The sequence below is a fragment of the Capsicum annuum genome, chromosome 12, assembly GCF_002878395.1.
Source record: "Capsicum annuum cultivar UCD-10X-F1 chromosome 12, UCD10Xv1.1, whole genome shotgun sequence".
In the NCBI taxonomy this organism is placed as follows: Eukaryota; Viridiplantae; Streptophyta; class Magnoliopsida; order Solanales; family Solanaceae; genus Capsicum; species Capsicum annuum.
The window spans coordinates 231,566,284-231,638,372 of NC_061122.1; the positions used below are offsets into that span (position 1 = coordinate 231,566,284).

General features: G+C 41.2%; 5 protein-coding genes and 1 long non-coding RNA gene across 11 annotated transcripts in view; 3 read left to right on the forward strand and 3 right to left on the reverse strand.

Moving 5' to 3' along the window:
• The window catches only part of LOC107850787 (pentatricopeptide repeat-containing protein At4g32430, mitochondrial), a 2,802-nt gene extending 2,662 nt beyond the window's left edge, over positions 1-140 (reverse strand). The window contains exon 1 of the mRNA XM_016695543.2: positions 1-140. This exon is cut by the window's left edge and continues 2,662 nt beyond it. The gene's annotated coding sequence lies outside the window, so the exon portion shown is untranslated.
• A 3,262-nt stretch (positions 141-3,402) lies between these two features.
• Positions 3,403-10,175, forward strand: LOC107851556 (mitochondrial thiamine diphosphate carrier 2). 5 transcript variants are annotated; one of them, XM_016696622.2, is made up of 8 exons: positions 3,403-3,634; positions 4,993-5,130; positions 6,220-6,336; positions 7,040-7,151; positions 8,103-8,230; positions 8,751-8,903; positions 9,009-9,152; positions 9,841-10,175. In XM_016696622.2, the coding sequence occupies exons 2-8, from the start codon at positions 5,014-5,016 to the stop codon at positions 10,057-10,059; spliced, it is 990 nt and encodes a 329-aa protein (XP_016552108.2). In that variant the 5' UTR covers positions 3,403-3,634; positions 4,993-5,013; the 3' UTR covers positions 10,060-10,175. The 5 variants fall into 5 exon arrangements, with proteins under 5 accessions (XP_016552108.2, XP_047257319.1, XP_047257318.1 ...); XM_047401363.1 differs by having other exon boundaries at positions 3,491-3,634; positions 8,106-8,230; XM_047401362.1 differs by lacking the exon at positions 3,403-3,634 and adding an exon at positions 3,698-3,797.
• A 16,152-nt stretch (positions 10,176-26,327) lies between these two features.
• LOC107851418 (photosystem II 5 kDa protein, chloroplastic) lies at positions 26,328-27,013 on the forward strand. Its single transcript, XM_016696418.2, has one exon. It carries the CDS (start codon positions 26,533-26,535, stop codon positions 26,872-26,874), a length of 342 nt encoding a protein of 113 aa, XP_016551904.2. The 5' UTR covers positions 26,328-26,532; the 3' UTR covers positions 26,875-27,013.
• Positions 27,014-27,142: 129 nt separating this feature from the next.
• Positions 27,143-28,941, reverse strand: LOC124889487. Of its 2 annotated transcripts, none has more exons than XR_007048508.1 (2): positions 28,273-28,941; positions 27,143-27,366 (listed from the first exon to the last, which is right to left on the reverse strand). It is a non-coding gene; the product is annotated as an uncharacterized LOC124889487 (long non-coding RNA). The 2 variants fall into 2 exon arrangements; XR_007048507.1 differs by lacking the exon at positions 28,273-28,941 and adding an exon at positions 27,624-28,232.
• Positions 28,942-29,061: 120 nt separating this feature from the next.
• Positions 29,062-30,740, reverse strand: LOC107848803. Its single transcript, XM_016693540.2, has 2 exons — positions 30,598-30,740; positions 29,062-29,580 (listed from the first exon to the last, which is right to left on the reverse strand). The coding sequence occupies exons 1-2, from the start codon at positions 30,691-30,693 to the stop codon at positions 29,230-29,232; spliced, it is 447 nt and encodes a 148-aa protein (XP_016549026.2). The 5' UTR covers positions 30,694-30,740; the 3' UTR covers positions 29,062-29,229.
• Positions 30,741-69,912: 39,172 nt separating this feature from the next.
• The window catches only part of LOC107850797 (glucosidase 2 subunit beta), a gene marked incomplete at its 3' end in the record, with an annotated part of 14,099 nt that continues 11,922 nt past the window's right edge, over positions 69,913-72,089 (forward strand). The window contains 2 exon segments of the mRNA XM_016695559.2: positions 69,913-70,208; positions 71,749-71,871. Coding sequence (XP_016551045.1) covers positions 70,094-70,208; positions 71,749-71,871 — 238 coding nt within the window.

Here is a 72,089-nt window from a genome sequence, read left to right on the forward strand (position 1 = left end):
TACGATGAAATACGTACATTTTTCCTTCACCGAATCTTATTTTTTCGAAAATATATTGAGTATGTTGTTGATAGTAAATTTATTTGAATCGGGCTCTATCGAAAACCTTTTTAAGATAAAATACGTACATTTTACCTTCATCGAATCTTGTTTTTTTGGAAATATGTTGTTGTTAATAATAAATTTATTTGAATTAGGTTCTATCGAAAATAACCTTTTTACGATGAAATACGTATATTTTATCTTCATCGAATCTTGTTTTTTTTTTTAAAAAAATATGTTGAGTATGTTGTTGTTGATGGCAAATTTATTTGAGTCGAGCTCTGCCGGTAACAACCTCTCTATATTGTTGTTGTTGTTAGTAAATTTAATTAAGCATTCGAATTATGATTTGTTTTGATTAAACACCTAAATAGAACTATATGATAAGACGTTCTGATCAAACAGTTCTGTTCTGACAATAATATATTCAGTGTAATCTTATAAATGATAACTAGGGAGAATAATGCGTATACAAATCTTACACCTATCTTTAGAGAGGTTGTATCGATAGATCCTTCTCGGCATAAAGTATAGGATAGAAAGCATTTCGCCTCGATTTTAAGAAAACATTGTGCGTGTTATCAGGAGTCTGCTACATTATCATATAAAATAAGACCCCTCCTTAAACAATACATATTGAATTTAAGTAGAGCAGACTGATGTTTTATGGCTTACTGAGATTAATACGTATAAATTCTAATTAAATGACTTGCTATATTTTATGCGGCGAACTTAACTATGTAATGAGAGCTTTAAAATATATGTAGAGGACTTTTCAAAATTTTACGTGATGGTGTATGGTAAATGTGTTCTAATGCACAATCGAAACATGCTATAATTCAAGTGTTTAATGAAATTTACTAGTAAGTTTAAGGGGCTATCGACGTATTTGATCGTAATGAAGTTTACAAGAAGTTATACTAATTGAGAAAAAAAATAAAGTAAACATTAGTGAACAAACAAGGCGTTGTAGTATAGTGATAAGTATTCCCGCCTGTCACCCGGGTGACCCGGGTTCGATCCCCGGCAACGGCGTTTTTTTTATTTTACCTTTTTAATAAGTAAAACTAATAGCTACTAAAACTTGATTAATGGTTCAAAAGTATGTTTAATTACCCATCTGTTTTTTCTACTTAATATTGTTATTATCTCCCTACTTAGTGCCTAATTAGTCCCAAATCTAAAAAAAATTAATGCATTTTTCCATATTAACAATAAAAAACTACACTTTTATACTTAAAATCGCGTTGTTTGGACCAGTCTTCACGTACTTCGACTAACTCTAATGATAACTGTCACCTCCTACCAGCAATATATATCAAAGATATCACTGAGTATTTTTGTCAGGATTCAACTTTCGCACACCTCGACAAATTTCACGTAATATATGCCACCTCCCACTAGATGCCAAGTAACTACACTGGAAGAAATTACCTGGTATTTTTATACAGATCCAGCTTTCGTGCATCTCGACTATATCTCATACCAGCAACATATACCAGGTAACTATATTAGAAAGGAATCACCTAGTATTTTTGTTCGGACCAACTTTCACACGCTTCGACTAATTCCACGCGATGTATGTCACCTCCCACCTGCAATCGATACATGTAACTCTATCGAAAGACATTACTTAGTATTTTTATCAGTAGCCAGCTTTCACATACCTCAACTAATCTCGTGTGATACCTATCACCTCCCATCCGCAACACATACCAATTAACTCTATAAAAAAAAAATCACCTAGTATTTTTATGAGTTAATACATAAAAATGACCCTAAACTTGACACTAAATTATAACTTTGACCTTAAACTTTGATAGTGCACAAATAGGATCTTTAACTATTCCAAACTTGAACAAATATGACCTCCGATTTTGCAACCCCATGCGTGAGTCTCACTCGCGCCTACGTGGAAAGGTAATCCAATCACACGGTGCCACGTCGTTAAAAGGACTGACTTGGAGAAAGGTCATATTTATACAGTTTTAAATAGTTAAAGGTCATATTTATGCACTGTCAAGGTTTTGCTTTTTGTTTTAAAACGACGTCGTTTTTATTATTATTATTATTATTGTTATTATTATTATTATTGTTGTTGTTGTTGTTGTTGTTATTATTATTTTTATTTATTTATTTCTATAGTAGCAATACCTAACTTTTTTTTAATTTTAAAAAATTATTATTATTATTTTATTTATTTCTATAGCAAACACCTAACGTTTTTTTAATTAAAAAAAAAATAGCCACTAGCAGGGATCGAACTCGCACAATAGGCTGAAGGAAGTGCCCAAGAAGAGCAAATAACACCACTGGGCTATCTAAGTGCCTTGTTTCATGTGGTTCTACATTAATATACGTTCATAAATATACATTTTCTATCTTATATATATACAACGTAATTTTTTTACCGAGGAAGTTCGGGTGAACCCCATGACAATCAGGTAGGTCTGCCCCTCTTTAATTTAATAACATTAATTTAATAACATATTAATTACACTAATTTGATAATGTTAATTTAATATACTACTACTACTATCCTTAATAACATTAATTTAATAACGTTTTATTAAAACTATAATTTTTTTATTAATAGTATAGTTTCATCTTTAATTTAATATTTAAATAAATAATATTTAGATATATTATATAACTTAAATTCGTCCTTTGCTTTATAATATATATACATACCCGCTCGATTTTTTCATATGAAGCTGACCCGCCTAATTAATAAATATTCAATATTGCTCTTTTTTCGCAATGATAAAAGAAATTAGATGTCATTTTCATCTTTGAGCCGAAAATAATGAAAAAATAATTGTGAAGAGTCATTTAAAGGTCGTATTTGTGCAGTTTTGAATAGTTAAAGGTCATATTTGTGCACTGTCAAAGTTTAAGGTCATATTTATGTATTATGCCCTTAGATTTTAAGTTGGACGCGCCCAGTTTTGTGTGTTGAACACGCGTTTTGCCACGTAGGATTGGAGGTCATATTTGTGCAGTTTTGAACAGTTAAATGTCATATTTGTGCACTGCCAAAGTTTAAGGTCAAAATTATAATTTGATGTCAAATTTAGGGTCATTTTTATGTATTAACTCTATTTTTATTCATTGCCAGCTTTCGCACAACTCGACTAATTTCACGTGATATTTGTCACCTCTCATCAGCAATAGATACCATGTAATTCCATCAGAAGAAATTACCTAGTATTTTTGTTTGCAGTCAACTTTCACACACGTCAATTAATTTCATGCCTCTCACCATCAATACATATCAATTAAACTCTATCGGAAAAATTACCTAGTATTTTTGCTCCGCTTTAAATTATACATGACATAAAACAAAAAAAAAACTACACTTTTATTTTCCTTTTCGTTCTCTTCCAAACAAACACCCCCCAAACTTTTTTTCATTTCAAAGAATTCTCTATTATTGCCACTGCTCAAAAATATTTTGAGCATCAGCAATAAATAAATAAATAAATCTGTAATTAATTACTTATACATAATTTATTCTTTTAATTGAATTTTTAGCTCTTTTTTTTTTTTTTTTTTGTCTTCAATGGCTGATACTTTCTTTATCTCCAATCAGGTAATTCATTTTTTTTCATTATTTAATTATTTACCCATTTAACAAAATTGTATCTTTTGATGTTTTATTTTATTAGAATTCTATAAAGTTTGTGTTTTCGTAATCTTTGATATTCTTGATTATTAGCTCAGTTGATGGTTAATATAACTGGCCTCAGTTGATTGTAAGTAGTTTAATATTGTAAAATTAAAATTTAGATATTAAAAAACTATAGGAAAGTAATATAAGTTGGAATTTTTCTCGTATCAATATAATAAAAAAATAAGTCTCAAATTCTCTAAAAAGAAAGTGTGATAAGTAAATAGATAAATGATGGACCCCAAACTAATTTGGATTGAAGCATAATTTAATTAATAATTGATGTTTTCGTTGTTTCAATTTGCTTGTCTGATTTTGACTTGATACTGAGTTTAAGAGATTAAAGAATGATTTTTTAATCTTGTGGCCGCAAATTAAAAATACGTAAAATGTATCAAGATATCATAAAAAAGTTGAAATTAAAAGTTGCCGAAAAGGGAAAGATACATTTTCTTTAAACGAACTAAAAAGGAGTTAATCTTGTGGTTTTAAACATGTCAGGTATAAACTTGAAAACTAAGAGTTGCCAAAAAGGGAAAGGGTTGTTCTTTTGAAACGGACTAAAAATGAAGTAAGATAAACAAATTGAAACTGAGTGAGTAGTTGATTTTATATAGCAAGGGTCTTTCGGAGACAACCTAGTTTAATAGTGAGTTTATTATTTTTGTATGTACATATTTAATTTATTATCTAGCTGTGTATTATCCGATTTTGTTGTTTATTTGTATGTTTTTTTGTGGTTATAATGTTATCTGTCCTGAGTCGGGGGTCTATCGGAAACGCCCTCTCTACTTAATCTGAGGTAGTGGTATGAGCTGCATACACTTTACCCTCCCTAGACCCCACTTGATGGGAATACACTGGGTATGTTGTCTTTCAGAAACAACCTAGTTTAATAGCGAGTTTATTATTTTTGTATGTACATGTTTAATAGTGTCTTATTTCTTTTATTATCTAGCGATGTGTTATCTCATTTTGTTGTTTATTTTTATGTCTTTTGTGGTCATACTGTTATCTGTCATGAGCCGGAGGTCTATCGAAAACGCCCTCGCTACTTAATATGAGGTAGTGGTATGGACTGCGTACACTTTACTCTCCCCAGGCCCCGCTTTGTAGCAATACACTGGCTATGTTGTTGTTGTTGTATGTTAAAAAAAGTAATGCAGAAAATGTACCTCAATATGTAAGGTTGTCTTTGAATATAACGACTTTTCGATTTCAGTAGAGCCAGTTAAGGGTTTTTAACATTGGGGGTGTTTTTCTTTGGAATGTGAGTGCAGGTTGTTTAGTCTATAGTGGATATGGAGGAGACGGGGCAGCTTAAACGGGCATTCATAGATGCCACAGCGGGGGCAATATCTGGTGGTATATCGAGGACTGTAACATCGCCTCTTGATGTAATCAAGATCAGATTTCAGGTGTATATTCTGCGTATATTTAGTGGTGTTTTAACTTTTGCAGTTTGGATACATGCCTTGGCCGTTGGGGCGCCTAATGCAGTTACATTATACATGTATAGCACGACATTAGTTCACAATTAAGGAAGCTTTGTTTTATTTCTTTAACCAATCTCAAAAACTAGGGATCATGGGCGTGTAGGTGAACCTCGACATTGTAGTATAGTTTTCCTGTTATGTTAATCACCTCCAGAAGCTTCATGCTGGAGGATAAAATGCTAGGTTGTGAAACAGTTTTCGAATTGTTTCACTTGTTTGAGCTGGTTCTGTATTAAAGCGGCTGAAGTTGTTTAACGTCCGCTAATGCAATTTTTTTCTGTAATTTACCTTGAAATGCCTAGATAATGCGGTGACTGCTTTGTCAGGGCTACGTGAATGACTACTTGAGTTCCCTTGCTCTATAGCAATGCATGGTTAAGGAGTTGGTCTGACCGTTTCTCAGCGTTAGCATCCGAAGTTTTGGTTCCTTCGTTCTTTCATCCACGGTGCTAAAAGATGCTCAACACGATCTACTTTGTCTAAATAATCTAAAATGCTTAAGGAGAACAACTCTTTCCAATAAAACGCCGTATAAGACATCAGTTAGTTTGTAAAAGTTATATTCAATTGGTGCTTCTTTGTATTAATAAAAGTAAACTTAGTATACATACTAGCACTTCTTTGATTTCAAAATCAGGATAGACTTATATTCCGGGGGTCTATCGGAAACAACCTTTGTGGTTCTTCAGAGCTGGTGGTATGGACTGCGTACATTTTGCCCTCCCTAGACCCTACTAGGTGGGAATACAGCGGGTATGTTGTTGTTGTTGTTGATAGACTTATATATTCTTTCATTTAAATGTAATGATGTCGGATTTTGTTGTTAGCCTAGTTACTCAAGGTGGCTTCTGTTGATGATCTAGAGCCTTTAAGAAGCATGTTAATTCTTTTTCTTCCGTGCTTGCTCAAAACATACGCTCTCTTTCTCTGCGTTATTTTATGTCTATTTTCAATCTCTGTGCTTGGTTGTACGTCAAGAGCTGAATGTTTTCTTATTTACCAACTTTTCAGGTCCAACTGGAACCCACTAGTCAGTGGTCCGTGCCTCGTAGAGATGTGCATGGAAATTCTAAATACACAGGGATGCTGCAAGCTACTAAGAACATACTCAGGGAAGAAGGCTTAAAGGTATTTGTTATTTTTGTCATGAGAATTTTAGATATCTGGCTCAGATACGCGATGTTTGCATTGATCTATTAGCTGACTGCTCAACAACATCATACCCAGTGAGATCCCATAAGTGGGGTCTGGGGAGGGTGTGGTGTACGCAAACCTTACCCCTACCTTGTGTGAGGTAGAGAAGCTGTTTCTGATAGACCTTCGGCTATGCGACTTTTTGTTGAAACTTGTTTCCCATGAATATGTGATGATCATTTCAGCTCTCTTCTGGTCTCAACTTCTGTTGTGTTTGTAGAAATTGTGGAGACATGGTTGATTGTATTTGTTGGTTGATTTTAAGGTCAAGCCTGTTAGCACTGACAAGTCTGATCTGCGTAAACGTTTGGAGAAGAAACTTGCATATATATAGACACTGATTCACCCAAAAGCAAAACGTAAATGGTGACGTCTTCTCTAAGGCATTAACCAGTGTACACCTTGCTCGGACTCTTCAAAAATGTCAATGGGTACGTGTCGGATTTAGCAAAAATAGTGTATTTTGGAGACTCCGACATGGGTGCAGCATCATCTAGTAGAGTGTGTGTTGGCCTGGGGGTGGGGATGTGTAATTTGTAATTGTTAAAGCTAATTATTTTAGCAGTTGATGTCTTTCAAACTTGATACTAGTTTTGGTAAACTTCACTTTGGTTGCACATATCCATTCATGTCGCAGGGCTTCTGGCGGGGTAATGCTCCAGCTTTGCTGATGGTTATGCCATATACTGCCATACAATTCACAGTATTGCGCCAATTGAAAACTTGTGCTGCTGGCTCTTCAAAATCAGGTTTGTCAGAATACACGTCCCTGCTGTAGACGAAGAGAAATAGGAAAGCGTTTGAAGGGGAAAGTTGAGATCATTTTCTACAGTTTTGCTTAACTTCTGCGCACGAATGAGATCTTTGGTAGTGTAAATGGCTAGGTGTCATTCATAGAGAACCATATCTTTGTAAAGGTTCTGTACTTTGTTATACTACTGCTGCACTAAGATTTTCTTGTTACATCAATATTATTCACCCCTAACTAGATAATACAGCAACAACATACCTAGTGAAATCCCACAAGTGAAGTCTGGTGAGGGTAGGATATATGTGCGTAGGCCTTACGCCAGTGGCGGATCTACCCTTTGCCGAGGGGGTTCATCCAAATCCCCTTCGGTGAAAAATTTGTCTATATATGCATGTTTAAAATTATTTTTTATGTATATATATTAGATGTTGAACCCCTTCAGTTAGTTCGGATGTTCACTTATGAACCCCTTTAGTGAATATCCTGGCTCCGCCACTGCCTTACGCCTACCTTTGTAGGGTAGAGAGGCTATTTCTGATAGACCCTTAGCATCATCCCTGCCAAGATATTGAAATATATGTATCACATGTCGGCCTTGGAAACATGTCGGCCTTTGAAACAGCCTCTGGCAGAAATGCAAGGTAAGGCTGCTTACAGTAGACCCTTGTGCTCGGGTCCTTCCCCGTGCCCTGCGCATAGCAGGAGCTTTAGTGTACCGGGTGTTTTTTATTCATTGTGATCTGAAGCATTTCCCTTCTCCTGAGATCTACAAACATTTGCTTCTTGTGTGGTTTTAGAATTTGACAGTTTTAGGTGTTACATATTGTCAATGATCTTCTTGAATCTGATATAGTTATTTGGATGTTAAGACATGCTTTGCACCGAACATTTTGTGCATACCGACAGCAAGCCTCATTATTTGACGGTTTGGCTGTTTTGTATGATGCAGAAGATCACATGAACTTGAGCCCTCATATTTCTTATATCAGTGGAGCATTAGCAGGATGTGCAGCTACAGTTGGTTCATATCCGTTTGATCTCTTGAGAACCATTCTAGCCTCCCAAGGGGAGCCGAAGGTAGTTTGCACGTCTTTTGTAGGTTCCAAGCTATTCTGTTTTGTGCACCCTCACGTACATAAAACGAAGTGTATACGCCTAATTTTTTTTTTCTTTTTTAAAAAGGGCAGCCCAGTGCACTAAAGCTACCACTATGCGCAGTGTCCGGGGAAGGGCCCCACCACAAGGGTGTATTGTACGCAGCCTAGCCTTACCTTGCCTTTCTGTAGGAGGCTGTTCCCAAGGCTTGAACCCGTGACCTCCTGGTCACATGGTAGCAACTTTACTGGTTACTCCAAGGGTCTATTGTACATAGTCTTGCCCTGCATTTCTGCAAGAGGCTGTTTCCACGGCTTGAACCCGTGGAAACATTCGATGGTATCATAATGTAGAAGTATATTTGTTTCTTGGGAGAAGCATACAAAATCGGAACTAGAAATGCCTAAATTTTAAGGGATGTAATAAGCACATTAACGTATATACCATTTTGAAATGCCTATCAATGAAGATTTGATAGATTGATTGTTATGCCAATGTACAGGTTTATCGAAACATGAGGTCTGCATTTGTTGACATATTCAAAACTCGGGGCATTCCAGGACTCTATGCTGGATTGACACCAACACTAGTCACGATTGTTCCTTATGCTGGCTTGCAGTTCGGAACTTATGATACATTCAAACGCTGGATGAAAGTAAACCTCTTAGTTCCTCCAAATTATATTCATTACGATGCTCTTTTTGACCCGCTCTTTGCATATTTATGACGGGCTTACAAAATTTGGCTGAACTTCTTGTAGGCCTGGAATCATCGTAGATTTTCTGATTCGAGCCAAGGTAATGAATCAATTTCAAGCTTCCAACTTTTCATCTGCGGTTTAGCTGCCGGAACATGTGCTAAAGCTGTCTGTCATCCTCTTGACGTGGTTAAAAAGAGGTTCCAGGTATTTCCTCCTCCATTTATCGCGTGTCTCGGTTTAATCACCAGGTCAAAAGATTACTAAATATGATTTGACATTAAGAGACGTGACCGTATAATGAAGGCTATTAGTCTGTATGTTTCTCTGTAGCTATCGAATTCTGAAACGATTAGTGCTCCTGTTATCACCATGGAGTTGAGAGTAAATATTGCTTTTCGTGTAAGCCGGGCATTTCTAGTTCCGATTGTGTATGCTTCTCCGAAGAAACAAATATTACTTCAAGATTATGATACCATCGAATGTTTCCACGGGTTCAAGCCGGGGAAACAGCCTCTTGCAGAAATGCAGGGCAGGGCTGTGTACAATAGACCCTTGTAGTCCTATCCGGCCCTGGATCCTGTGCATAGCGGGAGCTTTAGTGCACCGAGCTGCTGTTTTTCTTTTTATGATACCATCATTAGAAGTACGAAGGGAAAAAGAGAAGCAACATATGGGCCTCCGAGGGGTAGTTCAATTGGCAAAGGTTGCGAGACTTTTTGTCATAAGTCCCAAGTTCGGCACTCACCAAGCGCACTAAGTCAGGGTAGAGGGCGGGCCCACATCCCGTGCTTCGGAGCCTTCTCAATCATAAAAGTTATTGTATATTGTGTGTGTGTCTGACGTTCAACCACATACAGACCAGCTAATGTACTACTACCATATCTCTTTTCAGATTGAAGGACTGCAGAGGCATCCAAGATACGGGGCTCGACTCGAGCCTCGTGCGTATAGAAACATGTACGATGGTCTCCGCCGGATCTTGCTCGAAGAAGGTTGGTCTGGACTTTATAAAGGGATCGTCCCGTCGATTGTTAAAGCAGCACCTGCTGGTGCTGTAACATTTGTTGCCTATGAGTATACATCAGACTGGTTGGAGTCCATTTTGACTTAAAAAGATGCTCTATTGGTCTTCTTTTCTTCCCTATTGGTACTGACCGTTGTTCAGACTCTCCAAAAATGCTACTGTAACCGTGTCGGATTCTCCAAAAATGCATTACTTTTAGATGATTCGACGTGCAACTAACATGTTGAAGAGTCCAAGCAACCGGAGTAGTGTCGGATTCTCCAAAAAAAAAAATGCTTTACTTTAGAGGCTCCGACATGCAACTAGCCAACTAACATTTTGAAGAGTCGTCGAAGCGACAAGGATACTGTTACATTATCAAACAATATGCACTACTTTTGGAGGATCCGACATGCAACCAGCCAGCTGCTCACATTTTGAAGAGTCGTCGAAGCAACAAGGATCGTGTTATATTATCAAACAATGCAATTACTTTTAGAGAATCCGACATGCAACCACTCACATGTTGAAGAGTCCAAGCGACAGGAGCAGTGTTGGATTCTCCAAAAAAGTGCATTACTTTTGGAGGATCCGACATGCAACTAGCCAACTACTCACATTTTGAAGAGTCGCCGAAGCAACAAGGATAGTGTTATGGTATCAAACAATGCATTACTTTTAGAGGATCCGACATGCCACTAGCCCAACTACTCACATTTATGAACGCAACAAAAATGGTTAGTGTTGGATTCTCCAAAATTGCATTACTTTCGGAGGATTCAAACATGCAACTACCGACATTTTGCAGAGTCCAAGCAAAAGGGTTAGTGTCGGATTCTCCAAAAATGTTTTACTTTTAGAGGATTCGACAGGCATCTGGTGACATTCTGAAGAGTCCGAATATTATGTGTTAGGAATCATAATCTCTTGGTCCAGAAATTACAAAAATGAAATCTACTTGAGCTTTGTTTCCATCATCACGTTGAGCTTTTTAAAATAAAAATTGCGATCGTTGGGAACTCACAAACTTTAAATGATGATCATCAATCCGCCTCTAACTAGGTTCAAATATCTATAGAAAGATACCTATTAGCTCCCAATACATTTTTCTGATTTTGAGTCTGTCGAGATACATAATACATTCGATGAAGATACATTTTATTTTTTTGTAAAGATACATAATTAACTCTCGTTCTGATTTTGGATATATGTCAAGATACATAATTAGCTTCCGATACATCCAACGAAGATACATAAATAGTTACTAAAATTTTTGTAATTATTTTTGTAAAGGTGGAGATTTGTATAAATAAAACAATTAAGGCGTATATTTATATTCTTTTTCCATTAAAAGAAACAAAACACCCACATAACCAAACAAAAAATATATATAAATATAAGAGTAAATACATAATTACCCCCTGATCTTGTCCGAGATTTGCAAAAAGACACCTAAATTTTAACTTCGACCTATTACCCCACGATGCTTCTTTATTTCGCTGCAAACACACCATTTTGACCCTCTGCGTGTATACATACGCCATAGGTGCGTGAAAGGGCTTGAATTTGACTTTTTTGATCAATTAAAAGCTGTCACGTATAAAATAATTTAATATATAATTTATATATATATTTTTTAAAAATAATATTTATTTATTTTTTAAAATTATTCCCCCTCTCCCCCCTCCACTCTTTCTTCTTCAACTCAATTCACCATTAAAGCTTTCAAATCCTCTTTTACCTGACATTTGTGCCCTACATTTAAACACGTTGGGTAGTATAATGGCACCCACTCATACTCAATTGGTTGACCAAATATTCTACCAGTAGGGTTCTCGACCTTTATTTCCTTGGGAAAGTCCTTCGTTATATCCATCTCCACCAGTACATGTGCATATGAGATACGATCAACCGCTGTAGTACAAGCATCAGCATACAAAGGAACCCCTACTCCACTTCCAATTCGGCTAAGAGACTGCATCCCCCAACAATTAAGAGGGAGATTTGAGAATTTAACCCACATTGGAATGGTTTGCAGAACTTCTTTACTTAGATCAAACTCAAGTTCCCATGCCTTAACAATGATGGCCTTATTATTCATCATATGCGGCCCTGCATACATAACCTCATCTCGGTCCTCCGCGCTCCCAAACTTTACCAAAAAATACCCATCATTATGATAGTATACCTTTGGTTTCGCTATGTAGTTCCAATTCAATGCTATGTATCTTTCCACTGCCGCAATCGTTGGGTTTACACCTACCACATACAAAATTAGTGCTAGCTTCCATTTATTTGTTTCAGATTCCACCTCAGCTTTGCATAGCTCCACAACTGTCTCCCCATTTTTGATGGTTAGTGCCACAAAGTCCAGAGTCATACCTTGAGCTACTAGGCGATTGCTCTGAAATAGGTTCTTCCATTGTTTCTTCGATTCTATCACTGGGTCATCCGTACTTGATATCACCTCTACACATGAACTCCCACTAGGCTTCTCTAGGTTTTGCACTCCTTTATTCCCAAATTTAGCTTTGTTTATCATGCTCGTCTCCGTTGCATCTGGGGTTTTATGCCTTGGTAGTTCTGGCCATTGTTCCGTCTTCGGTGTATCTCCCGTATTCTCCTTAGTCCCCTTCATGTTCTGCTGTATCGTCTTCCCGCCATTAGTATTCATGGTTTTCTTCCCTCTCCCTCGCGCCATACTGGCGGCACACGTTAGTTCACCCTAGCCGTCACTGCCGTCTTAAGTCGGGGATACAGAAGGTAGTATGGCACACCAAACAAGGACAAGAGACCGAGGATGCACCAAAGGTCAGAGGTAAGGGGAAAGCTATAGATGGTCCGGGACCCAGCGACACTAAAACTCCAGATGCCACAGTAATGGGAGGTCAAAATACAAAGCCTCTGAATCAAGAAAAGGTTGTAGATGATGGAAATGGGCCATTGAGTGGAAAAGAATGGACAGAGGTAAGTGGAAATTCAACAGTAAAAAGGGTGCAAAAACAGGTAGAAGCTGAAACTCAGATCACTTTAGTCAATGTGTTTAATACCCTACATCAGCATGATACTAGATTTGAAGGAGGGCATAATAGATGTGGTTTGGAGGGGAAGAAGGGTAGGGATAAGAATACTACAATACCTGTGCGCAGATGACACTAGCTACTTGGAATATTAGGGGTTTGAATAAAGTTTACAAGCAAAAAGAGGTAGGTTTGTTTATCAGGCAAAATAAAATTAGTGTTCTAGCTCTACTTGAACACAAGATTAAAGCTCACCATGCTAGAAGAGTAGTTAATAAAATAGCTCCTGGGTGGATTTGTCTAGATAACTATGTATCCAGTAACAAAGGAAGAATTTGGATCATCTGGGATCCTTAAATTGTAGATTATAGTTTGGTGGTGAGTCAAGAGCAATATATTCATGTGGCAATACAGTTTCGGGCAGTGAACTACAAGTTTTTATTTACTGCTATATATGGGCTGAACTCAGTTGAAACTAGAAAACATTTATGGACTGACTTAAGACAGATACATGCTGGTAATAGTGCAGCTTGGGTTGCTATGGGGGATTTTAATGCAATATATAGGGAGGAGAATAGAATGATTGGGGCGCAGTTCCATGAGGCTGAAATCAAAGATTTCAGCATATTCATTGAAGACACTGGCATGAATATTTTAAAGCATAATGGTAGGGAATACACATGGTCTAATAGGCATACGTACAGTAGGATTGATTGGGCATTGGTAAATGCAAAATGGATGTTTGATATGCCAATAGTTGAGGTGATGGTAATGGACCCGGGATGCTCTGACCACTCACCCTTGAGTCTTTTACTTGCAAAAGAGGAATAAAAGAGACCTAAACCATTTAGGTTCCTGAATCACCTTGTCAAATATGAGAAATTTCATGATGTGGTTGCAACAGCTCGGGGGAGGAGCAACATTAAAGGTAGTATGGCAGGGGTATGAAAGAAGTTACAAACTTTGAAGCAGGCACTAAAGAACCTGCATAATACTGAGTTTAGAGGAGTGGACGACAAAATCAAAGAGTGTAGACAGAAGCTGATAGATTTACAAAGCACTATGAAGCAACCTGGACAACCGATGAGTAGTGTAGAAGAAGAGAAAGAACTCAAATTAAACTAGAGAAGTGGATTTTGGTGGAAAAGAGTATTGCCAAGTAGAAGTCCAAGGTCCAATGGCTACAACTTGGGGATGGTAATACAGCTTATTTTCACGCTTGCTTAAAGAATAGATATGCTCAGAATGGTATTACAAGTCTGAATACAAACGAAGGAGTGGTGGTGACTAAGAGATGTGACATAGAAAGAGAGATCCTGAATTTCTATAAACAACTATTGGGAACTAGTGCTAATAGTTTACCTGCTGTGAATCCAGTGGTTATGAGGAATGGTCCAACTCTAAATAGAGCTCAACAACTTCATTTAGTTGAGCCTGTATTACGACAAGAAGTTAGGGATGCTCTGCAGGGGATAAGGGATGATAAAGCACTAGGATGTGATGGATTCAATGCCCTGTTCTTCAAGCAGTCATGGCACATCGTGGGGAAAGAGATCACAGATGCAGTCCTGGAGTTCTTCAACTTAGGTAGAATGTACAAAGTCATAAATTGTACTATTGTGACCTTAGTGCCAAAAACAGCTAGACTATCAAGAATAACTGAATATAGACCTATCTCTTGCTGTACTTTGCTCTATAAAATTATTGCTAAGATTCTTACAAATAGACTACAGGGGTTATGAATGATTTAGTAGACCAAAATCAATCTGCTTTTGTACCTGGAAGACTGATAAATGATAATATTATACTGAGCAATAAATTAGTCAAAGGCTATGGTAGAAAACAGATTTCCCCAAGATGTATGTTAAAAGTAGATATGAAGAAAGCTTATGACTCGGTTGAATGGGGGTACCTGAGACAGGTTTTAGAGCTACTGCAATTCCCATCAGTGTATTAGTACTGTATCATATTCCATCCTGATAAATGGTCGTCCCAGTGTTCCTTTTTCTGCCAAGAAAAGATTGAGACAGGGGGATCCATTATCCCCATACCTGTTTGTGTTGACAATGAAATATCTATCTAGGCTGCTGAAGAAACTGAGGGGTAGTCCTGATTTTAATTACCACCTAAAATGTGAGAGACTTCAAATTATCCAATTAAGATTTGCAGATGATTTACTACTATTCAGCAGAGGAGATGCGTTATCAGTCAGATTATTATATGGAGTATTCATGGAGTTCTCACAAATATCAGGATTGGTTGTAAACAATGAGAAGAGCTCCATATATTCTGGTGGAGTCCCAAGAGAGGTTCAGACAGAGGTATTACAGAGTCTTAAATTTGTACAGAGTAGTTTACCTTTTAGGTACTTAGGAGTGCCACTAAGTACCAAAAAAGTGTCTATCCTACAATACCAACCTTTAATTGACAAGATTATGGGGAAAATTGTGAGTTGGACTTCTTGATTACTATCCTATGCTGGCAGAGACTCATCAAAAGTGTATTATTCTTTGTCCAAGTGTTCTGGTCTCAGATATTCATTATGCCCAAAAAAGTTGTTGAGTGTATTGAAGCTTTATGCAGAAACTTTTTGTGGTCTGGAAGAGTTGACATATCTAAAAAAGCTCTGGTTGCTTGGGAACAGTTATGTAGGCCTTATGCAGCAGGGGGTCTGAACTTTCGTGATATTCAGACATGGAATAGAGCAGCAATCAACAAACTTCTATGGAACTTATGCAAGAAGAAAGATAGATTATGGGTGAAGTGAGTTCACTTATATTATGGGAAACAGGGAACAACATGGGGGGTTCAAGCTCCTCAGGCATCGTGGCTTGTGAGGAAAATAATGCAGGCAACTAAAACCTTTGAAGCAGCTGGATGGACTGAGCTAGCAGTGCAATAGATTGAGAGATTTTCGATAAAGAGTCTATATCAGAAGCTAAGAGGAGAATATCAAAAGGTGGAGTGGAGGAGATTGATATGCAATACTACAGCTTGTCCTAAATGGATTTTCATCCTTTATTTGGGATTGCTTGGTAAATTACTAACCAAAGATAGACTAGTAAAGTGGGGATGTATTGAAGATGAGATGTGTGTGTTATGTGGAAGTGATCCTGAAAGTATTAGTCATTTATTTTTTCAATGTACTTTCTCTGCGCACCTATAGAACCTGGTTCTTTTATGGAAAGGAGTGGGAAGGTCCCCTGCTAAATGGGAGGAGGAAGTAACGTGGGTGATAAATCATTGTAGAGGCAAACAACCGCAGGCTATGCTCTATAGAGCAAGTTTAGCTGCCTGTGTTTATGTCATTTGGCAGGAAAGGAACCTGAGAATTTTCCAGGCAAAATCTAGGGAGCTTAAGGTACTTGTGAGGATGGTTATCCAAGACCTTCATGCGAGGGGCAGCAGAGAACCCAGAATGCAAAATGCACTGCTTAGAGTTAACTACTACCCTTGTATCTAGAAGGCCTGGTAGCATGATAGTTTGAACTTGTGTAGCAAAGTAGCTAGGTAGCTGGAAGAATGTGGCTACTGCATATTGGGAAATGTCCAGTATGGAGTAATTCTGCTTTGTACTGCTTACTTGGTAATAAATAAAATTTATTTAGCAAAAAGAAAAAAGCTTCCATTGAAGCTTTTTTTTTTCTAAATCATTCATTAAAGCTCCCTTTTATAACTAAATCATATCATTTAACTACCCACCATTTCTTCTTCAACACCATTAAAGCTCTTCAACACAATGTCACCATTAAAGCTTCTCCATTGAAGTTTTTTTTTTTTTTTTTTAAATCATATCATTAAAGCTCAATTTTTCAGTTAAATCATATCATTTAACTATTTTTAAAACTCTTAATTCAATCATAATTTTTGAATTGATTTGAAAAAAAAATGGACGGGGAGAGAGAATGATGACGGGGGGGGGGGGGGGTGGGGGGGGGGGGGCGGGGGGTGGACGGGGGGTGGGGGTGTTGGACGGGGGGGGGGAGTGGAGGAGAGCTGCTAGGGGGAGTTGCTGGATGGGATGGGGCGGGGTGGGGGAAGAGGGGGTGGGGTGTTAAATTAAATAAAAAGTAAAATTTTATTAAAAAATAAAAAAAAATATAAATTAATCGTATTTGACATGTGGCAGCACCTGATTGGCGTGCGTATTTCACTCTCCTTGTTGTGACTGAGATTCAGCGAAAAATGGTGTGTTTGCAACGAATTAAGTAAGAATCGTGGGGTAACGGATCGAATTCAAAGTTTAGGTGTCTTTTTGAAAATCTCGGCCAACATCAGTGGGTAATTAGGTATTTACTCTAAACATAACAACAAATGCATTAACTAAATACCAAAAAAAAATTACTTCATTATTTGAGAAGAGAATAAGAGAAATAATCCAACACCAATACTATATAGTCTGCATGCTTGCAGCTAAATTAACTAACTAAACAATCTCTTTCAAAAAAAAAATTAAAAAAACTACCTAATTTTGCTCTCTATAAGATCTCAAAAATAAACTGATTATTACAATCTAAATTAAAATTTAGCAACAAAAAGTAATAAGAATAATAATAAGTAAACCTAATAAAAGTATTGGCATTGAGCTTGTTGTTGAGCCTACTGCAACAGCTGCAACTGCTGGTGTTGCAAATATCCATTTGATAATAGCAACTAACAACACACACAACCTGAACGCGCACACGAAAAACAATGATACATCGCCCATGGCTTCAGAGCGAGCGTTCAGGGTTCAAGATTCAGGGTTCAGGGTCGAAAAATAGTTTTGGTGATGGAAAACAAGAATGTTGAATTGTGTTTTGTGTGTTGGAGGAGTTGTGCATGGGAGTATATATATATAAGAGGAGGTTAGAGTAGTCGGGGTGTACTGATGGTGTAAAAAATATTTATAAAATCGAATATGTTACAAGGCAATGTTTATTTATTTTTGGTAACGTTGAATAAATGGTAAATCGAGAGTTTAACAAATGCAGAATTGTAGATGGGAGTTGGGAAGTATAGTGGAGAATTACCAAAATAAAGAAAATTATTATACGTATAACTTATATTACAATTGTTTTATGTTATTTTAATGAGTTATTATATACTATATTCGTTTCTTTTTAGTTGTTGTAATTTTCTTTTTTTCAGCGTCAAATGATTCAAACTAATTTGACCAACATTTTAAATTGTAGTTTTTTTTTTTGAAGAAAAATATTGATATGAGAAAAAATTGCAACTTAAAATAGGAGGTTATCAGGGGTGGATCCAGGGGCAGAGCTTTCAAGTAGGGGGTTCGGACGAACCCCCTTCGTCGAAAAATTATGCTATATATATACATAATTAAAATTATTTTTTATGTATATATAGTAGATGTTGAACCTCCTTCGGTTAGTTCGTATGTTTACTAATGAACCCCTTTAGTGAAAATTCTGCCTACGCCACTGGGCGGATCTAGGTATTGGGTGCGGGTTCACAAGAACAGAGTAATATTTTTATTGAGAAATTAATTAAATATATAAAAACTATTCATGTTGGGTTCATCCGAACCTTCTTTGGCGGAAAAAAACACTATTAATATATATGGTTAAAATTACTTTTTTGGTTTATAGTAGTAGATATAATTGAACCCCGTTAATTTATTTGTATGTTTACTTCTTCACAAAAACCCCTCGGTAAAAATGCTAGCTCCGCCATCGCTGGAGTCCAACGTAAAAAATAGTAGAACAACTTAAGCTTTATTGCGTTCCTTGGTGGGGGTTCGTTTCCCCTTTTAATAAATTTTTACTGAAAATTCATAAACTTTAAATTATGAATTTGCTTTGACTATAGGTTCAAATTAAATATTTATAAATAAAATATACTAATTAAGATTCACGTAAACTCATATATTAAATGTGTTAAAATCCACCTCTGCTATATCCAATATAACTTGGCTACATAAATAATATATATACGAGTTCCTTTGTATCAATTCATGTAATATATTTCATATTTCGAGATTTATCTTTGATCGTGATTTTTTATATCTTTTAATTATTTTGAGTTGTTAATAATTGTGACTTAGATCATATTCCTCGTTGAACAGTTACCAATTTTTCTTAATCTCAAAAAACTTAAGGATTCCATGTGAGAATAGACAATCAAAATCAAAAGATTTGACTCTCGAAACATAGTATAAATAACGAAAAAAATGTAATATAAATAAACATAACATTAACAAGTGCATAAACTAATTATAAAAACAAAAAAAAATTAAACTTTATTCCATTTAAAAAAAAACTAAGACAAAATATTCCATCACCAATACTAATCTGCATGCATGCAGATCATAAATTAACTAAAACAAACTTCAAACTAAAAAGAAAAAAAAAAACTAATTTTTCTCTAACGTATCAAAATTAACTAAACTTATTTATTACTAAAGAGAAATTAACCAAACTAATTTTCCATTTTTTTATCTTCACCTTGTGGTATTTTAGCAAAAGATAAAAACATAACAATAACAAATACTGCAATACAAAATAATGTCATATTATTTGAACTTTGTGCTGCTGCTGCTACTGCTGTTGGTGGTGAATTCATCCACTTTATAATAACCGCAAAGAGAAATAAAATTCCGAACCCACCGACGAAAAACAAGCCTTCATCCATGGTCCCTGATAATTCAGGGTTCAGAGTTTAGGGGTCGGGAAAATATTATATTCTTGTGGTGATGATATACACAAGAATATTGAATAGTTGTGTGTGTGTGTGTGTGTTGGAGGAGATGTGCATGGGACTATATATAGGTCGAGGTGATCTGATGGTGTAAAAAATATTTATGAAATTGAATAGGTTATTATAAGGTAATTTTTATGAATTTAAGTTTGGTGCACAGTCGGTGTATCTTTTTTTTTAGACCATCAACTGACTTTTACCTGTTGTAGCAGACATGGATGACCTGCTACAACAGGTAAAAGTCACCTGATGGTGTAAGAAAAAGATAAACCGACGGTGCACCAAACTTAAACTCAATTTTTATTTGTTTTTGGTAATGTTGAATGAATGGTAAATAAAGAGAAAATTTTTACTTGTTAAATATAGATGGAAAGTGAAGAATTAACAGAAGTAGAGTATTTGTAATTTTATTATTTTATGGTTTTATTTTGTGAGTTGTTACATATGGTAAAATATAAATTCGGGATTTATGAAATAGAATAAGTTACTATAAGGTAATTTTATTTATTTTTGGTAATGTTGAATGAATAGTAAATAAAGAGAAAATTTTTACTTGCTAAATATAGATGGGAAGTGAAGAATTACCAAAAGTAGAATATTTATAATTTTATTATTTTATGGAGTTATTTTGTGAGTTTGTTACATACATATGGTAAACAATAAATTCGAGATTTGGGTTAAATTTGAATCTTTTTTCCAAGTTCCATATAATTGTAAATATTTGTATGGTTTATTTGACATATATAATCTTTTCTCTCTCTTTTTTTTATACCAAAAATAGAATTCGAGAATTGGTTTTATAGTTATTTGGGGAAAATGGTCTGAAATGTATTTAAACTTTGACGAAAATTTTTGTCATATCGGATGTCCTGGTGTAAAAGTTATTTACGAAATCGAATAAGTTATGAGGTAATTTTATTTATTTTTGGTGACTTTGAATGAATGGTAAATCGAAGGAAAATTTTTACTTGCTAAATATAGATGGGAAGTGAAGAATATACCACAAGAAGAAAATATTTATGATTTTTTTAAAAATTATTCTATGAAGTTATTTTTGTAAGTTGTTATATATAGGGGTTCAATTTTAATCTTTTTTTCTCCAAGTTACATATAATTGTAAATATTTGTATGGTTTATTTGACATATATATTCTTTTCTCTTTTTTTTTTTTTAAACCAAAAATAGAATTCGGGAATTGGTTTTATAGTGATTGCAAAAAGAATGACCATAATTAAATTACGGTAGAAAAATATGGAAAATATATTAGTAAGAACTAAAGAGTGTTAATTTATTTTCTTGATAAAATTAGTTCCTAAAATTTTCCTATTTAAGATAGTAGTACTAATAAAGATCTCTGATTCTGTCTTGCAAGCAAAAATTATAAGTAATGTAAATCAAATATATAAATTTATAAAAAAGATTTAGTTATATACACTCATGGCACATTTTTCTTTTCAATCAATTAGTACCACTTTTTTTAATTAATTCTTATAAGTCACATACTAAGAGATCTCGAATTCGAGTTATGAGATAGAGATCATTTTTTAACAAATCGGCCCTATGTGACGTGAATATATATTAGTTAGACTTCGATGTGGATACCGAACATCGAAGAATAAACCAAAAAAAAAGAAAAAAGATTTAGATGACTAATGGGCCTATTCGAAAACATCGAGTCATAAGTTATTAGACGTAGTTAATGTTTAAAATAATTATCTTAAGGTTGAGATTAAATTGTTAAATATACATTTTATTTTGTATTTGTATATTTCAGGCTCATATAGGGGCTCTTATACGTTTGTATTTGCATACAAAACGAATTTCGAAGCTCATATACAAATCTCTAAACATTTGCATTTGTACACAAAGCGACTTTCGAAAATCATATACAAATTTATAAAGCGAATTTGTATTATATGTACAATCTCTAATTTGTATATTTAGTTGCTAAACTGTAGTTACGTTGAGATTTTTGTTTTAAATTGTTTACTACGAACTATTAGTAAACAAAATTATACATGTTACGAAGGTCATCTAGAGTCCTTCGTGTATACAGTGTTTGATTTAAAGCTATTGGATTCTGTCGAACTCGTAACTAGCATTGGGTGTGTATGCATACATATTTTATATGTTTAAATTGCTCAACTAATTCACATTTGTATATGAAATGCCCGAATTTTTGTTTTTGGGATAATAACTGTGTTGTCCGAATCAGCTTGTGTGCACCTTGAGTAACTCCATGTGATATATGCCACCGGTAACATATACCAACGAACTTTGTCCACCAAGGCTAGGACAGATGGGAAGAAATCGTGTTTTTGTCTATGTTGGATTTGAACCTGAAACGTCATGGTTATAGGTCGAATCGAACCAGCTTGCATGCACCTCGAGTCCTCGACTAATTCCACGTGATACCTGCCACCGGTAACATGTACTGACAAACTTTATCCACCAAGGCTAGGACGGATAGGGAAGAAATCGTGTTTTTGTCTATGTTGGATTGGAACTTGAGACGTCATGGTTATAGGTCGAGTCGAAAGCTTCTGGTTGATATATTTTTTTTCAAAAGGCGAAAGAGTAGTTCGCTACGAGCTCACTGCATGGTGGACAGAGTTATATGATAGATGTTGTTAATGTGAGGTGGCAGGTATCTCGTGAATTTAGTCGAGGTGCATGAAAGCTGACCAGGACGCCACGGTTATGCAAAAATATTCGTTTTCAAACACTTGAATGACTTTCGATGTGTTATATACCGACATTGTTTCTGTCGACATGTTGAATGAATCTTTTTAACACAAATACAGTGTTTGAGCTAAAGCTATTGGATTCTGTCAAACGATGTGTATATATACACATATTTTATATGTTTAAATTGCTCAACTATTTCACATTTGTAAATGAAATGTTCCATTCTTTGATAACTGTGGTGTTTGGTCCTCCAACTTGCGGGCACCTCGACTAATTACCTCATATCTGTTACCGCGGATTTAGTTGTGGTGCGAAAGCTGGCCCAGACACCAGTAAATGGTTTTATGTTTGAGCTTGTTGCATCTGCTTATATATGGTGATAGCCCGGTTTTGATTGTTTATCCTTTCCTACGCTTGTATTGTATAGAGTTATACCGAAGAAATGAGTAAAAGTAGGTAACAGAAGCGGAGGAATTGATAGATGCTTTCATTTTCTACAAACTAATGCTAGGTCTTTAAAGAGTAGGCGGTTCGTATCATTCTATGACCCCCAGAATAAGAAGTAGGACAGACATATAGCAAGAGCTGTTGAATTCTACCGGGCGTGCTTCTTCATTCATCCATTTAGGCCCGGCTTGGAACACATAGGAAAGTCATTGTGCTACATCCTCGACTTGCTTTAGGGTCTCAGCGTAGTAGTTGATGTTGTTGTTTTGTCAATAGGATATAACGGGGTCTTAGGGACCTTCTTTGGAATTTCAACCTATCTAAAGCCTTAGCCGCGCTAATTTTGAGCACCGGATCTTATCCATTGTTCAGCATGCTATTTATATTTACATCAGAATCAATATTGCTCGACTTAATGCCCCAAAGTCGTCTGAACTTCATCGTGCTTCTGTCCAGCAAATCGTCTTTCTTAAGTCATTAGGTGCTTTGCTGCTTCTGGTGCTGGTTCTTTATAAGATTTCCTGAACAAATGTACATCATCAACGAAGACAGCAAAACCAAGAAGGTTATCGATGGCTACTGTTTCCTTCTACCGTTTCAATCTCTAGTTCCTTAATCATGCATTTTGACATGTTTTGAAATTGTTTTACACACTGGATACGTTGCTGGATGATAAAGAGTTGATGGAAAAAAAGTATATGATGTTCATAGCGGGTGCTAAGCTATGTACAAAACCAATGAAGATTTGTTCTTTCTTTTCCGTTATAGAGACAAGTCATGTGATCGTTCTGCTAGGATGAACATTTTTTGTATTTCCGATGAGTAGATGTCCTCCGTCTAAGAGTGTGCAACGGAGTGTGTTGGCTATAGTTGTGTAGTGGATTGTGTCAGAGGAAACAGTATGCGGTGTATAATTGTGATGCTGATAAAACCATTAGCAGCTGTAGTATGCGTCATGGATATCAGCAGCCGGGATGAAGGAGATAATCGGTGAGTCACTCCTCAACGAAGGATTCATGGAGAACTAGAGATAGAAAAGAACTACATGCCATTGAATTATGATCATCCTTGACTTACAAGACCTTGTTCTCCGCTGTCCTATTTGCGCGGTATGGGGGACTTATAGTATAGTTGTTTTACGTTTAACTATACTTCTATGACTGAATCATGTATGTCACTTTTGTTCGCTTTAGTGATCCTTAATCAACGCTGCTGTTTTTTGCAGTGTGCATTTTTAAACATACACCATCTAGTACGATTTTACTCGCTGGGCTTGGTGGTAGCGGCAAAACTTTCCTTTTCGAGAAGGTAATTGCCATTATATCAATGATTGAGGACTTCTTGAACTCGTTAAAGAGGTTAGGTGACTTTCATACTTTTCGCTGAATGTTACAGCTTAGTGATGGCTCAGCTCATCAGGGTACCGTGACATCGATGGAACCAAATGAAGACAGTTTTATACTACGCGCTGAGACATACAAGGTACTAACAACCACCTCTGTCGTCTTTCATTGTTTTTTCTGCAAATGGACATCGAAATTCAGCTCATTGAACCTGTTTCTATTTGGCCGCAGAAGAGAAAAAACAGACCTGTTCGCGTTGCTGATGTTCCATTGCATTCTCGTATATGTCCAAAACTAGATAAGTTTTCGCCTCAAGCAGCAGGCATTGTGTTCCTGGTGGATTCGGAGAAATTTTTACCACACTCATCCTACTGCAGAGTACTTGCGCTTTGCTATTCATCGATCTCCATATAGATTATATTCTTGATAACTGATTCTAACATGTTAACTTCGCGTAAAAGGTACCTGTATGAAATACTGACGAAAGAAACCGTGGTCAAGAAAAAGATTCCAGTACTTCTACTGTGCAACAAGGTTGATAAAACAACTGCACATACAAAAGAGTTCATAAGGGAATAGCTCGAGAAGGAAATGTAAGATCACTCTATACTCACCTTTTTTTGACTCGTCGTTCAATTTCTGTTACTATCTGTTGATTGCTTATACCTCGATTATCATATTTGTTATGTTACTATCTGTTGTTTTGTTATTATCTGTTGTTTCTTGTACTTTTCTTTCTTTGGACTTGTTTTTCGTGAGCCAAGGATCTAGCTACTCGGAAACAACCTCTCCACCTCTGAGGTAGGAGTAAGGTCTGCGTCCGCTCTACCCTTAATTGGGAGACCACATTTTGTGGGACTACACCGGGTAAGTTGTCGTTGTAGCTACATAGTTAGCTGCTACTTTTTCCATAACGTAAAAGATTAGAACCCTGAACCCATAAACTCCAAATCCTGGCTCTGCATCTATCCAAAACACGTCCTCTTATCAGGACAGCGTCATACCTTGTGTCGATGAACTCATCTAAAACTGCGTTAACATTCTGTTAGAACCGCGAAATTTTCTGTCTTCTGAATGTGTTTCGTGTTTGTTTTACTTTCGATGTTCAGAGACAAGCTTCGTACATCAAGAAGTGCAGTACCTAGAGAACCATTTGTATTTTCGCGATGCAGTAACAAAGTAATTGTTGTCGAGGCTTCTGGTTTGCCCGTTGAAATCTCTGATCAGCTGGAACAGTTCATCGGGGAGAGTGTAAAACCGCGACTCAACAGGTAGTCATTCGAGTATGAGGAAGGTAACATACGCGTTGAATGGGATGATCAAGTTAGACGAATTTAGACAGTATAGTTTGATTCATTCGCGTGTTGTTGCTTTCGCGGTTGTTCCTGTACATATTTAGTGAATTTCTTAGTACGAAATACAGGATTTGAGCTACAACGATTGAGTTCTGCTGAACGTATATGCCAGCTTTTAGATCGGCCTAATGGGGCCGATCTATATGGGGCTTTGAATTCTTTACTGTAGTCGGAGTAGCTAAAAGAATAGCTCGATGCACTAAAGCTCCCACAACGCGTGGAGACAGGAGAAGGACCGGACCAGAAGGGTCTATTGTAGTACGCAACTGTACCTTAGGTAGGCTATGAATTCTTTTACTTTAGAGTAAAGCATCCAGTACCCCCTCAAACTATGCCTTAAGTTGCTACGACACTCCCATTTTACAAGGATCCTATTACCCCTGAATTCAATTTTAGTGTATTTTTATCACCCTTTTTAGCTGAAGTGGCACCTTTGACGTGGATCCTATTTTTATGTAATAAAGGTGTTATGTCAACACAAAAGTGATAAAAATACGCTAAAATTGAGTTCAGAGATTATAAGATCCATGTGAAATTGGAGTGTGTCGTAGCAACTTAAGGCATAGTTCGAGGGGGTACTGGATGCTTATCTCTTTACTATAGTTGGAGTAACTAAAAAGGCAGCCCCATCACTAAAGCTCCTACTATGCGTGGGATCAAGAAAAAAAAATCGAACTACAAGAGCTTATTATATGCAACTTTATTGTTTACAATTTTTACTCTTCAATAGATAAAATAATCAATGGATAAATGGTTGAATAAACTTTAATATTAGTAACCAATGAATATTTGAAGAGCCAAAAAAACATGAAAAGACAATTTGGGACAAAATCATCCACAAATATTTTTTACAAAATCAAGATTGAGATTGCCAAGTGGCAAAAGTTCATTGGCTATCAACACTAAGTGTAGATAAGAAAATGGATAAGACATTCCAATGGCAATTGACATTTATTTTTAACACACACACCAAACCATTTCTCTTTGCAACAAGAGAAATCAACTAGCTAGTCCAATTGAGTTGATCTAATGGCTTCAATGACAATGACAACCTCATTGGCCTCCGGCGGCTCGGTCGCGGCCCTGGCTAGAGCCCCAGCCGCGACACGCCCTAGGGTTGTCATGGTTAAGGCTAGCTCTAACACGTCTGAGGGTGAAAATATCGTTATGAGCAACAAAAAAGAGATCAACAACGTCGGTGGTCGTAGGGAGTTGTTCTTTGGCATGGCGGCCGCTGCTGCATGTTCAGTAGCAGGGGCCGCCCTGGCTGATGAACCTGAGCCGAAGCGCGGCTCACCGGAAGCCAAGAAGAAGTACTTTCAAGTTTGTGTCTCAAATCCAACAGCTAGAATTTGCCGTGATGCAACTTAAGATCAAGGCCAAGTTTGTGTGTCTATTTATTTTCTTGTACTTATGCTATGCTTTTTATTAATTTGGAAAAATGAAAAACAAAAATAAATAAAGATATTGTAAAACTTTCTCATGCAAAATTAGTATATTTCGATTTCCCTTAAATTGAATTGTTTTTCTTTTATGTATATATATGTGTTTCTCTATTTTATATAATCGACAAATCTTTAAGGGCAAATTAATGTAAAATTCGAAATTCATAATTATCAAAAATAAAATTAGCTACAAATTTAGTCATCAATAAATGATTAATATATATATGAAAACATAATCCTTTAATAAAAATTATTTTTTTCCAAAGAACAATGAGTAAATTTGGTTGGAATATGGCATTTGCTTTTCTTCATTTCTCTCTGAAAATTCCATTGCTGCTGAATTATTTTTGAAATTAAGAAAACCATATCCCATTGATTTTCCAGTTTCTTCATCTCTAATCACCTCCACAGAAACAAACTGAAAATAATAATAAAAAAATATTAGTTAATTAATAAAAATTTACATTAGAAAATTTATATAATTATTGTACTTGCAAGTCTGAAAATAATATATGAATTTACAAAAACAGCAACATATATGGTGTATATTGCTACATGGCGGGGTCTGAGGAGGGTAAAGTTTACGCAGACCGTACCATTATCTTAGAGGTAGAGGTTGTTTTCGATAGACTCTCGATAAAATAATATATGAATACAACAACAACAACAACATACCGAGTATAATTCTACAAAGTAGGATCACACGAGGATAAAATGCACCAAGATCGTACCACTATCTTAGAGGTAGAGATGTTGTTTCCGATAGACTCTCGATGAAATAATATATAAATAAAACAACAGCAGCAACATATCGAGTATAATTTCATAAAGTAGGATCAAAGGAGGATAGAATGCATCAAGATTGTACCACTATCTTAGAGGTACAGAGGTTGTTTCCGATAGACTCTCGATAAAATAATATATGAATACAACAACAATAATATACTGAGTATAATTCCACAAAGTAGGATCAATGGAGGATAGAATGCACCAAGACCGTACCACTATGTTAGAGGTAGAGAGATTGTTTCCGATACACCCTCAAAAAATTAATATATGAATATACAAAAATAGCAAAATATCCCATGTATTCCTACATAGTGAGGTCTGGGAGGATAGGGTGTATGCAGATCGTACCACTACCTTAGAGGTAGAGAGGTTATTTTCGATAGACTCTCGATAAAATAGTATATGAATACAATAACATATCGAGTATAATACAAAGATCGTATATTTAGTTATTTTCGATAAACACTCGAAAAATCAATATATGAATATGAAGAAAGATACAACAGAAATTAGTTTTTAAAAAAATTATAAGTACCTTTTTGAATTTGTAGCAGCACTTGTAATAAAGATAATTTTCATCCATCCACTCCTGCAAATTATTAACCTTAATACAGAAATTATTCTCTTCCTCACTTTCTGCAGTAAAAAAACAAAATTGTTAGAGGATCATAAGAAAATGCCATATGGTTTTAAATAATTTTTTATTTTTAAAAAGAAAATTCAATACGGTGGAGCCATAAGTATTCCTTCATTTTTAATCAAAAGTTTTTGTTCGAGCCCTAATATAAAATCGTCTTTGGTAGGAAAACATCAATTTGAAATAGTCGGATTCCATATCAGGTACCGAATACCGAGCAGTAGAAAATAAAAAAAAAATAGGCATAATACATAATACGCCTTTTAACTTGGTCTCCGTTAACATCTATATCCTCCAATTTTGGGCTCGCACAACGAGATAATTAAACTTGTATAAAGTTGAATAACTATACGCACATGTCCTAAAGTTGAACAAGTATACACACGCATCCTACATGGCTATTCATGTAAGACGTCAAGTAGGACATGTACACTCAAAGTTGGAGGATACAAGTGTTGATCGAAGCCAGTATACACACATGTCCTAAAGTTGAACAAGTATATACACGCATCCGACGTGGCTATTCACGTAAGACGCCAAGTAGAACATGTACACTCAAAGTTAGAGGCTACAAATGCCGATCGAAGCCAGTATACACACGTCCTAAAGTTGAACAAGTATATACACACATCCGACGTGGCTATTCACGTGAGACGCCAAGTAGAACATGTACACTCAAAGTTGGAGGATACAAATGCCGATCGAAGCCAGTATACACACACTGACACACGCCCTAAAGTTAAGTATACACACGCATCTTACGTGGCTATTCACGTGAGACGCCAAGTAGGACATGTACACTCAAAGTTGGAGGATACAAATGCTGATCGAAGCCAAGTTAATATATATATATTATTAATAATTACCTGAGAATTTTGGCACATAAGGAGCAAGTTGAAACATCTCAACTTTGTAACCAGTGTTGATTTTTTCCCATACTTTAGCTTGATAATGAAAAATATTTCCAGAAGAATAATCCAAAGCTGCAAAAGTTATGTAATAAATTGCACCAGCAGTAGGTTCAAAATTAATATTAATAATCTTCATAAATTTCAATATTGATGAATTTTCCAATTTCTCAATATTGTGTTTATCAACTGCAAAAATAGCTGCTTTTTTTGCTTGACCAAAAACTTCAGAATTCTCATCAATTTTCATTATCCCACATGGAATTTCCCGTCCACAATTGTTCATCACATAAAAACCCTACAAATTTTCAAAAAAAAAAAAAAAAAAAAAAATTAGTATTCAACATCCAAAGAATTTCTTTTAAAATAGGTTATAAAAGTATCGAAAAAGAGTCAGAAATATACCTAAACTTTGACAAAATTTGTTCTAACACACCTCAATTTTGTGGGGTCTATACTCCCCTCGATTATTTATTATCGTATTTCTGTTGCATATATTTGTCCGGTTGGACCACTTCAGACGCTTACACGCCAGTGGACGTGTATCACAGTGGTCCAGCTAGACAAATATACGCCATAGAAATACAATAATAAATAGTCGAAGGAATCATAAGACCCCCGCAAATTTGAGTCATGTTACAGCAAAAACCTCAAGAACAAGAAACTATAAACGTAGCACTACGACTACCCAACAAAACAAAACACTCCTAGCTATACTAGTATGCAGTGGTATGGACCCAAGATTAAGGATCGTGGATGCTTAAAAGATTAAAAAGTAAATAAATAAAAAATCACCTCAACGAGGTTCGAACCTGACACATCTGATTTTAGTGGGTGCTTTTATATGTTTTATACCTATTTTCGTATATTTTTTATGTAATTATATTCATTCCGCGTCGAGTTAACGTAAGTCCGCCTCTGCTAGCATGGACGCACCCCTTCCTACTATCCTTCTACTTGCGTCCTCCACACCTTTCTCTCTAAGGTCATATCATTGGTGCTCGCTCTTTCCTACTAACCTTCTACCCTTGTCCTCCACACATTTCTGTCAAAGGTCATAACGTCGGTGCTCTTTCCTATCAACCTTCTCCCAGCATCTCCACATGTTAGATAACACGTGTGCTCCTTCCTACCAGCCTTCTATTCTACCCGTGTCCTTCATGCATTCCTGTCTAAGATCATATCATTAGTTCTCCTTCCTACTAATCTTCTACCCGTATCCTCCACACGCTTCTCTCTAAGGTCATATTGTCGGTAAGTTGCAACAAAAAACTAGAAAACCTAATTAAAAAAGGCAATTAAAGATTAGTAGTACCTGACTTTCAATTACATCTTCTAAATATTCTGCCTGTTCATCAATTACATCTTCTAAATATTGTGTCTGTTCATCAGAAGTATTATAAATTGCCATGCTAATTATTCTTCTTTTTTGCAAAGAAGAAATTAAAGTGAGCAATTTAATTAATTTGATGAAAACAAGAAGTATAATAATAATACGTTTTGAGTGGAGAACAAAGAACCAAATATATATAGCAAATAATTATATGATGAGTCCTATGCTAACAAGGATTGGGAAGCAAGAAATTAATTATTTCCCATTAATTGATATTATTATTGAAATAAAAAAAAGAACTCCAAAATTAAAAAGGTTGAATTACTTAAATACGTAATAATGTACTAAAATAATAAAATAGTTGTTTTCTCTTATTTGTATAGCAAGAAAGAATTTCTTTTTTTTTTTTCGATAATCGTGGTATTCGAATCAACTTGCGCGTACGTTGACTAGTTTTACGGAATATCTGTCACCTCCAATCAGCAACAGGTACCATCTGTCACCTCCAATCAGCAACAGGTACCAGATAAGAATATCATGTCAAATGTATTAAGAGTAGCTCGGTGCACAAATTATATAGTTAATTATAATCTTTAATTGAAATTCTGAAGGAATATTAAGTGAAATGTATTAAGTGATTAAAAGGACAACTCGGCGTACAATTTACAAAATATCCCGCATTGGTAGGGTTCGAATAAAGGGCAAGGCCACACTGCAAAAGATGTGATATATACAGTCTATCATAACGCAATACTTACTAAATACTCTCACGACTCGACTCCGTAACCGTAACCTACATTCCATACGAAGACAACTATACCCTTCGATAAAGTTATTACTAAAAATAAAATAAAATAAATAAAAAACAATCCGATGCACTAAAACTTCCGCTATGCATGTGTTTACCGTACGCAGTCTTGCCTTGCATTTCTACACGATGTTGTTTCCACGATTTGAATTTGTAGCCTCTTGGTCTCGTGACAACAACCTTATCGGTTACTCCAACATTTGTTGGGTTCGAAATCGAGAGGACGTCATGCGGAAGCTTAAAGTTTGCAAATCATGTAGACGATAATTCAGACGACACAAAAACAATGTTAAAAATACATATTATTGATATGGTTTGGCCAATTGGCTTACACATGAAAACTAATATTAAAGAAAACATAAAAAGCGTTGGGAGAAAATCTCCCTCTAAACAAGACTCTTAAAACGACTACAAACGATTACATTGTGGATACTATTCTATTATTGTATGAGAAGGGATGTCTTTTATTTATAGCATTTCAAAATTTTAGTCAAATACAACAACAACAATAAACCCAGTGTATTCCCACAAAGTGGGGTCTGAGGAGGGTAAAATGTACGCAGTCTATACCGCTAACTCCGAAGAAGTAGAGATGTTGTTTCTGATAGACCTCCGGCTCAAGATAAAGGATAGTAAACAAGAGCGTAATGAAACATGAAGCAGGATGGATGGCATAACATAAATAAGGAATAAGACATAATAAAATAAAAATCAGAGCAATATGAAATAAGATAAATAAGCGTAATATGGAATAAGAGATAAGAAATAGGACATCGAAAATAAGACACCCACCTAAGTGAAAAAGAATTATATTTTCCTTTCAGAAAAAGTAAAAAGTAATTATGATATTACTTTTATTTTTCTTTCAAAAAAAGTAAAACTTAAACTTGGTAAGAAAATCAGGCAAAACCCTAACAACATTTTCTGTTGAAATTAAATATTAAAAGAATAAGCATCCAAGAATGTAGCCTAGTGATTCAATGAAGTTGGGTTGATCACCATGAGGTCTCAGGTTCAATTCCCAATAGAGATAAACACTAGGTGATTTGATCTTTCCATCCATTCTAGCCCTGGTCCGGTGAGAGCTGATAGGTGGTAGGCATCTGTAACGCCCCGAGCCTAGTGCCTGGAATGCTACACGATGCTCATGACCCCAAAGGATCACAAGCTAACCCATGACAGATATCTGTACTTGTACACTGCATAATATATGTATATAAATGCGGAAACATAAACTAAAGGCCATAAGGTTCAATACTGAACAAAATCTAAATAATAACAATGTCTGAATAAAGTGGTATCACAATACCAAAATAAAACTGAAATGCTGAAGTCTGAAACATGATAGTCTGGAAAGCCTCTACTGTCTAAATAAGGAGTTGATGGGACATGTCCCTAACTAACTCCATTACTGAAAGAAACTAAATACTGAAATGATGAAATACGATCACGTCCTCAGAGAATGAGGACTCACAGCTAAAACTCGGAGTACTGAAATGCTACTGTTGTTGCTGATCTAGAAGTCGTGTCTCTGAACCTATGGTGTAAAATAAAAAGAAACACCATAGCACAAATGCATCGGTACGTTTGAATGTACTGAGTATGCAAGTGAGGTAGGCTGAATGCATGGGGTTTATATGCATGAACAATAATATCTGACTGACTATTATGAATGTGAGAATACATACATGAATACATAGTAACTAAAATCGTGAGAACATCATAACTGAATCTGTATACTGATAATGTGTGTGTACTGATATCTAACATGACTGATATAACTGATAACATAGGTGAGTGTATCTGATAGTCCTGAATCTAATGGAACTATCTGGGTTCCGTACGGTATCTGAGTCGACTGTAGCTGACAGTCCTAAAATCTGAAAAACTATCTGAGTTCTTTTACTGAGACTGATACTGAAATTGTAGGAAGTAGTTATTTAACCAACATGCCCCATATATGCTATTATAGCTAAGCTGGGGTCCAATCTCTGCCCTGACTATAAGGGTGTCAATACCGCGCCACTGGTAAAGACAAGCTGTGGGTAACCTCATCTGACAGTGTCACTAAAAGAAAATGGTGGGGCCCTCATCTGACAGTGCTTATCCACATCATCAACCCTCATCTGATAGTATTGATATCTCAACCTATGCTGGCTACATAGTTCTGGAATGCAAGGATGACTGCTAAGAATCACACCCTCATCTGACAGTGTGTGTTCCCATCCTTGGGTTCACTTGGTGCTAATTTCTACTCCCATCTAAAGAGACTGAACATGATTAACTGACTATACACGGACTGAGTTTATTGAATTTCATTAATTGATGGAATACTACTAATATCTGATAGTTAGCTGAGCTCCTGAGATTACTGAGATTTCTTGAGTCACATGACTGACTGAATTCTACTGAACATGGCTTGACCGTGGATATCGTGGAAACATGACACTGGCTCTAGGTACACAACTATATTTTTTGGGTACAAGTACCCCCAAGACTCAATGAAAGAAAACTGACACCACATGACACTTCTTGATCATAGAAACAAAGTTCACAATTCATAATGCCATAAGTAGGGGATTTCATACTACAAATGGTTTACAACATCTTATACATGGAAGGGAATGCATATGACATGTAATCATTTACATAACTTCAATGTCATGAGCATTCCATATCACAACAATCAACACACAACCATAGCATGGAATTCATGTTGAATAAAAAGGGATAGAGCATAGGCTTGTTATTTAAACACTATTGAGTCATGAAAACATTGTTTTTATCATTCTAGGCATTTCATCAAACACCTTACATGCACAATTTTGGGCATAGGTGTACTTATTAATTTAGCAATATCAAACCACCCAAATTCATGGATTTCAACTAACATGCTCACATACTTCATGAAAATAGATTAATATACTCTCTTGAAACCCAAATAACAACCATCAACATGAACATAATCATACCACAACAAGATAATCACAATTCATTATTTAAAACATGATTCTTGAGCTCCATGGATGAAAGGGATCCATGGATGAACACTACACATACCTTGGTGCTTGAATCTTGAAAGACAATTGACCTTTCTTGAATGTTCTTGGATTGGGAGTCATAATTCTTGAATATCTTGTGGAGGGTGTAATGGGGTCTTAAAGTTAATTGAGAAGAAACCCTAAGTTTGTTCTTGGAAACAAAGAGGGTTAAGAGCTTTTAAAACTAAATTACAATAGCTAAGTACGTGTTTTTGGTGTTTTATGTCGTAGGGTAAGGTTGTATTTTTGGGCCAAATTGGTGTGCTATAGCCCACGGTTTTGGGGGTGGGCCCAGGGTCCGAGCGTGCTGTAGGCCAAAAATTGACTGGGGCATGCCAGGGAGGTTGAGGATCATTCCAGTGTGATCCGTTTAATTTTTTGTAGCTATTTGGATGGACAAATGGTCGAAACGACACGAATGGGACATTTTCAAGACAAATCGGTGTGCTATAGCCCACGGTTTTAGGGGTGGGCTCGGGGCTTGGGCGTGCTGGGGGCCGAAAATCGATCGGGGTATGCCAGGGAGGTTGGGGATTGACCCAGTGTGGTCAGTTTAATTTTTTTGGCCATTTGGGTGGACAAACGGACGAAACGGTGCGAACGGGCATTTTTGGGCTAAATCGGTGTGTTATAGCCCACGGTTTTAGGGGTGGGCCCGAGGTCCTTGCCTGATGTGGGCTAAAAATTGGCCTGGGCATGCCAGGGTAGTTGGGGATCATCCTAGTGTGGTTCGTTTAATTTTTCGTGGCAATTTGGGTGGACAAACGGGCGAAACGACGTGAATAGGGCATTTTCAGGCCAAATTTATGTGCTATAGCCCGTGGTTTCGGGGGTGGGCCCGGGGTCCGAGCGTGCTGTAGACCAAAAATCAATCAGGGCATGCCAGGGAGGTTGGGGATCCTCCCATTGTGGTCCGTTTAATTTTTCGTGGCCATTTGGGTGGACAAATGGGTGAAACGGCTCGAACAGGGCGTTTTAGGCCAAATCGATGTGCTATAGCCCACGATTTTGGGTGTGGGCCTGTGGTTCGGGCGTGCTGTGTGCCGAAAATCAACCGGGGCATGCCAGGGAGGTTGGGGATCAATCCAGTGCTGTCCGTTTAATTTTTCATAGCCATTTAGGTGGACAAACAGGCAAAACGGCGCAAACGGAGCATTTTCGGGCCAAATCAGTGTGCTATAGCCCATTGTTTTGGTGGTGGGCTCGAGGTCCAAGCATGCTGTGGGCCAAAAATCAACCGGAGCATGCCAGGTTATTGAGGATCATCTCAGTGTGGTCTGTTTAATTTTTTGTGGCAATTTAGGGGGACAAACGGGTGAAACGACGCGATCAGACCATTTTCGAGCAAAATTGGTGTGCTATATCCCATGATTTTAGGGGTGGGCCAGGGGCTCGAGAGTGTTGTGGGCCAAAAATTGATCGGGGTATGCCAGGGAGGTAGGGTATCGTCCCAGTGTGGTCCGTTTAATTTTTCGTGGCCATTCGGGTGAAGAAACAGGTAAAATAGCGCGAACGGGGCATGTTCAGGCCAAATCAGTGTGTTATAGACCACGGTTTTGGGGGTGGGCCCGGGGTCCGAGCGTATTGTGGGCTGAAAATTGATCGAAGTGTGCCAGGGAGGTTGGGGATCGTTCCAGTATTATCCGTTTAGTTTTTTTGTGGCTATTTGGGTGGACAAACGGGCAAAAGGGTGAGAACGAGGAATTTTCAGACCAAATTGGAGTGTTATAGCCCAGGGTTTTGGGGATGGACCCAGGTTTCGAGCGTGCTGTGGGCCAAAAATCAACCGAAGTGTGCCAGGGAGGTTGGGAATCATCCCAATGTGGTTCGTTTAATTTTTTGTGGCTATTTGGGTGGACATAGGGGTGAAACAACGTAAACGGGGCATTTTTGGGGCAAATCGGTTTGTTAAAGTCCACGGTTCCAGGGGTGGGCCAGGGGCCTGGGGTCGGGGCATACCAGAGAGGTTGGGGATCATCCCAGTATGGTTCGTTTAGTTTTTTGTGGCCATTTGGGCGGACAAACGGGCGAAACGGCTCGAACGAGGCATTTTTCGAGCCAAATCAGTGTGCTATAACTCACAGTTTGAGGCTAGGCCCGGGGTCCAAACATGTTGTGGGCTAAAAATCTACCGAGACGTGCCAACGAGGTTGGGAATTATCCCAGTGTGGTCCGTTTAATTTTTTGTGGCCATTTGGGTGGACAAACGGGCAAAACATCACAAACGAGGCATTTTTGGGCCAAATCGATGTGCTATAGCCCACGATTTCGGGGTTGGGCTCGGGTTTCAGGCGTGCTATAAGCTGAAAATCAATCGGGGCATGCCAAAGAGGTTGGGGATCATCCCAGTGTGGTCCATTTAATTTTTTATCGTCATTTGGGTGGACAAACGGGCAAAACTACACGAACAGGGCATTTTCAAGATAAATCTGTGTGCTATAGCTCATGGTTTCGGGGGTAGGTGCGGGGTTCAAGCGTGCTGTGGGTTAAAAATCCACCGAGGTGAGCCAGGGAGGTTGGAGATTATCCCAGTTTAATCCATTTAATTTTTCGTGGCTGTATGGGTGGACAAACGGGCGAAACAGCACGAACGGGACATTTTTGAGCCAAATCGGTGTGCTATAGCCCACGATTTTGGGGGTGGGCCCAGGGGTGTTGTGGCCTGAAAATTGACCGGGGCTTGCCAGGAAGGTTGGGGATCATCCCAGTGTAGCCCGTTAAATTTTTTGTGGCCATTTGGGAGGATAAACATGCAAAATGGTGCGAACGGGGTATTTTCGGGCTAAATTGGTGTGCTATACCCTATGATTTAGGAGGTGGTCTTGGGGTTCGGGTGTGCTGTGGGCCAAAAATTGACCTGGGCGTGACAGGAAGGTTGGGGATTGTCGTAGTGTGGTTCGTTTAATTTTTCATGGCCATTTGTGTGGACAAACGGGCGAAACAGCGCGAACAGGGCATTTTCGAGCGAAATTGATGTGCTATAGCCCACAGTTTTGGAGGTGGGCCCAGGTTCTGGGCGTGCTGTGTGCCAAAAATTAATCGAGGCATGCCAGGAAGGTTTTGGATCGACCCAATATGGTTCGTTAAATTTTTTGTGGCTATTAGGAAAGACAAACGGGCGAAATAGCGCGAACGGGGCATTTTTTAGCCAAATCAGTGTGTTATATCTTATGGTTTTGGGGGTAGACCCAGGGTTCGAGCGTGTTGTTGGCTTAAAATCGATCGGTGCGTGCCAAGGAGGTTGGGGATCATCCCAGTGTGGTCCGTTTAATTTTTTGTGGCCATTTGGGTGGACTAATAAGCGAAATGGCTCAAACGGGGTATTTTTGGACAAAATCGATGCGATATAGCCAACGGTTTTAATGGTGGGCCTGGAGTTCGGGCGTGTTGTGGGTAGAAAATCAATCGGGGCATGTCAGAGAGGTTGGGGATCATCCTAGTGTGGTCCGTTTAATTTTTCGTGGCCATTTGGGTGGACAAACGGGTGAAACGGCGCAAATGAAGCTTTTTCGGGCCAAATCGGTGTACTATAGCCCATAATTTTTTAGGTGGGCCCAGGGTCCGGGCGTGCTGTGGGCCAAAAATTAACCGGGGAATGCTAGGGATATTAGGGATCGTTCCAGTGTGGTCCGTTTGTTTTTTCGTGGCTATTTTGGTGGACAAACAGATGAAACAGTGCGAACAGAGTATTTTCGGGCCAAATCGGTGTGTTATAGCCCATAGTTTTGGGGGTGGGCATGGGATCCGGGCGTGTTGTGGGTTAAAAATCGGACGGGGCGTGCCAAGGAGGTAGGGGATTGTCTTAGAGTGGTTCGTTTAATTTTTTGTGGCCATTTGGGTGGACAAATGGGCGAAATGGCACAACTAGGGCATTTTTATGCCAAATTGGTGTGCTATAACCCACATGTTTTGGGGGTGGGCCCAGGGTTCGGGCTTGTTGTGGATGGAAAATTGACCGGGGCGTTCCAGGGAGATTGAGGATCATCCCAATGTGGTTTGTTTAATTTTTCGTGGCCATTTGAGAGGATAAACAGGTAAAACGATGCGAATGGGGCATTTTTAGGCTAGATCGGTGTGCTATAGCCCACGGTTTTGGTGGTGGGCTCGGGGTCCAAGCGTGTTGTGGGCCAAAAGTTGATCGGGGTGTGCTAGGGAGGCTGGGGATCGTCCCAGTGTGGTCCGATTAATTTTTCGTGGCCATTTGGGTGGACAAACGGTCGAAACGGCACGAACAAGGCATTTTTGGACCAAACCTATGTGCTATAGCCTGTTTTGCGGGTGGGCCAAGGATCCGGGTGTTTTGTGGGTCAAAAATCGACTGGGCCATGCCAGGGAGATTGGGGATCATCCCAGTGTGGTCCCTTTAATTTTTTGTGGCCATTTGGGTGGATAAGACGGGTGAAACGGCGCGAACGGGGCATTTTTGGGCAAAATCAGTGTGTCGTATCCACCGGTTTTGGGGGTGGGCTCGAGGTCCGAGCATCTTGTGGGACGAACATCGACCGGGGTGTGCCAAGAAGGTTAGGAATCGTCCCAGTGTGGTTCGTTTAACTTTTTGTGGTCATTTGGGTGTACAAACGGGCATACTTGCACGAGTTGGGTATTTTCGAGCCAAATCGGTGTGCTATAGCTGATGATTTTGGGGTGAGCCCGGGGTACGGGCGTGATGTGGGCCAAAAATCATTTGGGGCATGCCAGGGCGGTTGGAGATCATTCTAGTGTAGTCCGTTTAATTTTTCATGTAGCCCGTTTAATTTTCCATAGCTATTTGGGAGGACAAACGGGCAAAACGGCGCGAACGAGGTATTTTCGGGCCAAATTGGTGAACAAATGGGAGAAACGGCATGAACGGAGCATTTTCTAGAAAAATTTGTGTGCTCACAGTTTCGGGGGTGGGCCCGAGGTTCGAGCGTGCTGTGGGGCAAAAATTGATCGGGGCTGCCAGGGAGGTTGGGAATAGTCCCGGTGTGGTCCATTTAATTTTTCGTGGCCATTTGGGTGGACAAATGGGAGAAATGGGGCAAACGAGTTATTTTCGGGCTAAATTGGGGTGCTATAGCCCACAGTTTCAGGGGTGGGCCTAGGGTCCGGGCGTGCTGTGTGTCGAAAATCGATCGGGGCATACCAGGGAGGTTGAGGATCGTCCTAGTGTGGTCCGTTTAATTTTTTGTGGCTATTTGGGTGGACAAAGGGGCGACATGTCACGAACGGGGCATTTTCGGACCAAATCGGTGTGCTATAGCCTACCGTTTTGGGGGTGTGTCCGGGGTCCGGGCATGCTGTGTGCCAAAAATCAACCTACTCAAAACGACAAGAACGAGGCAATTTTAGGCCAAATCGGTGTGCTACAGCCCACTATTTTGGTGGTGGGCCCGGAGTCCGAGCGTGCTTTTGGCCAAAAATCGACCGGGGCGTGCCAGGGAGGTTGGGGATCATCCCAGTGTGCTCTGTTTAATTTTTCATGGCCATTTGGGTGGCTTAACAGGCAAAACGGCACAAACGGCTTATTTTTGGGCCAAATTGGTGTGCTATAGCCCACGGTTTCGGGAGTGAGCCCAGGGTCCGGGTGTGCTGTAGGCCAAAAATTGACCGGGGCGTGCTAGGGAGGTTGGCGATCGTCCCCGTGTGGTCCATTTAATTTTTTGTGGCTATTTTAGTGGAAAACCAGTCAAAACGGCGCAAACGAGGCATTTTTTGGCCTAATCGGTGTGGTATAGCCCATAATTTTAGGGAGGGCCCAGTGTTCGGGCATGTTGTGGGCAAAAACTTGATTGGGGTATGCCAGGTAGGTTGAGGATCATCCAAGTGTGGTTCGTTTAATTTTTCGTGGCCATTTGGGTGGACAAATGGGCGAAACGGCTCGAATGTGGCATTTTTCGGGCCAAATTGGTGTGCTATAGCCCACGGTTTTGGGGGAAGGCCCGAGGTTCGGGCTTGCTATAGGCCAAAAATCAACCGGACCATTCTAGGGAGGCTCGCGATGGTCCTAGTGTGGTTAGTTTAATTTTTCTTGACTATTTGGGTGGACAAACGGGCAAAACGGCACGAATGGGACATTTTTGGGCCAAATCGATGTGCTATAGCCCACGGTTTTGGTGGTGGACCTAGGGTTTGGGCGTGTTGTGGGTCAAATATCGACCAGGGCATCCCAGGAAGGTTGGGGATCATCCCAGTGTGGTCCGTTTAATTTTTTGTGGCCATTTGGGTGGACAAACGGGCGAAACGGCGCAAACGGAGCATTTTCGGGCCAAATTGGTGTTTTATAACCCATAGTTTCAGGGGTGGGCCGGGGTCCGAGCGTGCTTTGGGCTGAAAATCGATCAGAGCATGCCAGGAAGGTTGGGGATCATCCCAGTGTGGTCCGTTTAATTTTTTGTGGCCATTTTAGGTGGAAAAACGGGCGAAACGGTGCGAACGGTGCATTTTCGAGCCAAATCGGTGTGCTATAGCCTACAATTTTGGGGGTGGACCCAGGTTTCGGGCGTGCTATTGGCCAAAAATGATCGGGGCGTGCCAGGGAGGTTGGGGATCATCCCAGTGTGGTCTGTTTAATTTTTCGTGGCCATTTGGGTCGATTAACGGGCAAAATGGTGCGAACAGGGTATTTTCTTGCTAAATTGGTGTGCAATATAGTCCACGATTTTGGGGGTAAGCCCGGGGTTTGGGCGTGCTGTGGGCTAAAAATTGATCGGGGCATGCTAGGGAGGTTGGGGATCGTCCCAGTATGGTCCGTTTAATTTTTCATGGCCATTTGGGTAGACAAATGAGCGAAATGGTGCGAACGAGGCATTTTCGATGTACTATAGCCCAAAAGGAAAATGTGTGCTATTTGGGTGGACAAATGAGCAAATCGCGCTCGAACGGGGAATTATCGGTCCAAATCGATGTGCTATAGCCCATGATTTTGGGGGTGGACTTAGGATCCGGGCGTGCTGTGGGCCGAAAATCGACCGGGGTGTGCCATGGAGGTTGGAAATCATCCCCGTGTGGTCCGTTTAATTTTTTGTGGTCATTTGTATGGACAATCGATCGAAACGACATGAAAGGGGCATTTTCAAGCTAAATCGGTGTGCTATAACCCACATGTTTTGGGGTGGCCTCGGGCGTTCTGTGGGCTAAAAATAAACTGCGTCGTGCTAGGGTAGTTGGGGATCATCCCCGTGTGGTCCGTTTAACTTTTCGTAGATATTTGGGTGGATAAACAGGAGAAACAGAGCGAACTGGGCACTTTCGGGCCAAATCGATCTGCTATAGCCAACGGCTTTGGTGGTAGGCCCGGGGTTCGAGCATCCTGTGGGCCAAAAATCGATCGAGGCATGTCAGGATGGTTGATGATAGTCCCAGTATGGTCCGTTTAACTTTTTGTAGCCATTTGGGTGGACAAACGAGCGAAACGATGAGAACAGGGCATTTTTGGGTCAAATTGGTGTGCTATAGCCCACGGTTTCAGGGGTGGACCCGGGGTCCTGACGTACTGTGGGCCAAAAATTGACTTAGACGTGCCAGGGAGGTTGGGGATCATCCCAGTGTAGTCCGTTTAATTTTTTGTGGCCATTTAGGTGGACAAACAGGCGAAACGACGCGAACGAGATATTTTCTGGCCAAATCGGTGAGCTAACCCACGGTTTTGGGGGTGGACCCGAGGTCCGGGCGTGCTTTGGGCCAAAAATTAACAAAGGCATGCCGGGGAGGTTGGGGATCCTCCCAGTGTGGTACGTTTAATTTTTCGTGGCCATTTAGATGGGTAAACGGGCAAAACGGCAGGAACGACTTGTTTTCGGGCCAAATCAGTGTGCTATAGCCCACGGTTTCGGAGGTAAGCTCGGATTTCAGGCGTACTATGGGGAAACAATTCATTGGGGCGTGTGAGGGAGGTTGGAGATCGTTCCAGTGTGGTCCATTTAATTTTTTGTGGACCTTTAGGTGGAAAAATAGGCAAAACTACGCGAACGGGATATTTTTGGGCCAAATCGGTGTGCATAACCCACAGTTTTTGTGTGGGCCCGGTGTTCAGGCATGCTGTGGGCCAAAAATTGATCGGGGCATGCCAGGTATGCTAGGGATCGTCCCAGTGTGGTCAATTTAATTTTTCGTGACTGTTTGGGTGTACAAATGGGCGAAACATCGTGAATGTAGCATTTTTAGACCAAATTGGTGTGCTATAGCCCATGATTTTGGGGGTGGGCCCAGGGTCCGGGTGTGCTGTGGGCAAAAAATCGATCGAGGCAGGATAGGGAGGTTCGAGATAGTCCTAGTGTGGTTCGTTTAATTTTAGTTTGCCATTTGGGTGGACAAACGGGCGAAACAGCGTGAACGAGGCATTTTTCAGATAAATCGGTGAGCTATAGCCCACGATTTTGGGGGTGGGCCCGGGGTCCAGGTGTACTGTGGGTCAAAAAATGATCGGGGCATGCCAGGGAGGTTGGGGATCATCCCAGTATGGTCTGTTTAATTTTTCGTAGCCATTTGGGTCGATAAACGGACGAAACAGCACAAACGGGGCATTTTCTTGCTAAATCGGTATGCTATAGTCCACAATTTCAGGGTTGGGCCCAGGGTCCGGGCGTGCTATGGGCCAAAAATTGATCGGGGCATGCCAGGGAGGTTGGGGATTGTCCCAGTTTAGGGTTGGGGCCAGTGTCCAGGCGTGCTATGGGCCAAAAATCGATCGGGGCATGCCAGGGAGTTTGGGGATCGTCCCAGTGTGGTCCGTTTAATTTTTCGTGGCAATTTGGGTGGATAAACGGGTGAAACGGCGCAAACGGGGCATTTTTGGGCGAAATCAGTGTGCTATAGCCCATGGTTTTAGGGGTGACCCCGGGGTTCGGGCGTGCTATCGAATAAAAATCGATCAGCGCTTGCTAGGGGAGGTTGGGGATCGTCCTAGTATGGTCCGTTTAATTTTTCATAGACATTTGGGTGGACAAACAGGAGAAATGGCGCGAATGAGACATTTTCGGTGTACTATATCCAAAGAGAAAATTGTGTGCTATTTGGGTGGACAATGAGCGAAACGCGCATGAACGGGACATTTTCGGGCTAAATCGGTGTGTTATAGCCCATGATTTTGGGGGAGGACTTGATGTACGGGCATGCTATTCACCGAAAATCGATCGGGGTGTGCCAAGGAAGTTCAGAATCATCCCCATGTGGTCCGTTTAATTTTTCGTAGCCATTTGGATGGACAAACGATCGAAACGACGCGAACGGGGCATTTTTGGGCCAAATTGGTGTGCTATAGCCCACAGTTTCTGGGTGGGCCCGGGGTCCGGGCGTGCTGTGGGCCAAAAATATATTGGGGAGTGCCAGGGTGGTTGGGGATAGTCCCAGTGTGGTCCGTTTAACTTTTCGTAGCCATTTGGGTGGACAAACGGGCGAAACGGCGCAAACACGACATTTTCGGGCAAAATCGGTGTGCTATAGCCCACGGTTTTAGGGGTAGGCCCGGGGTCCGGGCATCCTGTGGGCCTAAAATCAACCGAGGCATGCTACGGTGGTTGGGGATTGTCCCAGTATGATCCGTTTAATGTTTCGTAGCCATTTTTATGGACAAACGGGCGAAATGGTGCAAACAGGGCATTTTCGGACCAAATCGATGTGCTTTAGCCCACGATTTCAAGGGGTGGGCTCGGGTTTTGGGTGTGCTGTGGGCTAAAAATTATTCGGGGCATGCCAGGGAGGTTGGGGATCGTCCCAGTGTGGTCCGTTTAATTTTTTATGGCCATTTGGGTGGACAAACGAGCGAAATGACGCGAATGGGGTATTTTCGTACCAAATCGATGTGCTATTGCCTACAGTTTTGGCAGTGGTCTCGAGCTCTGGGCATGCTGTTGGCGAAAAATTGATCGGGGCATGCCAGGGAGTTCTGGGATCATCCCAGTGTGGTCCGTTTAATTTTTTGTGGCCATTTAGGTGAACTAACAGGCACAACGACGCGAACGGGGCATTTTCGGGCAAAATTGGTGTTCTATAGCCCATGATTTTGGGTGTGGGCCTGGGGTATGGGCTTGCAGTGGCCTGAAAATCGACTGGGTTGTGACAGGGAAGTTGTAGATCGTCCCAGTGTGGTTTATTTAATTTTTTATGGCATTTTCGACAGGTGAAACAACGCGAGCGGGGTATTTTCAGGCCAAATCAGTGTGTTATAGCTCAGGGTTTCAAGGGTGGGCCTGGGTCCCATGGTCGGGGCATGCCAGGGAGGTTGGGGATCATCCCAGTGTGGTCCATTTAATTTTTTTACGACCATTTGGGTGGACAAACGGGCAAACCGACGCGAAGGGGGCATTTTTCAGCCAAATCGGTATGCTATAGCCCACGGTTTCGGGGGTAGGCTTGGGGTTCGGGCGTGTTGTAGGCCAAAAATTGATCGAGGCGTGCCAGGGATGTTGGGAATCATCCCAGTATGGTCCGTTTAATTTTTCATGGCCATTTGGGTGGACAAACGGGCAAAACGGCATGAAGGGGGCATTTTTCGGCCAAAATGGTGTGTTATAGCCCACGGTTTCGGGGATGGGCTCGGGGTTCAGGAGTTCTTTGGGACAAAAATCGATCGGGGAGTGCCAGGGATATTGGGGATAGTTCCAGTGAGGTCCTTTTTATTTTTCATGGCCATTTGGTTGACAAACGGGCAAAACGGCATGAACGACGTATTTTCAACCCAAATCGGTGTGTTGTTGCCCACAGTTTTGGGGGTGGGCCCGAGGTATAGGCATGATGTTGGCCAAAAATCGATCGAGACATGCCAGGGAGATTGGGGATCATCCATGTGTGGTCCGTTTAATTTTTCGTCACCATTTGGGTGGACAAACGGATGAACGACGCAAACGGGGCATTTTCAGGCCAAATTGGTGTGCTATAGCCCACGATTTTGGGGGTAGGCCCGGAGTCAGGGCATGCTGTTGGCCTAAAATTGATCGAGACGTTCCAGGGAGGTAGGGGATTATCCAGTGTGGTCTGTTTAATTTTTCGTGGCCATTTGGATGAACAAACGGGCAAAACGGTGTGAATGGGTCATTTTCAGGCCAAATAGGTGTGCTATAGCCCAAGGTTTTGGGGGTGCACCCGGGGTCTGGGCTTGTTGTGGGTCGAAAACATACCGAGACATGCTAGAGAGGTTGGATATCATCCCAGTATGGTCCGTTAAATTTTCCATGGCCATTTGGGTTGACAAACGGGTGAAACGGCGCGAACTGGGTATTTTTCGAACAAATTGATGTGCTATAGCCTATTGTTTTGGGGGTGGGTCTGGGGTCCGGGCATGTAGTTGGCCAAAACTCGATCGGGGTGTGCCATGGAGGTTGGGGATCGTACTAGTGTGGTCCGATTAATTTTTCGTGGCCATTTGGGTGGACAGACGGGCGAAACGGGGCTTTTTTGGGCCAAATCAGTGTGCTATAGCCCACGGTTTTGGAGGTGGGCTCAGGGTTCGGGCGTGCTGTGGGCCAAAAATTGAATGAGGTGTGCCAGAAAGTTTAGGGATCGTCCCAGTGTGGTTCGTTTAGTTTTTCGTGACCATTTAGGTGGACAAACGATCGAAATGATGCGAACGGGGCATTTTCAGGCCAAATCGGAGTGTTATAGCCCACAGTCAATGAACTCCTGAGGGTCCTCATAAGAATTAGACCCATGGATAAACGGAGGGTTCATTCAGGTGAAGTACCAAACCCTAGCTACTTTGGGAGTGGCCACTGGATTGGCCGGAATGACTGGTGGTCGTTCATTCTGTGCAGCCATGGACTGAGCAAGTGTGGTAAATGCGGCTCTAAACTCCGCGTGGGAAATATGTTCCCCCAAAGGATCTTCGGGTTGAGGAGCTGGTTGGTTCCTTCTCTTTGGGGCCATGGCCTGGAATAAGAGAAGAATGGATTAGACTGAGAGTTTAACTTGTGATTATGCTCACTAGCATGACATGAATAATGAAGAAAGGGGACTATTCCTAAAACATCTTATAGCCTCCCGCACATAAATGTGGCGCGCAACATACCCATGTATAAGACTACTAGATGCGGCTTTCAGACTTCCTAGGACTCTATTGAACCTTAGGCTTTGATACCAAGTTTGTAACACCCCGATTTACAGAACCGGAATGCTACACGGTGCTCATGACCCCGAGGAACCACAAGCTAACCCATGACTAATATCTGTACATGTATATTGCAAATCATAATATAATAATGCGGAATACATGGAACTGTAAGGCCATAAGGTTCAACTGAATACAATCATGTGGGTGAAAATACCCAAAACAACTAAATCTGAACGTAAATCTGAAAGCCTCTAAACTATCTGAATAAGGAGTTGAAGGAACATGTCTCCAACTAACTCCGTAAAACTAAACTAAGGAATAAATAAATGAATCAAATCATATTGTCCTCGAATTAATGAGGACGCACTATGTCTCTACGACTGTAATGCTACCGCTACTGTTGGGCTGGAGCTCGTGCCTCGGAACCTATAATGTAACATGAAAAGAAAGCACCACAGCGCAAATGCATCAATACAGCTGGAGTACTGAGTATACGAGGAAGGTAGGCTGAACATAAAGGGTTTCATGCATGAGCAACACTGACTGACTAATATGAACATGGGAGTGCAAACACACATATATAGAAAATTGGACCGTGAATACGTGATAGCATGACCTGTAAGCTAATACATGGTTTACTGATAACTGTCATGACTGATACTGAAACTGATAACATGGACGACTGTATCTGACAGTCCTGTATATACTGAAATCTGAAGAACACCCTGAGTTCTTTCACTGAGACTGATACTAAAACTGTGGGAAGTAGTGTTTAACCGACATGCCCCATGTATGCCGTTATGGCTAAGCTGCGGTCCAATCTCTGTCCCGACTGGAGGGGTGTCAATACCGTGCCACGGGCAAGGACAGCCTGTGAGTGACCCTTATCTGGCGGGTACTCAATAAGAACGGTGGGAACCTTAAACTAACGGGTTAATCCACCTCATCAACCCTAATTTGACGGGTTAAGATGTCTCAACCTACGCTAGCTACGTAGTTCTGGAACACAAGGATTTCTACTAAGAATCACACCCTAAACTGGCAGGTGAGTTCCCATCCTTGGGTTCACTTGGTGCTAACCTCTACTCCCATCTGGAGGGACTGGACATGAATAACTGGCTGTGCATAACTTAATCTTACTGAATTCCGTTGACTGGCGGAATGTTACTGATATCTGACAACTGACTAAGATCATGAGGTTTTCCTGAGTCACATAACTGACTGAAGTCTATGAAATCATAGCTTGAGTTCGGATATCGTGAAACATGACATGGATCTAGGCACACAGCTATAGTTTTTGGGTACAAGTACCCCCAGGACTCGATGGAAGGAAACTGACACACATGACTGACTTGATCATAAGAGTAGAGTCCATAATTTATAATATCATAAGTAGGGATCTCATACTAAGCATGGTTATCAAAAATGTATTGCATGGAAAGGATTTCATATCACATGGAAGTACTTGCACAATCTTAATATCATGTTCGTTGCATAATCATATTGGCAACACATACTAATAACATGGAAGTTCATATGGATTGCATGGTTATCATACATCTTGTTTATAAGTAGGATTTGCAAGTAAACATAGCATAATCTTATAAGAATAGTTCATGAGTATTCCAACAACATTTACAAGGCACATTAACAACATAGAAGTCATTGGAACGTAAGGGCATATCATGAATACTTCACTTAGTCACAATTTAGCTATATTGCATGATTTCTAGTTTCTTAGGCATTTTATCAAACACCTTACATGCACATCTTAAGCATAGGTGAATTCATTAAATTATACATCATGAACAACCAAATTTACATGTTTCCAAGTCATATGATATCATGAATTCACAAAAACATATAAAAATTCCATCTTGGAATCACCCAATATCAACAACATGATCATCAACACCCAATAATACAGAAATCATACTTTATAATGAAAAAGAGAAAAACAAACAAGCATCAACATGGGTATGATATATCACCACAATCAACTAAGCTTTTATATTTTAAAGATTGATTCTTGAACTCCACGGACGAAAGGAATCCGTGGATGAACACTACACATACCTTAGAAGGAAGATTCTTGATGATTGGCGGAGGAATTTCCTTGAAATCGGATCTTCAAGCTTAATTATCCAACCCTAGTTGTTTTTCTCCTTTAGTGCTCTTGGATGATGAGCTTTGAGATGAAAATAGGGTTGCAGTATGTTTAGAAGATATATATTTCGTAGGGTTAAGTTTAGGGACATGTAAGGAGTATTTAAAGACTTAATTACCTTTAAAATAACTCAAGATGGGGTGTTTTTGACACCTGGAATTGACTTAGGCGTTGCCTAAGTGATCATCTATGCTTGGGTTGGGCGGCACCTAACCAATCACCTATGCTTGGGTTGGGCGGCGCCTAACCAATCGCCTATGCTTGGGTTGAGCGGCGCCTAACCAATTGCCTATGCTTACTGTCTCTCACGAAAATGGGCATAACTTTTTGCTCAGGTATTGGATTAAGGCGAAATTGGTATTGTTGGAAAGATAATTAGATTCTCTATAATTTGGTGGGTCTAAATCAGCCAAATACCATATTAACATTGAGTTATACTCGTTCAAAGATGACCCTTGAAAAATCGAACACTAAAACTTGATGGATTCAAAAACTCTTAGCTTGTATTACCTTAAGTGACTCATATGAACATTCTTAATGCATCATAAACTATCCTATCACTAAATATTCATTGTAAGTCATGTACTCAAGTATGAACCACAGGATAGAAGATTTCATACGTAGGAATACTTATTCACTTCCTAGCTTAGAAACATGCATGGTATTACAATATCTCCCCCTTGGGAACATTCGTCCTCGAATGAGAATTTACTGAGAAGGGATACAAGACAATATAACCTAAACTGAACATGAAGAACTGGAACTTGATCTCATGACTGACATGCTAAACATACTGAACTCGTGCATATCTAATGCACGGACAACTGACAAATAAATGCATGACTGAGTATGAAACGGTTAATAGGTACCAAGTTTATACTGGAAACATAAATCTGAAACTGAATAAGATTAAGGAGAACTGTTACCTTGAGCTTGATCTGAATTGGTGGGTAAGAGGTGAGGATACTTGGTACGCATATCTGCTTCTGCTTCCCAAGTAGCTCCCTCATGAGACTAATTTTACCAAAGAACCTTGACTAGAGGGACTTCTTTATTCCTCAATCTACGAGTTTGATAATCTAAGACTTCGACTGGAATCTCTTTATAAGAGAGGCTATTCTGGATGTCGATGTTCTGAATAGGGACAACAACTGCTGGGTCACCTATGCACTTCTTTAGCAAAGAGACATGGAAGACTGGATGGACTGAGGCTAGATCTGAAGGTAACTCAAGCTCATAAGCTACCTTGCCAAAGCGACAAAGAATTCTGAAGGGACCGACATACTGGGGACTGAGTTTCCCTTTCTTGCCGAACCTCATCACTCCCTTTATGGGAGAGATCTTAAGATAGACATAGTTATTGACCTCAAACTCGAGATCCTTTCTACGAATATCTGCATAGAACTTCTGTCGGCTCTGAGCAGCCCAGAGTCTCTTTCTGATCAATTGAACTTTCTCTAAGGCATCGAATACTAAGTCAGGACCTATGATTGAGGCCTCACTAAATTCAAACCAACCAATCAGAGATCTATATCTCCTACCATAGAGAGATTTGAATGGAGCCATCTGAATACTAGAATGATAGCTATTGTTGTATGCAAACTCAATCAAAGGCAAGTGGTCATCCCAACTTCCCTTGAATTAATTGCACACGCCCTTAGCATATCTTTAAGAGTCTGAATGGTCCTCTCTGCTTGACCATCTGTCTGAGGATGAAATGCTGTGCTGAGATGGACTTGGGTATCGAGACCTTTTTAGAATGCTTTCCAAAAGTGAGAAGTGAACTGGGGACCTCTGTCTGAGATGATAGATAGTGGAACACCATGTAATCTAACTAACTCCCTGATATAGAGTTTGGCATAATCCTTGGTGAAATAAGAAGTACGAACAGGAAGAAAATAAGCTGACTTGGTCATTCTGTCTATAATGACCCAGACTAAATCATGTTGATGATGAGTTCTAGGCAAACCCATCACGAAGTCCATGTTAACTTCTTCTCACTTCCAATTAGGAATGGTGAACTCTTGCATGGAAGCACTAGGTTTCTGATGCTCTATCTTAACCTGCTGACATGTAAATTACTTAGCCACAAACTCTGCAACATCTTTCTTCATCCCACTCCACCAAAGATCTCCAGCATGTCGCGGTACATCTTAGTGGCCCCTGGATGAATAGAGTATCGCGCACCATGCGCTTCTGCAAGTATTCGCTGCCTCAATTCATATATACCTGGAACACATAGACGACCCTGACAACTAAGAACAACATCTCCCCCTTGGAAGAAAATCTCAACTTTTTTATTTTGAACTGACTCTTTGAGCTTGACAAGGCTAGGATCCCTGTCTTATTTCTCTTTAACCTCGAAAACTAGAGATGACTCTGAACTACTATGAACACATACACCACCCTCTGAAGAATCGACTAAGAGAACGCCTAGTCTGGCAAGCTGATGGATCTCCTGAGCCATCTTTTTCTTACTATCCTCAATGTGAGAAATACTACCCATGGAGAGTCAACTGAGAGCGTTGGCCACAATATTAGACTTGCCCGGATGATAAACAACACTCATGTCATAATCCTTCAAGAGCTCTAACCACCTTCTCTGGCGAAGATTGAGATCTTTCTGGGACAAGACATACTGGAGGCTTTTATGGCCTGTGAAGACATCTACATGAACTCCATAGAGATAATGCCTCCAAATCTTCAAGGAAAAAACTACCGCTGCTAACTCAAGATTATGAGTAAGATAATTCTTCTCATGTGGCTTTAACTATCTGGAGGCGTAAGGTCTACCATGCTGCATGAGGACACAACCTAAACCCACTCTGGATGCATCACAATAGACTACAAAATTGTCTGAACTATCTGGAATAGCTAGAACTGGAGTGGAGATGAGTCGAGTCTTCAACTCTTGAAAGCTCTTCTCGCATGAATCTGACCACTAAAACTTAATCTTCTTCTGAGTCAATCTGGACATGGGAGATGCAATAGAAGAAAATCCCTCGACAAACCATCTGTAATAGCCAGCCAAACCCAAGAAACTCCTAATATCTGATGGAGATACGGGTCTGGGCCAGTTTTTTACTGCCTCAGTTTTTTGAGGATCTACTCTAATTCCATCACCGGAAACAATATGGCCAAGGAATACTACTGATCTTAGCCAAAATTTGCACTTGATGAACTTAGCAAATAATTGATGATCCTTGAGATTCTGAAGAACAATCCTGAGATGGTCTGCATGATCACGCTCTGTGCGAGAATAGACCAGAATATCATCTATAAAGACTCTGACAAACATGTCCAAGTACTGCTTGAACACACGGTTCATCAAATCCATAAAAGCTACAGGGTCATTGGTAACACCAAATGACATGACTAAACATTTGAAGTGACCATATCGAGTATAGAAAATTATCTTCGAAATGTCACATACTCTAACTCTGAGCTGATGATTGCCTGATTTAAAGTCTATCTTGGAGAAGTAACTGGCACCCTGAAGTTGGTCGAATAGATCATTAATCCTGGTAACAGGATATCTATTTTTGACCGTGACCTTGTTGAGTTGACGATAATCAATACACATCCTGAGAGAACCATCTTTCTTATGCACGAATAATACTGGCGCACCCCATGGGGACACACTGGGTCTTATGAATCCCTTATCTAAGAGATCCTTCAACTGATCTTTCAGTTCCTTGAGTTCTGCTGGTGCCATTCTGTATGGAAGAATAGAAATAGGTTGAGTATCCAAAAGAAGGTCTATGCCGAAGTCTATTTCCCTTTCGGGAGGAATGCCTGGAAGATTTTTAGGAAAGACATCTAAGTATTCATTAACAACAGAGACTGTTTCGAGGCTGGGATAATTAGAACTTGAATATTTAACATGCACGAGATGATACACACACCCCTTAGAAATTATTTTCCTTGCCCGAAGGTAGGAAATAAGTTAACCCCTGAACGCTGAAATGCTACCCTTCCATTCTAGGACGGGCTTATTTAGGAACTGAAACTGAATTATCCTATTTCTGCAGTCGACTGTGGCATAGCAGGAATAAAGCCAATCCATGCCGAGAATGACATCAAAATCAGTCATCTCTAACTCCATTAAATTTGCTGACGTGGATTTCTGAGATATCATAACTGGACAGTTCCTGTATACCCGTTGAGCTATGATGGTTTTACACACTGAGGTAGAGACTGAGAAGGGCTCTGCTAGGACTTCGAGACTGATTTCGAAATCGTCTGCTGTGTGTGGAGTAACAAAAGACAAAGATGCACCTAGGTATAGCAAAGCATATACATGAACATGGAAAATCCAGGAGAATTTTCCTGATCCTGCCGGGACTAAAGAGCATAGAGTCTATTTAGGAGTTGCCCACTAGTAGCATTGGAAATGGCACCCTACTGGTTCGAGCGACTGGATTGAGCTGTAGAATAATTTTGCTGACCCTGAAGACTTGACTGCATACACTCCCTAATCCTGTGGACTGGCTTGCCACAACCAAAATAGACATCACTACCGGTTCTGCAAATGCCCTTGTGGTTCTTACCATAAGTCTGACAAAGGGGATTCGTTCTGGCACTGCTAACACAACCCTGAGATTTAGAGGCTGGCGCTTTGTTTCTATTTCCGTCTCTAAACTTCGGCACTAGAGCGCTGGCAGAGGAAGGAGATGGAACAGCTGACTTGGAGCAAAACTGTGAACGATTTTCTCCATCTGACTTGGGGTGAGTAAAGTTGAAATTACCTGACCTTTCTCTCTTGTTCTGCCTCTCCCTAGTCTTAAACTTCATCTCTTCTACTTGCTGGGCATGGGTCATGAGTCTTGCTAAGGTCATATCACCAATTAGCATCGCAGACCTACACTCATTTACCACGTTATCGTTGACTCCTAACACAAACTTGCTCATCTTAGCTCTATTATCTGCAACCACATGAGGAACATACCTGGCTAGCTGAGTAAATCTGAGAGAATACTCTCTAACCGTCATATTCCCCTGCCTGAGGTTGATGAAATCAAGAACTTTGGCTTTCCTCAGCTCTTGGGGAAAGAATCTGTTTAAGAAGGCTGTGACAAATTCCTCCCACTCGATAGGGTCTGTATCATCTAACCTCCCAGACTTCCACTGTTTGTACCAATCATGAGTAACATCCTGTAACTAGTAGGTGGCTAATTCAGCACTCTCAATAGAAGCAGCACCCATGATGTCAATGACCTTCTGGACTTGGTCAATGAACTCCTGAGGGTCCTCATCAGACTTAGACCCATGGAAAGATAGAGGGTTCATCCGGGTGAAGTCCCAAACCCTAGCTGCTTTGGGAGTGGCACTGGATTGGCCGGAATGACTGGTGACCATTCATTTTATGCAGCCATGGACTGAGTAAGTGTGGTAAATGCGGCTCTAAACTCCGCATGGGAAATATGTTCGCCCAAAGGATCTTCGGGCTGAGGAGCTGGCTGGTTCCTTCTCTTTGGGGCCATGGTCTGGAATAAAAGAAGAATGGATTAGACTGAGAGTTTAACTTGTGATTATGCTAACTAGCATGACAAGAAAAATAAAGAAAGGAGACTATTCCTAAAATATCTTATAGCCTCCCGCACATAAATATGGCGCGCAACACACCCATGTACAATACTCTACTAGATGCGGCTTTCAGACTTCCTAGGACTCTATTGAACCTTAGGCTTTGATATCAAGTTTGTAACACCCCGATTTGCTGAACCAGAATGCTACACGGTGCTCATGACCCCGAGGGACCACAAGCTAACCCATGACTAATATCTGTACCTATATACTGCAAATAATGATATAATGATGAAGAATACATGGAACTGTAAGACCATAAGGTTCAACTGAATACAATCATGTGGGTCAAAATACCCAAAACAACTAAATCTGAACGTAAATCTGAAAGTAGATCTGAAAGCCTCTAAACTATCTGAATAAGGAGTTGAAGGACCATGTCTCCAACTAACTTCATAAAACTAAACTGAAGAATAAATAAATGAATCAAATCATATTGTCCTCGAATCAATGAGGACTCACTGTGTCTCTACGACTGAAATGCTACCGCTACTGTTGGGCTGGAGCTCATGCCTCAGAACCTATGGTATAACATGAAAAGAAAGCACCATAGTGCAAATGCGTCAGTACAACTGGAGTACTGAGTATACGAGGAAGGTAGGCTGAACATAAAGGGTTTCATGCATGAACAACATTGACTGACTAATATGAACGTGGGAGTGCAAACACACATATATAGAAACTGGGATCGCAAATATGTGATAGCATGACCTGTAAGCTAATACATGGTTTACTGATAACTGTCATGACTGATACTGAAATTGATAACATGGACAACTGTATCTGACAGTCCTGTATATACTGAAATCTGAAGAACGCCCTGAGTTCTTTCACTGAGACTGATACTGAAATTGTGGGAAGTAGTATTTAACCGACATGCCCCATGTATGTCGTTATGTCTAAGCTGGGGTCCAATCTCTGTCCCGACTGGAGGGGTGTCAATACCGTGCCACGAGTAAGGACAGCCTGTGAGTGACCCTTATCTAGCGGGTACTCAATGAGAACGGTGGGAACCCTAAACTGATGGGTTAAGCCACCTCATCAACCCTAATCTGATGGGTTAAGATATCTCAACCTACGCTGGCTATGTAGTTCTGGAACACAAGAATTGCTACTAAGAATTACACCCTGAAATGGCGGGTGAGTTCCCATCCTTGGGCTCACTCGGTGCTAACCTCTACTCCCATCTGGAGGGACTGGACATGAATAACTGACTGTGTATAACTTAATCTTACTGAATTATGTTGACTGGCAGAATGTTACTGATATCTGACAACTGACTAAGATCACAAGGTTTTCCTGAGTCACATAACTAACTGAAGTCTATGGAATCATAGCTTGAGTTTGGATATCGTGAAACATGACATGGATCTAGGCACACAGCTATAGTTTTCGGGTACAAGTACCCCCAGGACTCGATGGAAGGAAACTGACACACATGACTGACTTGATCATAAGAGTAGAGTCCATAATTTATAATATCATAAGTAGGGATCTCATACTAAGCATGGTTATCAACAATGTATTACATGGAAAGGATTTCATATCACATGGAAGTACTTGCACAATCTTAATATCATGTTCGTTGCATAATCATATTGGCAACACATACTAATAGCATGGAAGTTCATGTGGATTGCATGGTTATCATACATCTTGTTCATAAGTAGGATTTGCAAGTAAACATAGCATAATCTCATAAGAATAGTTCATGAGTATTCCAACAATATTTACAAGGCACATTAACAACATAGAAGTCATTGGAACGTAAGGGCATATCATGAATACTTCACTTAGTCACAATTTAGCTATATTGCATGATTTCTAGTTTCTTAGGCATTTTATCAAACACCTTACATGTACATCTTAAGCATAGGTGAATTCATTAAATTATACATCATGAACAGCCAAATTTACATGTTTCCAACTCATATGATATCATGAATTCACAAAAACATATAAAAATTCCATCTTGAGAATCACCCAATATCAACAACATGATCGTCAACACCCAACAATATAGAAATCATACTTTATAATGAAAAAGAGAAAAACAAACAAGCATCAACATGGGTATGATCATATCACCACAATCAACCAAGCTTTTGTATTTTAAAGATTGATTCTTGAACTCCACGGATGAAAGAAATCCGTGGATGAACACTACGCATACCTTAGAAGGAAGATTCTTGATGATTGGCGGAGGAAATTCCTTGAAATCAGATCTTCAAACTTAATTATGCAACTCTAGTTGTTTTTCTCCTTTAGTGCTCTTGGATGATGAGATTTGAGATGAAAATAGGGTTGCAGTATGTTTAGAAGATATATATTTCGTAGGGTTAAGTTTAGGGACGTGTAAGGAGTATTTAAAGACTTAATTACCTTTAAAATAACTCAAGACAGAGTATTTTTGACACCTGGATTTGACTTAGGCGACGCCCAAGTGATCGCCTATCCTTGGGTTGGGCGACGCCTAACCAATCACCTATGCTTGGGTTGGGCGGCGCCTAACCAATCGCCTATGCTTGGGTTGAGCGGCACCTAACCAATTGCCTATGCTTACTGTCTCTCACGAAAATGGGCGTAACTTTTCGCTCGGGTATTGGATTAAGGCAAAATTGGTATCGTTGGAAAGCTAATTCGATTCTCTACAATTTAATGGGTCTAAATCAGCCAAAATACCATATTAACATCGAGTTATACTCTTTCAAAGATGACCCTTGCAAAATCAAACACTTAAACTTGATGGATTCAAAACCTCTTAGCTTGTATTACCTTAAGTGACTCATATGAACATGCTTAATGCATCATAAGCTATCCTATCACTAGGATATTCATTGTAAGTCATGTACTCAAGTATGAACCACAGGATAGAAGATTTCATACATAGGAATACTCATTCACTTCCTAGCTTAAAAATATGCGGGGTATTACTTTGGGGATCATCCCAGGGTGGTCCGTTTTATTTTTTGCGGCCATTTGGGTGGACAAACGGGCGAAAAAGTGCAAACGAAGCAATTTTGAGCCAAATTGGTGTGCTATAGCCCACGGTTTTGGGGGTGGGCCAGGGGTCCGGGCGTGCTGTGGGCTGAAAATCGACCGGGGCATGCCAGGGAGGTTGGGGATTATCCCAGTGTGGTTCGTTTAATTTTTTGTATCTATTTGGGCGGACAAACAGGTGAAACGATGCGAATGGGGCATTTTCGAGCCAAATCGGTGTGCTATAGCCCCTCGTTTCAGGTGTGGGCCTGGGGTTCGGGCATGCAGTGGGCCAAAAATCGATCGAAGCATGCCAGGGATAGTAAGGATCTTCCCAGTGAGGTCCGTTTAATTTTTCATGGCTATTTGGGTGTACAAACGGGCAAAACGACACAAATGAGGCATTTTTGGGACAAATCGATGTATTATAGCCTATGTTTTTGGGGGTGGGTCTGGGGTCTGGGCGTGCTGTGGTTTGAAAATTGAACAGCACATGTCAGGGAGGTTAGGGATCGTTCCAGTGTGGTCCATGTAATTTTTCGTGGCTATTTGGGTGGATATATAGGCGAAATGGTGCGAACGGAGCTTTTTCAGGCCAAAAAATTGATCGAGGTGTGTCAGGGAGGTTGAGGATCGTCCCAGTGTGATACATTTAATTTTTTTTGGCCATTTGGGTCGATAAACGGGCAAAACTGCATGATCGGGACCTTTTCGGGCCAAATCGATGTGCTATAGTCCACGTTTTCGGGGGTGGACCCGGGGTTTGGGCGTCCTGTGGGCCAAAAATCGACCAAAGTATGCCTGAAAGGTTGGGGATCATCTCAGTATGGTTAGGTTAATTTTTCATGGCCATTTGGATGGATAAACGGGTAAAACGGTGGGAACGGGGTATTTTTGGAAAAAATCGGTGTTCTATAGCCAATATTTCAAGGGTGGACCGGGGGTCCGGGTGTGTTGTGGACCAAAAATCGACGGGGCGTGTCAGGAAGGTTGGGATCATCCCCGTGTGGTTCGTTTAATTTTTCATGATCATTTGGGTGGACAAACGAGCGAAATGGCGCGAACGAGGCATTTTCTGGCCAAATCGGAATGCTAAAGCCCACGGTTTCTGGGGTGGTCCCGGGGTTCAATCGTACTGTGGGCCAAAAATAGACCGAGGTGTGCCAGGGTAGTTGGGGATCATCCCAGTGTGGTCTGTTTAACTATTCATAGATATTTAGGTAGACAAACAAGCAAAACAGTGCGAACAAGGCATTTTCAGACCAAATCAGTGTGCTATAGCCCACGGTTTTGGGGGTGAGCCCGGTGTCTGGGCATGTTATGGGCCGAAAATTAACTGGGGTGTGCCAAGGAGGTTGGGGATCGTTCCATTGTGGCCCATTTAACTTTTCATGGCTATTTGGGTGGACAAACGGGCAAAACAGCGCGAATGGGGCATTTTCAGGTCAAATTGGTGTGCTATAACGCATGGTTTTGGGGGTGGTCCCAGAGTTCGGGTGTGTTGTTGGCCAAAAATCGACTAAGACGGGCCATGGAAATTGGGGATCATCCCAGTATGATCCGTTTAATTTTTTGTGGCCAATTGGGTAGATAAACGACCGAAACAACACAAACGGGGCATTTTCAGGCTAAATCGGTGTGCTATAGCCTACGATTTCTAGGGTCCGAGCATGCTGCGGGCTGAAAATCGATTGAGGTATGCCAGGGAGGTTGGGGATCGTCCCAGTAAGGTACAGTTAATTTTTTGTTGCAATTTGGGTGGACAAACGAGCGAAACGACGTGAACGGGGCATTTTGGAGCAAAATCGATGTGCTATAGCCCATGGTTTTGGGGGTGGGCCTAGGGTTCGGGTGTGCTGCGGGTCAAAAATTGATCGGGGAGTGCAAGGTGGTTGGGGATCATCCCAGGATGGTCCGTTTTATTTTTCGTGGCCATTTGGGTGGACAAACGGGTGAAACGGCGCGAACGGGGAAATTTCGAGCCAAATTGGTGTGCTATAGCCCACAGTTTCGAGGGTGGGGCGGGGGTTCGGGAGTGCTATAGGCCGAAAATTGACCGACGCATGCTAGGGAGGTTGGGGATCATCCCAGTGTGGTTCGTTTAATTTTTTGTAACTATTTAGGTCGACAAACAGGCGAAACGATGCAAACGGGGCATTTTTGGGCTATATCAGTGTGCTATAGCCCCGGTTTTGGGTGTAGGCCTGGGGTTCGGGTATGCAGTGGGCCAAAAATTGATCGGAGCATGCCAGGGATGTTGGGGATCATCCCTGTGTGGACCGTTTAACTATTTGTAGCTATTTGGGTAGACAAACGAGCAAAACGACGTAAACAGGGCATTTTCAGACCAAATTAGTGTGCTATAGCCCACGGTTTTGGGGGGCTTGGGGTCTGGGCGTGCTGTGGGCTGAAAATCGAACGGCAAAATGATGCGAACGGGGCATTTTCGAACCAAATCGGTATGTTATAGCCCGCTGTTTTGATGGTGGGCCCAGGGTTCGAGCGTGCTGTGGGACAAAAATTGACCAGGACATGCCAGGAAGGTTGGGGATCTTCCCAGTGTGGTCCGTTTTATTTTTATGGTCATTTAGGTGGACAAACTGGCAAAACAGGGCATTTTTGGGCTAAATTGGTGTGCTATAGCACATGAGCTCGGGGGTGGACCCAGGGTCCAGGCGTGTTGTAGGCCAAAAATTGATCGAGGTGTGCCAGAGAGGTTAGGGATCGTCCTAGTGTGGTCCGTTTAATTTTTTGTGGCCATTTGGGTGGACAAACGGGCAAAACTGCGCGAACGGGGCATTTTCGGGTCAAATCGATGCGCTATAGCACATGGTTTTGGGTTGGCCTAGGGTCCGTACGTGTTATGGGTTGAAAATTAACCAAGGCGTGCTCGGGACATTGCGGTTCATCCCTGCGTGATCTATTTAATTTTTTGTGCCTATTTGGGTAGACAAACTGGCAAAACGGCACGAACGCGATAATTTTGTGTGCTATATCCCACGGTTTCGGGGGTATGCCCGGGGTCTGGGCGTATTGTAGGCCGAAAATCAATTGGGGAGTGCCAAGGAGGTTAGGGATAGTCCCAGTGTGGTCAATTTCAATTTTTCGTGGCCATTTGGGTGGACAAACGGGCGAAACGGCGCCAATGGGCCATTTTCGAGCTAAATCGGTGTGCTATAGCCCACTGTTTGGGGGTGGGCTCAGGTTCCGGGTGTGTTGTTGGCCTAAAATTGACCGAGGAGTGCCTGGGAGGTTGGAGATCATGCTAGCGTGGTCCATTTAATTTTTTGTGGTTATTTGGGTGGACAAACGACGCGAACGGGGCATTATAGGGCCAAATCGATGTGCTATTACTCACAGTTTTGGAGGTGGGCCTGGGGTCCGGGTTGTGCTGTTGGCCAAAAATCGACGGGGGCGTGCCATGGAGGTTGGGGATTGTCTTAGTGTGGTCCGTTTAATTTTTTGTGGCCATTTGGGTGGACAAACAAGTAAAACGGCACGAATAGAGCATTTTCTTGCCAAATCGGTGTGCTATAGACCATGGTTTCGGAGGTGGGCCTAGGGGCTGCTTGTTCTATGGGTCGAAAATTGATCGGGGCGTGTCAGTGAGGTTGGGGATCATCCCAGTGTGGTCTGTTTAATTTTTCCTGGCCATTTGGGTGGACTAACGGGCGAAACGGCGTGAACGAGGCATTTTCGGGCCAAATCGGTGTGCTATAGCCCACGATTTGGGGTTGAACCCGGAGTCTAGGCGTGCTGTGCAATAAAAATTGATCGGGGCGTGACAGGGAGGTTGGGGATCGTCCCAGTGTGGTTCGTTTAATTTTTCATGTCCATTTGGATGGACAAACGGGTGAAGCGGCATGAACGGGGCATTTTTTGGGCTAAATCGGTGTTCTATGGCCCTCGATTTTAAGGTTTGGCCTAGGGTCCGGGTGTGCTGTGGCCCAAAAATTGATCGGGGCATGCCAGGGAGGTTGGGGATTGTCCTAGTGTGGTCTGTTTAATTTTTGTGGCTCTTTGAGGGGACAAATGGGTAAAACGATGTGGACGGGGCATTTTCAGGCCAAATTGGTGTGCTATAGCCCACGGTTTCAGGGGTGGACACGGGTCCCAAACGTGTTGTGGGTCGAAAATTGATCGGGGCATGGCAGTAAGGCTAGGAATCATCCCAGTGTGGTCTTTTTTATTTTTCGTGGCCATTTGGGTGGACAAACAGGCGAAACGGCGCGAATGGGCATTTTTTGGGCCTAATCGGTGTGCTATAGCCCACAGTTTCGGGGGTTGGCCCAAGGTCTAGGCGTGTTATGGGCTGAAAATCGATCGGGGCATGCCAGGGAGATTGGGGATCGTCCCAGTGTGGTTCGTGTAATTTTTCGTGGCCATTTGGGTGGACAAACAGGACAAACAACGCGAACGGGGCATTTTCAGACCAAATCAGTATGCTATAACCCACAGTTTCAGTGGAGGGCCCGGGGTCCGGGCGAGCTGTGGGTCAAAAATCGATCGAGGAGTGCCAGGGAGGTTGGGGATCATTCCATTTTGGCCCGTTTAATTTTTTGTGGCCATTTAGGTGGACAAACGGGCGAAATGATATGAATGGGGCATTTTCAGGCAAATGCGGTGTGCTATAACCCACGGTTTCGGGGGTGAACCCGGGGTCCAGGCGTGCTGTGGGCTAAAAATTGATCGGGCCATGCCAGGTAGGTTGGGAATAGTCCCATTGTGGTCCGTTTGATTTTTTGTGGCCATTTGGGTGGATAAATGGGCGAAATGGTGCGAACGGGGCATTTTTGAGACCAATAGGTGTGCTATATCCCACGATTTTGGGGGTGGGCCGGGGGTCTGGTCATGCTGTGGGCCAAAAATCGATCGAGCCGTGCTAAGGAGGTTGGGGATCATCCCTGTATGGTCCGTTTAATTTTTCGTGGCCTTTTCATGGACAAACAGGAGAAGCAGCATGAACGGGGCATTTTCGGGCCAAATCAGTGTGCTATTGCCCACGATTTCAGGAGTGGGCTCGGGGTTTGGGCGGGTTATGGCCAAAAATCGATCAGGGTGTGCCAAGGAGGTTGGGGATCGTCCTAGTGTGGTTCGTTTAGTTTTTTGCAACCATTTGGGTGGATAAATGGGCTAAACGGTGCGAACGGGATGTTTTTTTAGCCAAATCGGTATGCTATAGCCCACGGATTCGGGGGTGGCCCCATTGTCCAGGTGTGCTGTGGGCCAAAAATCTATCAGGGCATGTCAGTGAGGTTGGGGATCGTCCCAGTGTGGTCCGTTTAATTTTTTGTGGCCATTTGGGTGGTCAAATGGGTTAAACGCTGTGAACGGGGCAATTCCAGGCTAAATCGGTGTGCTATAGCCTACGATTTTTGGGGTGGGCCCAGTTTTCGGGCGTGCTCTGGCCAAAAATAGACCAGGGCATGCCAGGAAGGTTGGGGATCATCCCAGTGTGGTTTGTTTAATTTTTCGTGGCCATTTGGGTGGACAAACGGGAGAAACGGGGCGAACGAGGCAATTTCAAGACAAATTGGTGTCCTATAGCCCACGGTTCCAGGGGTAGGCCCGGGGTTCGTGCGTGCAGTGGGCCGAAAATCAATCGGTGCATGCCAGGTAGGTTGGGGATCATCCCAGTGTGGTCCGTTTAATTTTTTGTGTCCATTTGGGAGGACAAATGGGTGAAACATTGCAAACGGGGTATTTTCGGGCCAAATCGGTGTGCTATAGCCCACGGTTTCGGGGGTGGACCCAATGTTCGGGCGTGCTATGGGCCGAAAATCGATCAAAGCATGCCAGTAAAGTTGGTCATCGTTCCAGTATGATCAGTTTAATTTTTCGTGGCCATTTGGGTGAACTAACGGGCGAAACGGCGCAAACAGGGCATTTTTGAGCCAAATTAGTGTATTATAGCCCACGGTTTTGAAGGGTGGGCCTGGGGTTTGGGTGAACTGACTACCAAAAATCGACCTGGGCATACCAGGGAGATTGAGGATCATCTCAGTGTGGTCTGTTTAATTTTTTATGGCCATTAGGGTGGACAAACGGGCGAAGCAGCGCGAACGAGGCATTTTCGGTCTAAATCGATGTGCTATAGCCATGGTTTTGGGAAGGGGGTTCGGGCGTGCTATGGGCTAAAAATCGATTGGGGCCTGCCAGGGAGGTTATGGATCATCTTAGTGTGGTCCGTTTAATTTTTCGTGGCCATTTAGGTGGAAAAATAGGGGAAACACCTCGAATGCGTTATTTTCGATCCTAATCGGTGTGCTATAACCCATGGTTTCAGGGGTAGGCTCGGGGTTCGGGAGTTCTATAGGCCAAAAATTGACTAGGGCATGCCTGGGAGGTTGTGGATCATCCCAGTGTGGTCCGTTTAATTCTTCGTAGCCATTTGGGTGGATAAACAGGCGAAACGGTGCGAACGGAGCATTTTTGGGTCAAATCGGTGTGCTATAGCCTACGGTTTCGGGGGTGGGCCTGGGGTTTGGTATGCTGTGGAGTAAAAATCGACTAGGGAATGCCATGGAGGTTGGGGATCGTTCTAGTGTGGTCCGTTTATTTTTTCGTGGCCATTTGGGTGGACAAACGGGCGAAATTATGCGAATTGGTCATTTTCGGGCCAAATCTCTATGCAATAGCCCACAATTTTGGGTGTGGCCCGGGGTCTGGGCGTGCAGTAGGCCAAAAATCGACTGAGGCATGTCAGGGAGGTTGGAGATCGTCCTAGTGTGGTCCGTTTAATTTTTCGTGGCTATTTGGGTGGACAAACAGGCAAAACGGCACGAACGGGGCATTTCGGGCCGAATCGATGTGCTATAGCCCTCAATTTTGGGGATGGTCCCAGTGTTCGGGCATGCTATAGACCAAAAATCGATCAGGGCATGCCAGGGATGTTGGGGATCGTCCCAATATGGTCTGTTTAATTTTTTGCGGCCATTTGGGTGATTAAACGGCGCGAACGAGGCATTTTCGTGTCAAACCTGTGTGCTATAACCCACAGTTTCGGGTGTGGGCCTGAGGTCTGGTCATGCTGTGGGTCAAAAATTAATTAGGGCGTGCCATGAAGGTTAGGAACGTAGCAGTCTGGTTCGTTTAATTTTTTGCGGCCATTTGGGAGGACAAACGAGCGAAACAGCGCGAACGAGGTATTTTCGTGGCAAATCAAAGTGCTATAGCCCATGATTTTGGGGGTTGTCCCAGTGTGGTTCGTTTAATTTTTCATGGCCATTTGGGTGGACAAAAGCGTAAAACGACGCGAATGAGATATTTTTGGGCAAAATCGGTATGCTATAACCCGCGATTTCGGGGTTGGGCTCGGGGTCCAGGCGTGCTGTGGGCTGAAATTGATCGGGCCGTGTCAGGGAGGTTGGGGAACATCCTAGTGTGGTCCGTTTTATTATTCGTGGCCATTTGGGTGGACAAACGGGCGAAATGGTACGAATGGGGCATTTTTGAGACAAATCGATGTGCTATAGCCCACGGTTTTGGGGGTGGGCCAGGCATTCGGGCGTGATATGGGCCAAAAATCGATCGGGGCGTGCCAGGGAGGTTGGGGATCATCCCAGTGTGGACCGTTTAATTTTTTGTGGATATTTGGGTGGACAAACGGGCGGAACAGCGCGAACGGGGCATTTTTGGGCTAAATCTGTGGCTATAACCCACGATTTCATAGGTGGGCTCGGGGTTTGGGCGTGCTGTGGGCTAAAAATCCATCAGGGCGCACCAAGGAGGTTGGTGATCGTCCCAATGTGGTCCGTTTAATTTTTCGTGGCCATTTGGATGGACAAACGGGCGAAACGACTCAAACGGGGCATTTTCTGGCCAAATCGGTGTGCTATAACACACGGTTTCGGGGGTGGGATCGGGGTCCGAGCGTGCTGTGGGCCGATAATCGATCGGGGCATGCCAGGGAGGTTGGGGATCGTCTTAGTGTGGTCCGTTTATTTTTTCATAGTTTTTTTGGTGGACAAACGGGCGAAACAACGCGAACAGTGCATTTTTAAGCCAAATCGGTGTGCTATAGCCCACGATTTTGGGGGTGGGCCCGAGCGTTCTGAGGGCAAAAAATCAATCGGATCGCGCTATGGAGGTTTGGGATCATCCCAGTGTGGTCCGTTTTATTTTTTTGTGGCCATTTGGGTGGCTAAGCGGGCGAAGCGGCGCGAACGGGGAGTTTTCGGGCCAAATCGGTGTGCTATAACCAAGATTTTGGGGTTGGACCGGGATTCGGGTATGCTGTTGGCCGAAATCAATCGGGGCGTGCCAGGGAGGTTGGGGATCGTCCCAGTGTGGTCCGTTTAATTTTTTGTGGCCATTTGGGTGGTCAAACGGGTGAAACACTGTGAACGGGACATTTCTAGGCTAAATCGTTGTGCTATAGCCCGCAGTTTTAGGGGTGGACCCGGGGTCCGGGCGTGCTTTGGGCCGAAAGTAGACCGGGGCATACCAGGGAGGTTGGGGATTATCCCATCATCCCAGTATGGTTCATTTAATTTTCGTGACCATTTTGGTAGACAAATTGGAGAAGCAACGTGAACGAGGCATTAGCGGGCCAAATCGGTGTGCTATATCCCACGGTTTTGGGGGTGCGCCAGGGGTCCAGAAATGCTGTGAGCCGAAAATCGACCGAGGCATACCAAGGAGGTTAGGGATCGTCCCAGTGTGGTCCGTTTAATTTTTCGTGGCCATTTAGGTGGACAAACGGGCAAAACGACGCGAACGACGCAATTTCGGGCCAAATTGGTGTCCTATAGCCCACTTTTTCGGGGGTGGGCCCGGGGTTCGAGCGTGTTGTGGGCTGAAAATCAACCGGTGCATGCCAAGGAGGTTGGGGATCATCAAAGTTTGGTCCGTTTAATTTTTTGTGGCTATTTGGGAGGACAAACGAGTGAAATATTGCGAACGGAATATTTTCGGGCCAAATCGGTGTGCTATAGCCCATGGTTTAAGGGGTGAACCCGAGGTCCGGACATGCTATGGGCAGAAAATCAACTGGGGCGTGCCAGTGAGGTTGGCCATTGTCCCAGTATGATCAGTTTAATTTTTCGTGGCCATTTAGGTGGACTAACGGGCGAAACGGCGCGAACGAGGCATTTTCGAGCCAAATTGGTGTACTATAGCCCACGGTTTCGAAGGGTGGGCCCGGGGTTCGGGCGTACTGACTACCAAAAATCAACCTAGGCATGTCAAGGAGATTAGGAATCATCTTAGTGTGGTTCGTTTAATTTTTTGTGGTCATTAGGGTGGACAAACGGGCAAAGCGGCGCGAACAGGGCATTTTAGGGCCAAATCGATGTGCTATAGCCCATGGCTTTGGGAAGGGGGTCCGGGCGTGCTGTGGGCCAAAAATCGACTGGGGCATGCCAGGAAGGTTGGGGATTGTCCCAGTGTGGTCCGTTTAATTTTTCGTGGCCATTTGGGTGGACAAATAGGGAAACGGCTTGAACGGGGCATTTTCAGGCCTAATCAGTGTGCTATAACCCACGGTTTCGGGGGTTGGCCCGGGGTCCGGGAGCGCTATAAGCCGAAAATCAACTGGGGCATCCCTGGGAGGTTGGGGATCGTCCCAGTGGGGTCCGTTTAATTCTTCATGGCCATTTGAGTGGATAAATAGGCAAAACGGCGCGAACGAAGCATTTTTAGGCCAAAATTGGTATGCTATAGCCCATGGTTTCGGGGGTGGGCTCGGGGTTCAGGTGTACTGTAGAGCGAAATCGACCTGGGCATGCCATGGAGGTTGGGGGTCATTTCAGTGTGGTTCATTTAATTTTTCATGGCTATTTGGGTGGACAAACGGGTGAAACTGTGCGAATTGGGCATTTTCAGGCTAAATCGTTGTGCAATAGCACACAATTTTGGGTGTGGGCCCGAGCTCTGGGCGTGCAATAGGCCAAAAATCGACTGAGGTATGTCAGGGAGGTTGGGGATCGTCCCAGTGTGGTCTGTTTAATTTTTCGTGGCCATTTGGGTGGACAAACGGGCAAAACGGCACGAACGGGGCATTTTGGGTCAAATCGATGTGCTATAGCCCCCAATTTTGAGGGTGGGCCCAGGGTCCGGGTGTACTGTGGTTCAAAAATCGATCGGGGCATGCCAGGGATATTGGGTATCGTCCCAATGTAGTCCGTTTAATTTTTTGCGACCATTTGGGTGATTAAACGGAGCGAACAGGCATTTTCATGCCAAACCTGTGTGCTATAGCCCACGGTTTTGAGGTGGGCCCGGGGTCTGGTCATGCTGTGGGTCAAAAATCGATTGGGGCGTTCATGGAGGTTGGGAACGTAGCAGTGTGGTTCGTTTAATTTTTCCCGGCCATTTGGAAGGACAAACGGGCGAAACGGAGCGAACGGTGCTATAGTTCCCGGTTTTGGGGGTGGGCCCAGGGTCCGGGTGTGCTATGGGCTGAAAATCGATTGGGGCGTGCCAGGGAGATAGGGGATCATCTCAGTGTGGTCCATTTAATTTTTGGCGGCCATTTGGGTGGATAAACGGGTGAAACGGCGCGAATGGGACATTTTTAGGTTGAATAGGTGTGATATAGCCCACGGTTTTGAGGGTGGGTCCAAGGTTCGGGCGTGCTGTGGGCCAAAAAATCGACGGGGGCATGCCAGGGAGGTTGGGGATCGTCTTAGTGTGGTCCGTTTAATTTTTTGTGGCCATTTGGGTGGACAAACGGTGTGCTATAGCCCATGGTTTCGGAGATGGGCTTGGGGGCCGAGCGTTCTATGGGTTGAAAATTGATTGGGCTGTGTCAGTGAGGTTGGGGATTGTCCCAGTGTGGTCTATTTAATTTTTTCTGGCCATTTGAGTGGACTAACCGGCGAAACGGCGCGAACGAGGCATTTTCGAGCCAAATCGGTGTGCTATAGCCCACGGTTTTGGGGGTGGGCCTGGGGTCCGGGAGTGTTGACAGCCAAAAATCAATTGGGGCATGTCAGGGAGGTTCGGGATTGTCTCAGTGTGGTCCGTTTAATTTTTTGTGGCCATTTGGGTGGACAAACTAGTGAAACGGCGTGAACGGGGCATTTTTGGGACAAATCAATGTGGAAAAAGACCAAAATACCCCAACAAAATCACTTTCCAGTTGCTGAAATTATCAGCTGACGACCAAGGCTGATAAGCCGTCAGATCTGTGATATCCCATCAACCCAGGTCGTTACCTAGGACCTGAAATTAATGGGTTTCTGTCTAAGGCTGACGACGTTAGCTGATAAGTCGTCAGAAATGTGATAAGCCGTCAGACAGGTCGTCACTCAGTTTCCAGGCTGACATGCTGGAGTAAAATGGGTATAACTTTTTGCTCTAATATTGGATTTTGGCGAAATTGGTATCGTTGGAAAGCTAATTTAATTATCTATCTGTTGGTCTATCATGACTCAAAAATTCACAGTATAACGAGATATATGCTCATTTGAAGTTGACTATGGCAATATCCTTTCCAAGAATTCAATCGGTAAGGAATGTTTTGATCCATCGGATAGCTGGGAGTTATTTGAAGCCTTAATATACATCTAAATTACTCATAAAACTATAAAAGAACCATGATGTACCATGCATGAGCTTGAAGCATGGTGCTAATATTGGTTTGGAATTTTTGGGGTATTACAGTATCCCACGAAATTAATTGAGGTGCGTAAATTGATCTGGATAGAGTTACTTGATACCTGTTGCTGATGTGAGGTGGCAGGTATCCCATGGAGTTGGTCGAGGTGCACGCAAACTGACCTGAATAGAGTTATCTAAATCCTATGGAATTAGTCGAGGTACCCGCAAGATAATCCGAACAAAGTAACCTGAAATCCCATAGAATTAGTCAAGGTACGCGAAAGCTGATCCGAATAAAGTGAAATTAGTCGAGTTGTGCGCAAGCTGATCCAAATAGAGTTACATGAATTCCGTAGAATTTAACATTAAAAAAAAGAATTCCGTGAAATTAGTTGAGGTGTGTGCAAGCTGATCCAAACAGAGTTACCGATATCCCGTGAAATTAGTCGAGGTGCGCGAAAGCTGATCCAGACAAAGTGAAATTAGTCGAGGTGTGCGCAAGCTGATCCAAATAGAATTACTTGATATCCCGTGGAATTAGTCGAGGTGCGTGCAAACTGATCCAAACAAGTGAAATTAGTCGAGGTGCGACACAAGTTGACCCGAATAGAGTTACCTGACAGAGTGAAATTAGTTGAGGTGTACGCATGCTCACCCGAATAGAGTTACCTGATATCCTGTGAAATTAGTCGAGGTGCGTGCAAACTGATCCGGACAGAGTATAATTAGTCGAAGTGCACTCAAATGGAGTTACCTGATGAAATTAGTTGAGGTGCGCACAAATTGATCCGAACAGAGTGAAATTAGTCGAGCTGCACGCATGGTGACTCCAATAGAGTTACCTGATATCTTGTGAAATTAGTTGAGGTGCGCGCAAATTGATTCAGATAGAGTGAAATTAGTTGAGGTGCACACATGCTAACTCGAACAGAGTTACCTGATATCCCGTGAAATTAGTTGAGGTGCGCGCAAGTTGGGCCGAACACCACGGTTAGTAAAAATAATCACATGAAGTTATTTTCATATAGGCTTTTTTTTAGCATGCAAGCTCTTCCGAATACCATAGTATTAAAAAAAAAAATTAAAAAATAAACAAGTGAAATAATTTCCTTATAGTTTTATTTTATAAAAAAAATTAGTGAGAGAAGTGTACCAAAACGGCATCGTTTAAAGCATTCCACCCTCCAATGGCCGCCCAGCTCAATTACCAACTCTAGCGAAAAAAATTTTCATTGGCCTCACTAAACAATCACTATACAATTTTTGCAGTAAATTGGAAAAAACCAAATGCTGATTTAGATTTTTTTCGATTTTTGGTGGGAAAAAAAATGATGGTATTACGATTGAAATTAATATATTTGGTGTGTTGTATTTTGTGTACATCGTTAATTGGTAGATCTGTGTGTGTTGCTTCTATAAACCATCTTGGAATTGCACCTCAAGGTTCGTATTCATTTTTTGATATTTTTCGTAAAGAATGATATTCATCTTTGCTATTTAATGAAATTGCAAATGACCCATTTCATGACTTCAATTTTTTTGTGGAAATAATTATCAGTTTTGCTATTTTGATGGAATTGGAGATGACCCATTTAGTGTGCGTGTGTGTGTTGAAATAATGGTTGATTGAGCTGATTTTGATGGAATTGGAGATGACCCATTTGTGTGTGTGTGTGCTGAAATAATGGTTACTTGACCGGTTTTGGATGGAATTGGAGATGACCCATTTAGTGTGTGTGTGTGTGTGTGTTGAAGTAATGGTTAATTGAGCTGTTTTGGATGGAATTGGAGAAGCAATTTGGTGATTTTAGAGTTTTTTTGATAGATAATTGTTTATTTTGTTATTTTTGATGAGCTATTTGGTGATTATGAAATTCTTTTTTGCAGAAATAATTGTTAAATTTGCTATGTTTGATGATCCATTTCGTGATTTTAGTTTTTCTAAGAAGAAAAGATGGTTAATTTTTGCTGTTTTTGATGGAATTCAGCTGACCCTTTTTGTGATTTCAGATTTTTTTTCGTAGAAATTATTGTTAATTTTCTATTTTTGATGACCCATTTCGTGATTTTAAAATTTTCCGCAGAAAAAAGAAGTGATAATTTTGCTACTTTGATGACAATGGAGCTGACCCTTTTAGTGATTTTAAAATTTTATGTAGAAATAATGGTTAATTGAGCTGTTTTTGATGGAGTTCAGATGACCCATTTCTTGATTTCAGTTTTTTTAGCGGAAAAAAATTGTTAACTTTGCTGTTTTTGATGGAATTGCTGATGATCTATATCGTTATTTTGGAGTTCTTCGTAGAAATGATCGTTAATGTTTGATGTTTTGATGGAATTGCAGATGACCCATTTCTTGATTTCAGTTTTTTGTAGTGGAAAAAAAATGTTTACTTTGCTGTTTTTGATGGAATTGCTGATGACTTATTTCATTATTTTGAGTTTTTTTCGTAGAAATGATCGTTAATGTTTGATGTTTTGATGGAATTGCAGATTACCCATTTCTTGATTTCAGATTCTTTTTGTAGAAATGATTGTTAAATGAGCTGTTTTTGATGCACATGGAGCTCACACATTTAGTAAATAATTGCTAAATTTGCTATTTTCCATCAACCATTTCGTGATTTTAAAATGGTTGTGTCTGAAAGGTTATGAATTGATTCACAAATTTAAGCGGATACAATTTGAAGGAATTTAATTCCCAGTTGAAGGGTGAATGGAATCCTAATAGAAAAAGCTTTTACTTTTCTGTAGAAATAGTTGTTAATTTTGCTGTTTTGATGGAAATGGAGCTGCCCCATTTTGCAATTTTCAAATTTTCTGTTGAGATAATGATTAGTTTTGTTATTTTGATGGAAGTGCAGCTGACCCTGTTTCGTGATTTGAATATTTTTCTGTAGAAATAATTGTTAAATTTAGCTGTTTCTGATGATTTTGTTGATGTTCGGTGAAAATACTCATCATGTTATGTTGTTGATTGCAGATGAGAATTATTACAAAGGTTTATCATCTGGTGCGATAAAATGCAAAGATGGGTCAAAGAAATTCACTAAAGCTCAGCTCAATGATGATTTTTGTGACTGCCCGGATGGGTCTGATGAGCCAGGTGTGTGTATGTTTATACATAAAATATGCTCTTACGGTGCATTTTAATCGACGAACTACGCGTCAGTTTCAAATATTGAACTGTGTAATCATCTAAGTTGTGCCGACTCTTCACTTTCGATGCTGCACCTGTGTCGGATTCTCCAAAAATACACTAGTTTTAGAGAATCCGACACGCACCCACCAATATTTTTGAAGAGTCCGAGCAAACATAGGTAA

Excerpts from the sequence above, each read along its gene's own strand:
- LOC107851556 (XM_016696622.2), top strand. The coding sequence starts at position 5,014 with ATGGAGGAGACGGGGCAGCTTAAACGGGCATTCATAGATGCCACAGCG. Across the intron at positions 5,131-6,219 it reads TAATCAAGATCAGATTTCAG|GTCCAACTGGAACCCACTAG; the intron begins GTGTATATTCTG and ends CCAACTTTTCAG. Across the intron at positions 9,153-9,840 it reads TGGTTAAAAAGAGGTTCCAG|ATTGAAGGACTGCAGAGGCA; the intron begins GTATTTCCTCCT and ends ATCTCTTTTCAG.
- LOC107851418 (XM_016696418.2), top strand. The coding sequence starts at position 26,533 with ATGGCTTCAATGACAATGACAACCTCATTGGCCTCCGGCGGCTCGGTC.
- LOC107848803 (XM_016693540.2), bottom strand. The coding sequence starts at position 30,693 with ATGGCAATTTATAATACTTCTGATGAACAGACACAATATTTAGAAGAT. Across the intron at positions 29,581-30,597 it reads AAGATGTAATTGAAAGTCAG|GGTTTTTATGTGATGAACAA; the intron begins GTACTACTAATC and ends GAAAATTTGTAG.